General features: G+C 39.3%; 1 protein-coding gene across 1 annotated transcript; it reads left to right on the top strand.

Annotated features, from left to right (window-relative positions):
* Positions 1–40,218: 40,218 nt before the first annotated feature.
* On the top strand, positions 40,219–62,694 carry LOC309497050 (uncharacterized protein). The gene is made up of 5 exons (XM_082167311.1): positions 40,219–40,337; positions 41,779–41,844; positions 41,956–42,044; positions 45,771–45,843; positions 58,673–62,694. The coding sequence occupies exons 1-5, from the start codon at positions 40,335–40,337 to the stop codon at positions 58,823–58,825; spliced, it is 384 nt and encodes a 127-aa protein (XP_082023437.1). The 5' UTR covers positions 40,219–40,334; the 3' UTR covers positions 58,826–62,694.
* Positions 62,695–72,089: the final 9,395 nt, after the last annotated feature.

Below are 72,089 nucleotides of genomic sequence, written 5' to 3'. Positions count from 1 at the left end.
TTTTCACCGTAGTATCGATTCGCGCCGCTCTGCGTTGCGGGCGTCGACCGAACTGTAGCGAATAGCCTCTTTCTATAATGTCTAGCACCCACTTCGAAACCCCGGGTAGCCTTGCCCATGCGTTTGCACGAATGGCTAGGGGTTGAATGCGAAGCGCGCTCTGGTCGCTCAGCGACAGAGGGGCTTCAGTGTGCTGCAACATAAGCGTCGCGCTTATGACATTTGAGGCAGGGGGCGCGCTGATAACAGCGGGCAGATTGCCCGCGCTCGACTCCTCTGCGGTGGTCAACCGAGAGGGGGAGGGCTGGGCGAGTCCCGTAAGACCTGTCATGTCTATGTGTGAATGTGGGCGTGGGATAGCGGGCACATTTACAACACTGAGAGCATTGTCTGCCTGAGCAGAGCGAATGCATGTTGGTTTCGTTTTGCAGAAACCTTGAGACATGCAGAACGTAGTGTTTGTGGGCACTGGGCAGTGGGCACATTTACCACATTTAATGCGCAATCGATCTGGGTCGATTTCATGTGCGCGAGCCCTGTGCGACGGGCTGTGTTCCTGTGTAGGAATGAGCACTGGGCAGTTGGCATTTCGTCTACACTCATAACACCATCGGCCGTGGCCGGAACACCAGGAAATACACTCTATGGGATTTATCTGGGTAGCCGTAAAGCGGCGTTTGTGAGCAGGCAAGCGGGCTGTGTCGCCGACTTGTTTACTGCAGAATACACTGGAACAGTCGCATTTACTGGAACTGAACGAGCGAGAAGTTGCCATAGAAACAGAGCGTCAACATGCTGGCGTTTGTCTGCAGGCGTGCGTGCATTACAACAGGCTCGCTCACTGCAGTATGACATTTCCAGTCGCCTGAACTTCAGAGGGGAATGAGAAATGTATGAGAAATAGAATTCGGCCCAGCCGCGGCGGGACATTAACGCTCTTTTCTCCTTTCGCCAGTGACGCACGGGAACCATAGAAACGGTGTTTGGGTGCAGGCGAGCGGGTTGTACAAGGCGCTCGTTGGCTGCAAAATGCACATCTGCAGTCGCCTTTCAGGGAACTGACAGAGCGAAGCATTGGAGGCATAATTAATCTGCCGTCAGACCGAGATTCGAACCCCGGTCTCTCGTGTGAAAAACCAAAAATTCCGCCACTGAGCCACAGGGGGGAACACAAAGGCTTTCAGATGCACGAGCATATAAGAGCGTCATGATTGACGCGTGAATGGGGCGCAGAGGCAGGGTAGCTTTCTTGTACGTAAAGAAAAACTAACCCCGACCGTCCGCTTCCAGCCTCCCCTGTGAACGGCGCATTTTGCGCGGCTCGAACAGAGGGAGAGAGAAAGCTAGCCCCGTGACCGTCCGCTCCTGACATCCCCTGTGAACGGCGCGGTTTGCGCGGCTCGAACAGAGGGAGAGCAGGTATCATCCTCCAAGCAGGCAAGGCAAGCGGGCGCACCGGCGAGCTTTGCGGGTTGGGGGGAAAGGGGCGTCTTGAAAAAGACGTCCGGCTCTTTTAGTGCAATGAGAGTGTGTGTCGCGGCGGCGAACACACACACATACACAAAACACAGTAACAGAGAAAAGGATATGTACGCCGGAAAGCGTCAGCAGGAACGGCGACTGAAGGCGGCGAGTTGTCGACCGGCAGCTTCAGATGCAGAGTAATCCCGCTGGGTGCTTGTAATCAGACGGCGCGGCTTCCTCTCAGGATCCAGCGATGCGTGAGCCCGCTGAAGAGATAAAAAACTGACCAAACCAGCCTCTCTGGGCCGTATTTATAGCCCTGGCCCCACCCGATTTCGGCGGGACATGACGTATTGGGCGCGAAGCGCCCTCATTGGTTCTGACGTCATGAGGAGCCTCTATCGATAGGCTGGTGCAGTTGCCGCAGAGCAGCCAATGGGCGCGCGAGCTGTCTCGCCCATGTCTGCATGCTGCTGCAATGCGTTTTACATTATTGCAAAATTAAGGATAATTTTTGCCTTCAATATCTCGAGGAAAAGAGGTTTTCCCCTAGCGTAAGAGACCTCTCGTAAGAGAACCAGGTTTGTTGTGCCTTGTAGGCATAGGCTATGCACAGTGCTGGATAAAATAATAATAACAATAACATATAGCAGCCTATAAATCTTCCAAAAGATTTCAGTAACAACTAAGCTAGAGAAAAATATATTGATTATCATGTTACTTCAAATGTTTCCATTCGTTATGATGATATGAAATGAGATAGCCTAATAGTAAAAACATGAAGCCGTTTGGTGCATTTTGCTTTTCAAACGCGATCGCGATCCAAAATATGATACATTCAAACGCGCTCGCGCTCAAATATGAAACATTATGGTTACCATATACATATCTACGTTTGAGCAGATATCCACAAACACAGTAACAGTAAACACCGGTCTAAATATTATAATATTCACCATATATCTAGCAACAGTTCAACTGCAATGTGAAATTTATGCAACAATAACAAACTAATATGTAAGAATTTCTTACCTTACATCTTTCTTGTCTTCAAATCGCGTTCTTCTTCTTCTGATGTAAATCCAACGTAAGCTCACGGCGCGTCTTCCAAACTCGATGAAAAGCAGAGACTTGTGAAGTGTTTTGGTGTTTTGTGTTTGAGGTAACGAGGGCGTTCGCGTCCCATGTGGAGATTTGCATGTGAATATCTTTTGCGTGCGTGGTCAAATAAAAAATAATTAGGTAGCGTTTGAGAAGCTGGACATCTTGTTGGTTTTATACAAATTACTTAAACAGAGAATATTTGTTTTCAGTTTGAATCCGATCATTTAAAAGTACACACTTAAATGTTTATAAAGGTGTATGGCTCATAAATGTGTGAGAAGTATTCGCTGAGTTTTGTTTCAGTTTATAGACGTGCTCAAGAAAAAAAAGTTCACCGCGACGGAGAGGCAGAACGCACACCCTGTTTATTTTCTTTATTTTACAAAAGCACAATGTTTTGATTTGATTGTAAGTGGACACATACAAAAGTAGAAATATCACAGATTCTTTTTTTATATTTCTTTTTTCTGTATGACCATAAATGACGGAGTAATTTAAGTTTATAGTGCTACAATGTGGAGAAAATCCAGCAAAACGCACCGGCGCGTTTGCCGACCTCAGAGGGTTAAGTTTTATTTAGAAAGCTTTTAACCACTGAAATAATAGATGGAAAAGTCCATTTACAGCCAATACAGGCAATTTACTATAGGAAATATATGGTTTTCAAAGCTTTTTAACAGTTATAGCGCCACCTATGGTCCGATCTACATGAAATTTTGCATGCTTGTTTAGAATATTATGGCACATATGCCCACCAATTTTCGTGAAGTTCTGAGTTTTTGTTTAGGATTTATAGGCTTTTGAGTGCATTTTGCCACGCCCATTTTCTTTGACCCAATTATGCCCATGCGAAAAATGCAAAAGTTCAACTTTTTTTTTTGATAATTATTGATCTAGAGAGTCCAGAGAACTGTCCTAGACTGGTCTGGTTCCGATCAGGCGAAAAACCTAGGAGTAGTTCGCAAAAGTAGGTTTTTAACATGTTTGCTTTTGGGACACTTGGTCAAGACTACATATTGAACTGACCCTATTATAGCCATCCAAATGAAGAAGTTATACTTTTTCTGATAATTATTGATCTAGAGAGTCCAGAGAATTGCACTGCACTGGTTTTGAACATTATGATATGTACATTATATGATCCAAATCAATGCAGAAATACTCACAAGTGCACTTGTCACAAGTGACTACTTCCACCTTTTTTTTAGATACAATATCTATTTTATTCTTTAAAACACTACACAAGATTTATCAATATTGACCATGCCTAAATATTTGCAAAACCCACTATTACATCTGAAGTCTTGAAATCAAGTTTTTTTTTATAATTCATTATTATTAACAAACTTTTGCATCTAGTTAACACCTTGTAACATTTGTTTATTGCCATTTCGCTTTTTCTATATGCTACACGAAGATGATCATGCATTAGGTCTTTCTTATAATAGGTTTTAACTGTACTAAATCATTAAGGTATCTTTACTAAGCATTTTTTACCCAAAAATTATCCTTCAACATCTGCAGCGAGCATTTTCTGCCTCATTTTACATCTAGAATTATCAGCAGCAAAATTATTATACACAATATACTTGCCATAAGCTGTTATTTACTTTTGTTTGTAAAACCTGAAACATATACAAAATGAGTAGAAAAAAATAAACTCAACATTTGCTGAATGCACACATTTTTATTGCAGACATTTGACAAATCTCTTGTTAGTTTTCTCAGCTTTGCTGTACATTATATTGCTGTTGTACAGTTAACAGATTGAGGTCTGCTTTGATTGAAATATTTTAAAATACAACAATTTAAAAATAAATAAAGTATGGCAACAATTTTAGTTTCCCTGCAACACAATTTCTTATTTAAAACAATCAAGCCACACAGTGCTGTGTGATTGCATGGTTGAACAGACAGAAGTTATTGAAAAGGCAAATCACAAAATAAAAAAAATAAAAACAGAGCAATGGACACTTGTAACAGATGAGAAGTATCAAGGGCACTGTTACAGTTCAACAGCACCTTGTCAGTGGTGCAGCAAGTGGTCCTTTATAGTCCTTCAAACAAAGCGTCCAGGTCTGCAGCGTCTTCTCCCTGTAACTCAATGGCAGAATCTTCTGTTGTTTTTTGTGGCGTGTCTTCCACTGGTGTCGTTTTGTGTGCCGTGTCTTCCACTGCTACAGACAGTCCTGAACTGCTGCTGGCACTTTTGTCAGTAAAGGAGACTTTAACAACAAACTCTCTCCATGTTTGGATGCACATTTCGTCGTGCACAAGAATGTCTGCAACCAGACTGTGGGAATCGACCGATTCACCTGCCTCCAATCTTAGTAAATCGTGAATCTGCACATCATCTAGATCAGGGGTCGGCAAGTAACTTTGGCCGCGGGCCAATATTTTTTTTAGCCAGTAGATGGCGGGCTAGGAGTAGGCCTATGGACACAAATTAAATACTCTTATATAGGCCTATAATTGTGGAATATGATGTGTCCGTCACCGTCCGTGGATCATTCATTCAATCTTTTTATTTTTATTTTATTTTTTATTAAAACCAAAAATAAAAAGATGAAAAACGACTTGTTTTTCCATTATTTATTTCCTGAACTGAAATTAAAAAGAAAAAAAAAAACGAATAAGGACGGGTTTTCTGATTTTCTGATTGTGCTCAGATCAAAAATAGAAAAAATGTATTAGACAAATTTTAATTTTAATTTTTAATTTATGCATATATCAAGGAAATCATTTTAAACAGATCAAGTACTATTGTGGTAACAGATTACAGCCATTTTAATAAAGGTGTGAATAGCAATCATGCCTCATTCCGTACAGTCCGACTTTTGAACTTTATTCCTTTTTTTTTATTATTATTTATTCGGGACACACACATACACACCTAAGGTTTAAGGAGGTCTGCGCGGGACTGTTTTTTTTTCCGTCCCGCTCCCACAAGGTTCTATTCAGCAACCGCTTAAAATATACTCGGTGTTACCCCCGCTTTATTTCCCGACCTGACGGGTCTACAAAATTTAGATCTCGTTTCCATAATCTCACATTCAAATGTCTCTAACGGAAAGAAGGAGATTAAGTAGCCTATAATAATTATAAATGCTATACAAAAATTGTGTTCGTGTCAATATAAATAGTAGGCTATTTTAACATTGTACTGTCAGCAGAGAAAAAAAATGCCACAGAAAAAAAGAAAGAAATATAAATAACAAATTAAATAGGACAAAGCCTATCACTCAAATTTCTAAGCAACATAAACGAAAATCATATTGCCCTACTGACGAAATGAAGTAGGCTATTTTCTGCCGAACTATTTCAAACATCCTTGCAAAAAAAGAATGTTGTTGACTGACAATGGTTTCAGTACCAAACAGCTCCTCAGAGCTAGGTGTACAGGTGGTCAGAATTAAGTGCGGATACGCTGTCAAAAGATGTCGGGAGTGCGAGTGGGCTATTGTCAGTCAGACCGCCCGCTCCGTCCAAAGTAGGCTACACCAGAGTTCTGACCGCTAACGTCTTTTGACGCGCGAACGGACACAAAGTGGTCAAGCGTAGGGTAGACTGGGTACAGTTGAGACACTTTTTGCGTTTTGATTTTTCACACAAAAAATAGATACTGAAAAGAAGTGAATTTCCACATGGCATGCCACATGACATTTCATTAGCTTGTAGACAAAGATATTATCAATCAATAATACCCACAAGTAGTTTATATTTTCCACAATTACCTAATAAAAATAAGGTGCTTTTTGTCTCAACCTTGTCTCAACTGTACCCATATGTGGTACAGTTGAGACAGTGCATGGTACAGTTGAGACACCCATTTTTAATGATGTAAAGATAACTTACCATTCATTGTAAATATAAAAAATAAAGAAAATAACAATTGGGCAACATTTTTGTTTATTCAACCATTTATATTCATTCATTTTATTTAAATTAGCACTGGTTAAAATTTATAAAGCAGGAACAAGATATTAAACAATATTTATTAATAATACACAGTTTAAATATCACAAATATCAAATTTTATTTTCATTTGCGTCCTATGCTGGCTAATTACGACCTTTAACCTGTTATCATAACACTGAACAATTAAACAGTGTGTTTCCTAATAGAGCTCTATCGGGGGTTGGTACACGTGTGTCTCAACTATACCCCGCTGGCCACCTCGCACATTTCTCTAGATTTTGCAATTACCTTGCATGACACAATACCATGAAATATGCCAGTTTTTAGGGCACAGAATAAAGTTTGTGGTGATACCAGTTATGTTTAACAGTCATATAGGGATAATAAGCTATTCATTGTGGAGAGTGCATGGTGAAGTGAACGTCCTACTTTAGAAAAAAAACTTTACCCGATATTTTCGGATCGGAGATGCGTCCACTGTTCAAATTTCCCACAAACAAAGAGGACACTAATACGCATGTGCACAGCAAAAATCACAACTTGTGCTTGCTGCGAACGCAAGTTATTAAAGGTGTCTCAACTGTACCTATGTCTCAACTGTACCCAGTCTACCTATAACTAGACGCGGCAGGCGCGAATTTGACGCGCTATTCGCGTCCGGTGTGAACGCCAGTTATACTTTAAAATGTAATCCCGCGCCGCATGATTCCCTATGGGTGTTTCACACAGTATGCGGCGGTGAAATCGCCGCGCGACTACGGCTTTTCTCAAGTAGTGGAAGAGTTTTGTGCAGCATTTAGGACTACCAAAATAATCCGGCGGGCCAGAAAATATTGCTGGCGGGCCAGTTTTGGCCCGCGGGCCGCCAGTTGCCGTCCCCTGATCTAGATGAATCTTTTGCAGTGCAGATTTGACCATAATGCTGACATGGCCTTGAAACTCAACTTTTGTTTTGGTTGTTTTGCAAAATGCTTGGCATTCGTTGCAGCGAGTCATCAAAGTACTTGCATTTATTGTTTGTAACAAGTGGTGTTTAGGGCAAAAGTGCTCCACCTTCACTTCTGCGTCCACTATTTCTCCCACCACTGTCTGCAGGTCAGTGTCTGTGAATTTTTTAGCTGCACCACAATCTTCTATCTGGCTGATGGTCGTCTGCACGGTGGTGTTCAGCGTGGCCATTCCTTTGAACTGTCTCACAGACACGTTGTCCAGTCTGTACCAGGAGCCTTGCACCAGGTCATGCTGCCCCCAGAGAGTGAGCAACAGCAAGTCATTGGCATCCGCAACTACGACACTCTTTCGTCGTACCCTTTGCCCCCGGACAACGGTCTCCTTCTCCTCCAAAGCATGTATCATCTTGATGTTGACCGTGACCTACAAAAATAAACGTACAAATAATCACTGTTGGGACACTACTTTATGTACATTCATAGTAACATAACATGTAATGTTTGTCTCCAATTAGACGCTTATAATATCTGTAATCTCATTAATGGCCTACACACCTTTTCTCTTATGCCTACATGATTCCACTATTTTATTTATTTTTTTAAGTGCAGCACCTTTTGAAGTTTACAACTTTTTCCACATCCCCCGTTTCTCTCGGCACCCTATTTTAATAATTTACTATACAGTTCTTTAAAGGAATAGTATAGCTCACCCAAACATTATAATTGAAATAATTTGAGGGTGAGTAAATGACAAACCTGTATGTAATAGGTTTTCTGCTGAATACAAAATGAAATATGTTGAAGATTCTGATTAAGCAAAGACTTGATGGACCCCATTGACTTCCATAGTATTTTTTCCCTAAAATGGAAGTCAGTGTTGTGCACAAACTGTCTGGTTGTCGACAATATTCAAAATATCTTATTTTGCGTTTAGCTGAAGAAAGAGGGTGAGTCAGTGATGCCAGAATTTAATTTTTTGGTTATATTCCTTTAAAGAGGTAGTTAACCCAAAAACAAACATTGTGTCATTCCATACCCATTATCCCTTCATCTACTGTTACAACATTCATGAACATATTTCAATCAAAAATGTAAGAGCTTTCTGTTTGTCCATTGATTTCGTCAGCAACTTAATTTGTGTTCCACACAAACACATTTTTTGGAAGTTTGAAAACAAATGTTTTACACTTACCCTCTGAAACTCTCGCAAATCTTTGATGTCACTGAGCACCCTGACTGTGCTGCTTGGAATCAGTTTGTCCTCAAATGCAAAGGCCAAGTGCCGAACGATCGACGCCTTTGACTTGCTGTTGACAAGTATGTCGTTGGTGTTCTTTATCTGCTTTGAGGGTGAAAACCCTACACCACTGAGCTTCATTGGAGTCCTGCAAAACACACAAAACATCTTCATTCAGTTTTTGCATTTCACACACAATACAACCTGCATTCCCGCTTCACATTGCTCTTCCATTTACTATACACAACAACAGTTCCCTTAAACACTCTTCTTAGTTCCTAACATTTCAATTTACTTCATTTCTACACATCCAATATTAAAATTTAAACGTTCTACATGTAATAACCGCTGAATGACTTCGTGATGTCCATTTATACATGTACAACTTGAGTACTGCTTAAAAATAAAAATCACATAAAAACCCTTATATACATCTTCATGCTACTCACTGCCATGTTGCTTTTGCACAGACTACATTTCATCCTGCAATATATGCATCTCTGCATACAATTCTTTTTAAGTGTTGGTTTGGTTTTCAAAGAAACATCACTTACAAAGCTACAATTTAAATATTTTTGAACAATGAACATATTTTGACATTCCAGCAGACAGTCTACCTACAAAGTTAATTTAAAATAGACCAAGAGGTAGCATAAAAATATTTGTCTTTGCCCATCTTTAACACTGCAAACAGTTGTGTTTCTGCACGTCGAACACAACAACACGACTGTTTTTGTCAGCCTCCTGAAGTAAAGCAGTAAAATAGCGCGCATTGCCCGACTTGGCCTGCACCACCGGCGACACTTCATGCACGTACCCCTCCACCTCATGGTATGCTCGCTTCGGACTTGCCATTTTTCAGTTGAACACACACACACACACACACACACACACACACACACACACACACACACACACACACACACACACACACACACACACACACACACACACACACAAAACATCAGTTTTACCATGTTCCCAATCCCTGCAATTCGGTCCCACGCCTTACAGTTTCATGCACTCCAAAAGGCCTTACACATACGTACGCATTTTATCTCCAAATAGTACGTTCAATGAAACCAATACAGTTCCCTTACATCACTTACATACATCGTCTTCTCCCACAACACAACAACGCTTGTCGAAACGCTTTTTCACACTTTTAGTATTACACGGTTATTTTTCTTTCTTTCCAAATACTGAATCTCCCATTAAATACCTTCGCTCTTAACCTACAAAACATAACACTATTCCATTTTAACAATCTTGTGTTTACTTTGACAATAAAGGGACATACCTGATAAAACCGAACACTTGTCCACACCAAGCGACGAACAAAATAGGCTTGTTTGAGATGAGCAAAATCTGCGCAGAACCGATCACCGGTGATCAGCGCGAGATGCATGCCGGTTAGAAATGTGTCCGAGAGCGGTCTGCCTTGCTCTGATGTCATGCTGACGTATGTCAAAAAACTCTCGCGAGCGCAAGACGCACGTGTCGGATTCTGCAGTCGCGCGCAGTTGCTCTCCACCTACTGCGCTGATCAAAAGCATGATGGGAAACGACTTACTGACGACACAGCTTAATGTTCATTGGTTTAAACAACCGTGATGTATTGTTCTCTTTTAAAATGTTTGATTTTAAAACTCTGTTATCATGTTTTATGTGTATAGCCTACGTTATGTGTGAATATTCCCAAACTCTCTGACAGTGCGATCTCTATGGGTTATGCATTTTTATAAATTAAAATAAAAAAACCCCCACATATGTCTGTATTAAAGACAAAAAAATAGATAAACATGTATTTTGAATGGAATTAAATAAATATGCTACTTTGGGTGTCTTGTTGATTATATGTGATGCGATCCGGGAAAACCCACCACATGGTGAAATTTTACCTATTACAGATTTTGATATCACATGGAAGCTGGTATTAGGCCCTTTCCAAATCTGCTTTTATTTTTATCATAGCTTGTTGGTAGCAAAAGTTATGTTTATCTGAAGTCGGCCGATCGCTATGATTTTCTGGAATGGAATTTTGAGAAAAACGGGTTTAATTAACTGTCACTGTCGAGACGCTTCTTGTCCATCTCGCGATTGTTATAAAACTGCGTGACGTTATAGTTTAAACAGGATTGGCGCGAAATGCGCAATATACACATTCACTGTAGTGTTAAGAGACGGACAGGTGTATGGGATATACAGCGATTGTTTTTTTTTTTTTTTCACCTCTGCCGGGCGTTAGAGAAAATGGTCGCATAGAATGCATTAGAGAAAGAGAGTATTTTCAGCTTGACACTATAAATCGCTGTTTTTCTGTACTAAACAAGGGAATTTTGCCAAGATATTTTCAGAGATAAGAGAAAAGATGTTATAGAATAATAATTTAATGAAAAAAAAAATTGGACAAAAAAACTGACATTCAAACTATTTTGGAATTTACTGAAAACGGCCCAGCGCGACATCCGACGGGTTTTCCCAGATCGCATCACATATTTATTTTCATATAAAAGCAACAGAACTTGAATTCCATCCAGTTTATTAGCAACATTGTGCACGATCGTGAATCCCGCGATATCCATCTCTGATCTCACAGGTGTCAGATCCACTGCGAGAAAACTCCTAAACGCATTCAAATATTTTCAACTGCTGACTCCTCGTCATCCCATAGGTTGCCTTTTCGCCACCGCGTTGACGTCAGTCGTTTCAACCAATCTTCTGTCCCACCTGGCTCAAAACTTGACGCCCACTTTCGAGAGCCACTGATTACGAATCTACGGAGGCGCCCATGCAACCCCAAATACGTCATTTTCAGAAAAAACGAACATCACGTGACGCGAACTCCACTTACTTGAACGATAACTTTCAACTATCACAACAATATTATAATTTGTTGTGATATAGGCTATAGCTTATTTTTTATATTCTCTCTGTGCAGTCTTTCACCTGCCTGTTATATAAAATACGCACGAACAATTTTGTACTTCTTTCTAGCTTATACGGCAACATAGACTTCCCTCGAATTTGCTGACACGCACTCTCACACACACACACACACACACAGAGACAGAAGCTTAAAACCATTATTTTTTACAACAGTTATGGTGCACTGGCTTTCAGCTTAGTTTATTAAAGGAGTCATAACCTGCAATTTTCACTTTTCCACGAGAATCAATGTATGTTATGATCGACTAACGATTATACACTGGCCGGGAAGCCGATATTTTTTTTTTTTTTTTTTTTCAAATCTCTTTATTCAATTTTAAACATGAAACAAGAACAAACAAAATCCCTCTACACATATAGAATACAGAAACATAACATCCTAAAAAAATGAAATATATATATATATGATAATAATAATAATAATAATAATAAAATAAAAAAATAAAAAAAAATAAAAAAAATAAAAAAATAAAAAAATAAAAAAATAAAAAAATAAAATAAAATAAAATAAAAAAACACATTAATTATTAGCTGTGAGTAACGATCCGAGGACTACTGCCCAATCGTTTGCAGCAAAGACGCGGGACACTAAATTTATTCAGGATTATCTGGGAAGGTCAACTTCCCCACATATTCAAAAAAGGGATCCCACGTCTTTGAGAATTTAGCCTGGGAGCCCCTTAACAAATGTCTAATTTTTTCTAGTTTGGCGAAGTAAAGGACATCCCTAATCCAATGAAAGTACGATGGAGGTGTAGGAGACTTCCACTTCAAAAGTATCAAGCGCCTCGCTAACAAACTAACAAAGGCTATGAACATCTTGAGTTCCGCAGACAATGATATTGTAACCGGAGTTACCCCGAAAAGTGCAGTGACCGCATCAGGCACTAATCTCTTCCCTGTGACCTCACTCAAGGAATCAAAAATATTTTGCCAATAAGTTGTTAGGACTGGGCAAGACCAAAACATATGTATATGTGTTGCTGCTGCCTGGTGACATCGGTCACAAGTCGGGTCAATATTACTAAACATCTTAAAGAGCCTGGTCTTAGTCAGATGAGTACGGTGTACAATTTTACATTGGATGAGTCCATGTCTGGCACAAATTGAAGAGCGGTGCACTTTGTCGAGAACATTCCCCCACATATCGTCAGTGAACGCAATCCCCAGATCTTCCTCCCATAGCGCTTTAATTGACGACAAAGAAACCAATCTGAGTGAGTGAATCTGGGCATAAATGAATGAGATCATACCCTTCAAAGCAGGAGCTGGTTTTAAAAAAATATCAAGGGGTGTGTCAGAGGGTATAGAAGGAAACTGGGGGAACCTATGAAAAACAAAATTACGGATCTGCAAGTATCTAAAAAAGTGTTGTTTTGAGAGGGAGAATTTTTGGGACAACTGTTCAAATGAGGCGAAAGTGTTATCAATATAGAGATCCTTAAATGTTTTAATACCCTTATTGGACCAAACTTCAAATGCACGATCAATTAACGATGGAGGAAAGGAGTAATTAGCTGTTATTGGCGCCAAAATAGAATATGTTTGAAGACCAAAGGAACGTCTAAACTGATTCCAAATCTTCACAGTTGTCTTAATAATGACATTTTTTGTGTAACTTTTTATAGGTGACTTAACAGGCGAATGAGCCAAAGCTGAGAGTGAAACAGGCTTACAGGAAGATTGTTCCATTCCCAACCAAACTGATGACAATAACTGTGGACCAGAATGCAGCCAAAACTGAATTATTCTAAGATGAGCCGCCCAATAGTAAAACTTAAAGTTGGGTAAGGCCATACCTCCTAGCTTCTTCGGGCTCTGTAAATACTGTTTGCGCAATCTTGGTGGCTTCCCATTCCAAACAAAATCCGAAATAATGGCGTCTAATTTACGAAAGAAAATTTGTGGAAGGAAAATCGGAATACATTGAAACAAATATAAAAACCTGGGAAGAACATTCATCTTAATACTATTAATCCGAGCAGCTAGGGATAAGTTCAACACTGACCAACGGTTAAAACTGCTTTGTACCTGAGACAGAAGAGTAGTGAAATTAGCGCAATAAAGATCCTTGAACTTAGCAGTAACCTGAATCCCAAGATATTTTAACTTGTGTTGAGCAACTTTAAACGACAGGGTGTGAAGTGGATATTCATGTGCTGCTTTATTAAGAGGTAGAAGCTCACTCTTACTTAAATTTAACTTGTATCCAGAAATGGATCCAAATGAGCAAAGAACAGAGAGTGCCGCCGGAACTGACACAGAGAAGTCAGTAATAAATAAAAGAAGATCATCAGCATATAGAGACACTCTCTGTTCCTGCCCACAACTCACAATACCTTTAATATGCGGGTCACCACGAAGCGCAATGGAAAGAGGCTCAATTGCCACAGCGAATAAAAGAGGACTTAAAGGACACCCTTGCCGCGTTGAACGATAAAGAGGAAAATAAGAAGACTGATTATTATTTGTTCTAACTGAAGCCAAAGGGGACGAGTATAAAAGCTTCACCCAAGAAATGAAATTTTCCTTAAAGCCGAATTTCTCCAAAGTATAAAATAAGTATGCCCATTCCACACGGTCAAAGGCCTTCTCCGCGTCTAATGCTATAATTGCTTGAGGTAAGGGTGTTGACGAAAGATTATAAATAGTATTAAAGAGCCTTCTCAAATTAAAAAAGGAGTGCCTATTTTTAACAAACCCAGTTTGATCCGGAGAGATAATATCTGGAAGAACAGTTTCCAAACGAAGAGCAAGCATTTTAGATAAAATTTTGAAGTCAACATTTAATAAACTGATTGGTCTATACGAAGAGCAAATAAGAGGGTCCTTGTCCTTTTTCAAAATAAGAGAAATAGAAGCCTGATTAAGTGTAGGGGGAAGTTTAGCAGCCAGAAAAGATTCATTAAACATATCAATCAAAACCGGGGCTAGTTTATTTTGAAAGCATCTGTAAAACTCTACAGGAAAGCCGTCTGGTCCTGGACATTTGCCAGACTGCATCGCTTTGAGAGCACAGGAAAGTTCTAGAGCAGTTATTGGGATTTCTAACTGATCTGCCATGTCCAAATTAACCTGAGGGATTTCCAAATTGGAGAAGAAGCCATCAAAATCACAGTTTCCCACATTTGTCTCTGATGTATATAATGAGGCATAATAAGCTCTAAATTCTTCGTTTATTTCTTCTGGGTCTATCGTAGTGCCCGAAGATGTGGCAATTTCTGGAATTTGGTGAGAGGAGATAGTCTGCCTCAACTGATGTGCCAACATTCTACCAGCTTTATCCCCTTGTTCAAAGTATGCACTGCTAGTCTTAAGTAACAGCTCAACAGCACGGTCCGCGGCCAATGTGTTAAATTCTGACTGAGCTGTGAGGCGTTCTTTATACAACTCAGGAGTTGGAGAAGTGACATACGCGGCATCCAATTGGGCAATACGATTAGTTAGAGTGACCAATCTCTTCCTCTTCAGCTTTCTATCATAATTCACATAAGAAATAATTTGACCTCTAATGTAAGCTTTCAATGTCTCCCATAAGACAGACGCAGAAACATCAGAGGTCTTATTAGTACTCAAAAACAAATCAATTTGTCTGGAAATCATATCAGTAAATTTTTCATCTGACAATAAACACGTGTTAAGACGCCAAGGGTAACGTGAGCGAACCAAGCCTTTAAACCTAATATTGAGTACGACAGGAGAATGATCTGAGATAACCATTGGTTCATATGAGCAAGAGGTAGAAGAGAGACATGGAAGAAATCTATTATCCAATAAGAAATAATCAATCCGAGTAAATGTACGATGCACAGGAGAGAAAAAAGAAAAAGCTTTACTTGTAGGATTAAAGAAACGCCAAGGATCTGAAATTGAAAAGTTCTCCATAAAGTCTTTTATAACTTTAGCCGATTTTGAAAGTGTTACAGATTTATTAGAGGAACGGTCCAGATTTGGGTTCAACCAACAATTAAAGTCCCCACCTAAGATGAGTAAGTGGGAGGACATATCCGGAAGAGCGGAAAAAAGTTTCCTGAAGAACTCAGCGTCATCCCAGTTTGGGGCATATACATTAACTAAAATTAGTTGGGTGCCATATAAGCTGCCTGTAACTATCAAATATCTACCATTAGGATCAGAGAGCACTTTAGAACAGACAAAAGGGATTGATTTATGAAATAAAATTGCAACGCCCCTGGACTTACTATAAAATGATGAGAAATAAGATTGACCAACCCACTTACTTTTAATTTGAGATTGAGTAGATTTTAAGTGCGTCTCTTGAAGGTAAACAATCTGTGCTCCTAAGTTTTTGAGATGAGTTAATACCTTCGTACGTTTCACAGGGGAGTTCAGGCCTTTACAGTTCCAGGACACTAACTTGAGATCACCTCCATCAGTACTTAGGTTTAAACTTGATTGGGCCATCCACCAAAAATAGGACAGAAAAGGAATGTCAATGAAAATGACAAATAAACCGTCACCACAGCAGCATAAATTGGTAAAACAAAATAAAAACCAATACAATAAAACCTAGAAAACACGTGACAACAACAACAAAAATAAAACACAAGCCCACCCACCCCCCCACACCACCCCATTGTTAGCATCTCCCCAAATGAGATGCACACAAACCCAAACCTAACTAAAGGCACAAAACGCTCCGTAATAGCTCTAAGCTAAAAAGAATAGTGCTACCTGAGAGAAATTGACTAAGAAAGATGAATAAAAGAAAACTGAACCAATGTACCTACAGGGTTTGTAAAGGTCACAAAATCCAACTTAAGCCAGACGAATTGCCCAAAACATCTAATGAGACCAGAACAACATTGCTTTTACTGTTAAAGCATTAACAACTGATACAAAAAAAATTAAAAATACAAAAAAAATACAAAAAAATAATAATAATAATAAAAATAAAAAATATATATAAAAACAAGTGTCACGAACAACTGTAGATAACCCAGGGCCAATATACAAAAAGAAAAGACAATCTACCTGTAGGCATTAGCACCGTGAATGTCCATACTACTTACAGTTATTTTTAATAAAGTCACTGGACAAAGAGGGGTCTTCAAACCGCCGCGAAGTGTCATCCGACAAAATAATGGTTCTTTTAACAAAGTCACTGGCCAAAGAGGGGTCTTCAGGCCGCCGCGAAGTGTCATCCGACAAAATAATGGTTTTTTTAACAAGGTCACTGGCCAAAGAGGGGTCTTCAAACCGCCGCAAAGTGCCATCCAGCATAGTGATCTTAAATGTGGCGGGGTAACTTATAGAAGACCAAACAAAACAATTAACGTGACGTTATCTACTTGCAGACATTAGACTGATCTTGGCATCAAAACAAGATGATCACACTACTTGCAGTTCTTTTTAACAAAGTCACTGGCCAAAGAGGGATCCTCAAAACGCCGCGAAGTGCCATCCGGCATAGTGATCTTAAGTGTGGCGGGGTATAGAAGCCCATACTTTACCTCCGGAAAGGAGCGCAAACTGCGTTTTACCGCAGAAAAGGCAGAACGTTTCTTAGCGACAGAGGATGTAAAGTCTGGGAACACAGAGATCCGTTTGTCCTTGTAAAGGAGTGGGGAAGATTCGCCTGCTCGCCGTAGAATCTCGTTACGAGCATGGAAAAAATGCACCCGCACGATAAAAGCTCGAGGTTGGGTCCCAGCCGCTGGTTCGTTCCGCAGAGAGCGGTGAGCACGATCAAGTAGTGGTTTTTCTTCCAGTCCTAGTAGATCCTGTAGCAAGACTGCAATAAAATCCGTAGGACGCGGTCCTTCCACTCCCTCCGGTACACCAATCACCCGAATATTATTTCTTCGAGATCTACTTTCCAAGTCCTCGCACTTATCATCCAGACGATTCACCTGAGCGGATAACTTGCTAACAGTAGCCTCAAGTTCGCTTATACGGGAGCTATGGTCGTTAGCGGCCTGCTCAAGATCCCGCACTGCCGTTTCATGAGAGTCCACTAACCGCTGAAGTGGTTCAATAGAGGCTTTCAATTCCCCTCTAACAGACGAGATCTCAGAATGCAGTCCAACAGCAACAGTATCCATTTTAGAGAAAATATCATTCTTTAGCGCGTTCATCATAGCTTGTATCCTAGCGTCCAAAGTGCTAGCAGCACTGCTCTCTTGGTCCGGTGTTTCAGAGTCAGGAGGAGGCGGTGTTTTGCGGCCTCCTTTTTGGGTGTCCTGTTTCTGTCGAGTATTGTACATCTTGCAATGCCCAAGTTGAAATAAGTAATGTAGATTGTCTTCTAACTACCGTAAAAGCAATCACAAAGAGATAAATTAAAGAAAGGTACAAAAAAAAATATATATAAAAGTCAATTTCCCTCGGAGCTAGTGGAGGACACGTCTACTCTTCACCACACGCCATAGCGCCCCCGGGAAGTGCACGCGCACTCAAATACGAGATTTTGATTTCAGCTCCCTCTTGACGTCATGAGGTAGTAGGATATACCATATATGGACACCGCAGCAGGAAGCCTGCCCTTCCCCTCTCCCCCTCATATTCAGTTCAGTCGAGAAAGATGGAGAAACCGAAATTCCTTTTTAATGACGCTGTCCCAACAACCCTTTCAACTGGCGTATCGTTATGTGTGTGCGCTAAACATTTTACACCTCAATCATTTACAAATTTGGGGCAATATCAGGCGAAGTTGGCCTCGAAGCTCCGTTTGGGAAAAGGTGCCATCATGATAGTAAACGTCTCATCTCAATAACCACTGTAAGCTGATAAAATAAGTAGACTACATCTCCGTTAATGTAATCGACATTAAATAAAAGGTAAACCTATGTGGGAGAAAATAGCAACAAACGTTTTAGCTCGTTACCGATGTTAATGTATGTCTCAGTCAAAATGACTGTCTTTACCATTCAGAGACATCTTGATGTAGACGTCCATCCAACAACTCTACATCTTCCCTTTCCAGCTCTGGTTCAGAGTCCGGCTCAAACATGTAGGGTTGAATCCCGTAGGTCGCGGCCGAGTCGGGTTCATTCACCACTTGCGCCATGATGTCAGTTTGTAATGATCCTGAAGTTACCTGCGTGTCAACCCCCCTCCTTCCTTCAACCAATCAACGTGCCCCTCATTTGCATTATTAAAATGAGCGTCCACGACAGCCAAAACATCGCATTGATCTCGCAAGACAATAATGCCTTCAGAAATAAGGGTAGGCAAGGCAAGGCAAGGCAAGTTTATTTATATAGCACATTTCATACACAATGGCAATTCAAAGTGCTTTACATAGAAGAAATTAAAATAATGAAAAGAAATAAGAATAATTAAAACAGTTTAGAAAAATAAAATAAAATACAGTACTTTTAAAAAATAAAAAAGAATATTTATTATAGATCTTTCTTTCAAAGGATTCCCTTAAGACTTAAATCTTTCAACCTTCTTTTAACCTTCAATCTTCTTACGACTTCCATCTATCAACTTTCCTTTAACTTTCTTTTCTCCCTCATTTACTCACACGTTCTTTTCACTTTCTTTAGCACTTTAGCACTGCGTTCACATTCTTTCTCAGACGAAAACTTTAATATCGTCATTTAAATACTGTTCTACTTTCAAACCCACATTAATCACTTTCACATTATCACCTTCTGAGTGGGCATTTACAGTTTCGGGCTAAATGCCCTGCTGACATAGGAGAAATTAAAATAATTAAAAGAAATAAGAATATTTAAAACAGTTTAGAAAAATAGAGTAAAATACAGTACAGTACAAACAGTCGGACGAACAGCGGCACAGTGCTCATTCAGTAAATGCACAGCTAAACAGAAGTGTTTTGAGTCTGGATTTGAATGTGACCACTGTAGGAGCACATCTGATCTCTTCTGGAAGCTGGTTCCAGCTGTGGCTGGCATAATAGCTAAAAGCAGACTCACCATGTTTAGAATGAACCCTTGGTATTTCTAGCTGATATGATCCTAATGATCTGAGTGATCTGTTGGGTTTATATTCAGTGAGCATATCTGCAATGTATTGAGGTCCTAGGCCATTGAATGATTTATATACCAGTAATAATACTTTAAAATCAATCCTAAATCTAACTGGGAGCCAGTGTAAAGACCTGAGGACTGGTGTGATATGTTCATATTTTCTGGTTCTGCTCAGAATCCTGGCGGCAGCGTTCTGTATGAGCTGCAACTGTCTTATGGTCTTTTTGGGAAGGCCAGTGAGGAGTCCATTACAATAATCCACCCTGCTGGTGATGAAAGCATGCACAAGTTTCTCTAAGTCTTGTCTGGAAACAAAGCATCTAATTCTTGCAATATTTTTCAGATGATAGTATGCTGATTTAGTTATTGCTTTGACATGACTACTGAAACTAAGGTCTGACTCTAGTGTCACACCAAGATTCCTGACTTGATGTTTAGTTGTTTGACCCCTAGAGTGAAGGTATGCGTTCACTTTGAGAACTTCATCTTTGTTTCCAAACGCAATAACTTCAGTTTTGTCTTTGTTTAATTGAAGAAAGTTTTGACACATCCAACTGTTGACTTCGTCAATGCATCGGCACAGGGAGTCAATGGGGCTGTAATCGTTAGGCGATAGGGCTAAGTACAGCTGTGTGTACTTTTATTGTGTATTAAGTGGAATAGGCCTACATCAAATTGTCTTAACTGCGTCTGCATGTTTTAAAGTGATTCCCAATTTTAGCAGTATGGGGTGGAATATACGAATAAATATAAATGACGTGCATCAAAATCTTTTGTTTATTTGTGATAATCTTAGCACTTTATTATTTAAAATTAAGATATAATTTATACAAAACGAAATTCACTTTAAAGAAAGGTTTTCTACAAAACATAACTTAATGAAGTGGTCAAAATCTTGTCTGTCGACAAGTCTGTCTGTCCCACTCCATGTCTCTCGATATATTGCGTATACTTTTCATAATCAACATAAATGGAAAAAAATAACATTATAACAAATATGAAACTAAATGCGCTTATTTAAAGGGGTCATAAAATGGTACATGCACTTTTACAAGTTGATTGTACTGAAATGTGTGTTGGCAGTGCCTGTACACAACCATCATAAAATGATAAAAATCCATCCAGTGTTTTTTTTTAAATCTCCTTATATGTTTTCCCCCATCTCAAATCAAGCCGTTCGATTTTGTGACGTCACAAAATCGACGCCCCTCCCACGATTGTTGATTGACAGCAGCGTTTCAACACAGACCCGCCCTCGCTCGTGAGCGAGCTGTCAATCATAGTCCGCCGCTGTTGATACGCTGGAGCGCTGTCTATGAGCAGAATGGCGTCTAAGCGATTGTGGTGTTCTGTTCTTAGGTGTAATAACGAACACAGCATCATTTTGATGTTCCTAAATCCGAACCGCTGAAGACGCAGTGGCTGAGTTTGTTTTCGAAGGGAATATTCCCCACGATCAACGTCAATGCTTTCATGTTTGCATGAATCATTTCACCAGACTGCTTTATAAACAAGAACATTGAAAAAGGTATTAGCTCCTGTCTGAGTATGTTGTTTATGTGCCTAGTGACTGTCATAGTCTCACAGACTGTTTATTTTTTAAACCGATCAGTAAAATGTTAGTGCTTCAGCCCTGACAGTTGTACCTAACACTGCATAGATAACGTTACGCATCATTGACAAGCCTACATTTACCGAAAAAAAGTTTTTCATGACCATGTCAGGGTTCTGCCCTGGCAGCGTTGTCTGTGTTGTCTCTATTTAATGTATCTATGTTTTTGTTGTGCTTAAACACATGGCTGTGTCTTTGTTTGTGTTTGCCATGTGCTCCTCTGTCCCTTCCTCCTTGTTTCCCGGTACCACGCCCCCTTGTTTAAGTTGAGTCCTTGTTTGAGTGTTAGCACCTGTCTCCTCGTTAAGTCCTTGTTTGTCTGAGTGTGCTCACCTGTTCCTCATGTTCTTAGCTCCCTTTATATGTGTGCTCTTTCCCTCTTGTGTTTGCCAGTTTGTTAAATGTTGTCCCTCTGAGTACTAATGTGTCTCAGTATCGTTTCTCTTAAGTCTTTAGTGTTTTGTTGTAAAAGTTTGTTAGTGCTCTTGTAGCGGGACCTTGGCCCTTCACACTTGGGGCAAATATAGAAACACTGCCTCTAGCGTCACATGACTACGCCACCCTATTTAATAGGGAAATATAGATGTTACTACTAAGAATTGGTAAAAGATACACAGGAACGTGATTAGCAAGAAGGGGCTAGAGACGTGGATACCAATAATACAAAAGTTTTTATTTAAATACAATCATTTTTAAAATATATAAAAGCTGAGAATCATCAACAGACACATGCAGGAGAGACCATAATCCAAAGGAGGCAGACACACGCCCAAGGCTTCAATATCACTCTCAACACCCCGTGTACAAATAACAGCACACACACTGCAATAAAGTCAAGAAATAATCACACAGCACTCTGTGACGAGCTCTCTACCACCACGTACGGGCCTACTAGTGGTCTGCCCCAAAGCCTCAGCTCCTGTAACAAGAGTGTAAAATTATTTATGGTCTCAATATACAACACCCTCACTCAAACATGCACAAATAATAAACATTTAGATCAACAACAAGAAAATACTACAGAAAATGAAAATATGAAAGTCAAAGTTTGGTGCTGGCAGTGGGTATTACTCTCACTGACCTTCTACCAGCACCTCTTGAAGGAACTCACAAATCAAAATAAATACAACACTCAAAATAAACAAATCAGATCACTCAATACACACAAACAATTATAAATGAAAATACTGCAAAATTTGAATGTATAGTGTGGAAGACACTCATCGGTTGGAGTGGTTAATACTGGAGAACGGGCGCCACGTTAGGCTGCACAGTGCGCACACACATACGCACACACACACACGTGTTGGAGGGAGAGTTTGTTATAAGGATCGTGGGCTAACTTATATATAAAGCAGCAGCGTCAAGTCAGCGTTGCCCACCAGGCGTCACAGAACATCTATTCGTCCTAAGAATAAAAACATCAGCAACTTACAATATATAAAATAATGAGCGCTGTAGAAAGTGGGCGTTTCACATACCTTTCATTCACAAACTCGGCGTATAGAGGACCCGGGACACAACATCCCTCCAAAGCACGGGAATGCCAGAGAGGCAGGCGAAGAAGAGCAGCCGCCACTTAAGCCTCACACAGCGAACGATCCCCGCAGCTATAAATCACATCGTCATTACCACCAGTTGTATAACGTTACCCGTGTACTGACTGATCAGCCAACGCACACACATAAGGCTACCTCAAAGTATCATGAGACACGGGACTGCCATAGAGGCATGCAACAGGAGAGCCGGAGCCGCCAACGGCCGCGAACAATCCTGAAAGCGGAAGCGCTAGGAGAAAGAGGGGCGGTCCCACGGGCAATGACGCGACACCAAACCGGCAAACACACACACACAAGAGTGACTACAGGTTCTCTCTTTTATACGGTACCACCAAGTTTGTGATTGGACTCGCACTACCCCACGCACATTAATTTAATTACAGTGGGCTATATACGTCCCACTACACTCTGGTTACTGTCATTGGCTCTGTCTGTCCTGTTCCCTGTTCCAGTCCTGTCCAGCAAGCAGCCCTGTTCTGAGCCTGAGATATCTGAGCGTCAAGCTATAAGAAGTTCCTGTCTGGCTTTAGCTGGTTACCTCTGGTCTCACTCTGATCTGCCATATCTACACTCCAGCCTACGGACACCTCATTACATCTGCTGCTCTACTGTTGTCATTGTCTCATCTCTACCTATAGATTGGATTGCTATCTTCTCCCACCTCGTCGTGTCATCTGTTTGTCAATAAAGCTGTTAATTGTCATCCTGCATTTGAGTCCTCCTTCACAGATCCGTAACAGACCATTAGCTGTAACATCAATCTGTCAATGAACTAACGTATACATCAGTAAACACATAGCGTTCGTATCTCACTACTCTACCCTGCCAGTACACACAAAGATAGATCAAAGTGACATTACATGAACCAACCATTCAGAAACGTCCTGTTTTCCGACTCCGGTTCAAACTGATACGGTTGCACAGTGTTCTCAGAGACTCCCGCTGCCATTCTTCAAAATATAACGTTACCCACAACTGTTGTCAAGGCAACACTCTACGTGTGTTGTTGTGTCAAAACGGCCACAGAACAGAGACACTATTATTGAGACTCCAGAGAAACAAGCAGCTTCAAATGCCTGTTTGCTGTTTTAATGCAATTCATTTTTTTGACAGTAAATCCTTAATTGGCATTTATCTTCTGTGCTTCAAGTCAATCACAAATTGACAGTTCAATAATCTCTGTTCAGTTTTTACAGTATAGTATTTGTTGTCATGCCTTTTGCGAGACATTGCACTGTTTCATGCTTTTCATCTTCAGAAAGATCTTTCGTTCTCCCCATGTTGCATGAGAACTTTAACTTGCTTAACAATGTGGAACAACCTCTTCAAGTAGGTTTTCTATTATTTACCTAAGAAGACCTGACAAGCTATAGAACAAACCTGCCAGAAATTGATAGCTTTCAAAAAAGAAATGAGAAATAAAATAGTCATTTTGAAAAACTAAAATCAGAATTTTTATTTTCCTGAAATCCTACTGATATGTCACTTGCATAATAATTTGTTACACAGTGTATATAGAGATGTAATGATACAGATAAAAGATTCAGACACACAAACATCTTTTTTTAGTTGTTACAAGACGAAAAGAAAGTAACCAATCGGGTATTATTAAAGAAAGTAAAAGAAAAAAATGGTGTTATAACAAAATTAATTATTTGCAAAGATCGCAAGCCCAGTTAGATTGTTTTGCCTTCTCAAAGTCAGGAGGACTCATGTTGAGGCATTTCACATGAAACCAGCCTTGGCATGCATGACATAAAATCTATATCTATATATCTATATACTGTATATATATATATATATATATATATATATATATATATATATATTAGTGGTGGGCCGTTATCGGCGTTAACGTGAGACTCTTATCGCGCGATAAAAAAAATATCGCCGTTAATCTATTCTCCAAGTTGGGTTGGGAGATGGCTCTATACTACACAAGCTATGATGACGCAATCTACCCGCGGCCGCGAGGTAAACCCGGCTGCAACGCATATTCGTCGTCATCTTAAGTAAACACGGCTGAAAGTGAAAGCTGGTGAAAAAGATCGGTGCAACATCCATTATTTGGACTTGGTTCGGGTTTAAGCCGTCAGACGAGCAGCAGCAAACTATATACAGAGTGTGTGGGGTAACAGTTCGGTAAGTTAACACACGACTAATCCGTTCTACCACCTCAAATTCAAAACGAAACATGATATCACTGAATACCAGCGCGCGCGTATATTATTCCCATTCCAATATATCTTAGTGGTGTAGCACATGGGCGTCGGAAGAAAAAAAAAAGTGGGTGGGTCCTCCCCCAGAAAAATGTTACTGGAGTAAATACCATTTCATGTATTCTGGTGCCTTTTAATTAAAGTAAACTAAACTCCACTTCACGTCGGGCGGTTCTTTGCCTCCACGTCGTGCATTAAATGCACAGCTATCCGTGGATTATCCCGCTAATACCATGGACATTTGCCAGCAGCAATGACAACTTAAAGCTGTTATTGATGTTTGCAACGCAATATTTGACTGGAAGGGTACAACGGGCGGTTACTTTCGTCAGTTGCGGCTCATTGAGAAATGTAATGTAGCGATTCAGCGGAAATGGAGTTTAATTTATTAGGGAATTCCTCAAGTGGAATGGATTTGACTGACGGCGCTCTGAGGAGCGAACAGACAAATGCGCTGAATCAGAGACGGTAAAAGTAAATGGGTCCAATTAATATCATTGGTCTTAAAAAGTGGTTGGGTCTTGTCCCACCCGTATACAATGGTTCCGACGCCCACATAATCTCGATTTTAAGAATCGTTGTTGTGTTTCTTTTTAACTGAAAAGACATCAGTTAGACAACATTCTAATTTTAAATGTGGGGTTTCATAAGCTCCAAGCCATAATAAACATTAGACCTACTTAAGTCTCTGCAGCTAGTGTACTTAAATTTTATTTATCTGCAAAATTATGTTGTATACTTACAGTTTTGCACAATATATGTTCTCAAAACTACATACACCCTTTAAAAAAAAATACATTTAGCAGTTGTTTAGCATGGGTCTGTGTAATCTGTTCTGAAATGGTTTTATTATAATATACTGTATATCGTTATCGCAAGAGGCTGCAATGTATATCACAATATAGATTTTAGGCCATATCGCCCATCCCTAATTGATAGCCTATAGTAGTTGATAATAGCATAGGCCTACCTAATGTTGCCTACGGACGGTAACAGTACAGTAGTAACCTTTTACAGTCTATGAGTAGAACAGCTTTCTCAAGCAGTTTGTGATGCATTTTGGAAACAGGAGATGAGCCCCTGGTCTAATGCGCCACCTGGCTTGAGAAACCCGTTCTCAAAGACTTACTTTTATAGTCATTATTTGGGTAGCACACATATTCTGAATGCCTTCGGCAGAATTCAAATGAGCCATTTTAATCTAGATTAATCTAGATTAATTTCAAAATTAATCTAGATTAATCTAGATTAAAAAAATGAATCTATGCCCACCTCTAATATATATATATATATATATATATATATATATATATATATATATATATATATATATATATATATATATATTAGGGCTGGGGGGAATTAACACGTTAATCTTTGTGATTAATTTGAGATGCTTAACGCGCTAAAAAAATAATAACGCAATTAAAGCAGTACTTTTTTTTGCCTCGTTTTAACGACTTCCTGTTGCGGCTGCTATTGAAAAGGCAGAAAATATGCCATCCTGCCCCTCCGTGTTCGGCGATCAGGTTTCATTCTCGCGCAGCTTTCATGAGCGGGTCTTTTCCACGCAATTAATTACAGCAAATTGTGCAATTAATTAGTTAATTTTTAAGTTTTAAGTTGAAAGTACTTACCCAGTCAGTTTTGGACCACCTCCAAGGGGTTGTGTCAAACCACATAAACCATAACACTTATCCTTTCTGAACACTAAAAAGTGTATAGATATTATAATAGTAACAGGGTTACAGAAGACACTAACAGTTTCATAATGTCTTTGTTCCCATTCATGTCCATCACCTGAGGCTGTCAGGATTTCCTCAGCCATCTTCTGACGCAGTTCCTTCAAGTTGGTCACAGAAGAATTGGTGCCCAAGTGGGAGGGAACTTCAGGGAAACTATTGACAACCTCCCTGCCATCTTTGAACAATAGTTGTAAGTGTAAGAATGTCTCAATAAAAAGGTTTTACTCACCATTTTAGAAAAAAAAACCCTGCATAACAAACACACCACAGCTGTATGCATCTCGCTGGATTGTATGCTTAATTGTGGACCCTCTCCACTCAATCTCCACCCACTCTTTTTTTCCATGCCTCATTTTGAAGTCAAGTATATTTGTATAGTGCTTTTCACAATACAAATTGTATCAAAGCAGCTTCACAGTATTAAATTAAAATAATACAACAAAGTTTGTTTCTAGTGGAATTTATTGATTGATAAAAATAAATTAATATTCCCAAAATATCCCCAACTGAGCAAGCCAAAGGCAACAGTGGCAAGGAACCGAAAAACTCCATCAAGTGACCTAATGGAGAAAAAAAAAACCTTGGGAGAACCCAGGCTCTAAATATTGACTGTGATAAATATATTACACAGTTCGGGTTAATACAGTTAAAGTGATTGGAAGTAATTAGAGCTGGGCTTAATGCTTTTATTTAAGCATTGTGTTTTTACCTATATCTGATTGCAGCTTATTTAGAGTCATTCTCTTCATCAGTTCCTTGTGGATTAATAAGAAAAATCTGACTGGAAGATGCATGTAGATACTGGAAAAAAGAGAGAATCCCATTTAAAATGTCAGTTCAGCTTTGACCACATAGCCATAAAGAAGGACTTATTGGTATTTTGAAAGCTTTCACCAAAAACTTCCAGTGGTTATCATCCACATTCAGGAAACTGATAACTGCGTGATACTTTTCAAAGTTCACCTGAAATGTTCGACAATTTCACATTAGTAAATCTTTTTAAACATGCGTTTTCAAATCTTCAATGTTTAACTATACAATGATACCTTCCGCAGACTCTGTCTACACACTGCATCTCTCTCTTTGGTCATGATCACTTGAGCAGTGTAATGGTTGAGGAGGTAAATGCTACTGTCTTTTCCCATTTTGTTGAGTATGGTTTGGAAGTAGCATTCAATTATCTTGATGAAAAGAGCAAATGTATGAAACAAAGATAACTGACAGCTTTTCAGATGTGCACAATATGTATGGTGTACTTTGGTGATTTAAATCATGCCAATTTTAAATAATAATAGCCCATGAATATTCTTGCCTCTCCCACAAGCCACTTGTGAGGTTGCAGAGTTTTGAACTCTGAGTGATGGATGGTGTACGTGGTCTTCTTTTCTGCCGACGACACAACAGCAACCACCACTTCACAGTCTTTTTTGGACCAAAGGTATTCAATCTGCAAATTAGATTTTTATTGTAAGAAAGATGTTAAATAAAATATTTTTAAAAATATATAATATTAAGTAATACCTCAGTAGTTATGTCCTCAGATGTCTGTTCTGGTTTATCAGGCTCAGTATTGTCCTTGTATTTTGGCTCATGTTTTGCTTTGGTTGACAGGTCCATTGGTGTATCTGTTTTTGTTTTTTTCCAACCCGTTCTCATTCCCGGGGCGTAATATACTTACGCTTTTGACACGTCCGTCAGCGTATACTTTCAACGCACATGGCACCCATTAGCGTCAAAAGAGACGCACAGAGCTTTCCACTAACTCCAATGTAAACCCATCCGCGGTACTATTGAACGCCCAGGGCATGGCGAACTGAGTGAACATAACACCCCGGATGGGTCTTCACTGTCAATTCAAATGTTTTTTTTTAGATTTTAATATATACATACAGTATATTCATTGTTTTGACAATTTCACCATAAATCTCGATAAAATATTTGGCAGAGAGAACTACCCATAATCCATTGTCATGGAGACACTGACGGAGTCAGTGGATTCACCCAATCAATTCAAATGTTTATATATATATATATATATATATATGTATATATATTAGGGCTGGGCAAGTTAACGCGTTATTATCGCGTTAACGCATTTATTAATTAACGCAGACAATTTTTTTATCGCACGTTAACGCAGTTTTTTTAATTATTATTATTTTGAAAGTCCGTTGCTCACCGGCTTAGTTTAGCGGGGATGCTCTGCCATGTGAATTTCCTCCTGTTGATGTCCTGATAACTATTTAGATTCTGGAAACTCACAAACAGCAAGGATCAATCTCTCTTCCAATGATTTGTGCTGCGCGTCGTGTACAAAAAGTTCAAGACAGCGGGCGGACGTGTGCGCGCAACCGCGACAGTTTCTCGGGAATGCACCCACTTGTCGCTGCACCTTGTGTTCGACCACTTCACCTCACGGTGCGTGTCCACTACAGCGGCAAAAGTCCGCTCAGTGCCGCTGGTAACGCTATAACGCCTCCGCTTTAACGCCTCCGCTTTGGGGTGTGTCTGTTGTGTCTGTGTTTAATCTTACGTTTTTTTACAACACACACACAGTATAATCATTAGAGATGCACGCGATTACATTTAGAAATAGACCAGCTTTGTTTGACTTGACTCAGTTCGCCGTGCCCTGGGCGTTCAATAGTACCGCGGATGGGTTTACATTGGAGTTAGTGGAAAGCTCTGTGCGTCTCTTTTGACGCTAATGGGTGCCATGTGCGTTGAAAGTATATGCTGACGGACGTGTCAAAAGTGTAAGTATATTACGCCCCGGCAGTGGCGGTTCTACATTGAATTACACCCTGGGCGAGACCCCCTTCTCAGCAAGCAGGGGCGTCTGCAGCTGCAGGGGCCGCAAATTTGCCAATTCCCCACACAGTGAAATGATAGATAATAGAAAACCGCTTCACGGCGCAGATTATTTTTTTTCTGCTCAAGCCGGCGGTGCCGCCCCCCCAAAAATGCCGCCCCGGGCGATTGCCCGGTCCGCCAGTGCCAAAAACCGCTACTGCGCCCCGGGAATGAGAACGGGTTGTTTTTTCAGATGCTGGGCTAAAATATGCAAACCCCATTATGTGTACAGCAAATGGGTCCACCTGCAGATGTTGTAGGTAACCAGCAATCTCAGCACATTCAGATGTAGAACATTCTTTCATTATTTTTCGTGTAAGCAGCAGCTCCATGATTATGTCGTCATGTAGCCTGGTGTTTTTTTTTTAAATTCACTAGATATCACCCTTAACACATCTTTAGTTAAGCATTGTGAGATATTGCCTGCCACAATCTCTTCTGATGTTGATTTTCTAAGGGCTTGATAATAGTAATTGCTCACACCATGTTGAAGGGTTTGAGCAATTTTGCCCCTTAGAAAATATTTGGCCTGTCTGATTTTTTTGTCACTTTTTGTGTGTGTTATGTCTCCTTTACGGGCTACAAAGACAGTAATTGTCTTTTGTGATTTTCTTGGGTGTTTTTTTTCCGTAAAAATATAAACTGCTGCACAGCCTTGGCACGTGCTCTAAAGAAAGGCAGGGCTCGTTTCCAACTATTTTTGCATTTAACATATTGGCACTTAACCCCCTGGGGTCGGCTATTGCGCCGGCGCGATAGGCTTGCTTTTTTTCTTATCAGTGCAAAAGAGACTCAAAATACTCTGTTGACTTTGATCTTACATACAAGTTTCATACATCAATCGATTCTGTTAAATGTCTATTTTTTTGTGTATACTCACAATAAAAACGAAGTGTTGTGCTTTTTGCCAAATAAAGAAAAATAAACATGATGTTTGTTCTGCTTTCTCTCTGTCAGTGAAGTCCATTCTGAAACGCGTCCGAAAATGAACAATAACTCAGCGAATACTCAGTCAAACAGACATACAGACACACAGGCATGAAGCTTGAATTCTCTTCTTTTAAATGAAGTAATTTATATAAAAAAAAACAAATATTCTCAGTTCATGTAATCTGTAAGAAAAGAGCGAGATGTCAGTCGTTCTCATCTAATTATTTTTAATGTTACCCCACCCACGGAGAGCGCGCGCTATTCAAATGCAAATGACTGAGGCAATCCACGCAAACCTGTGAACGCCCATATCAGCTTGAGAAAACACAAGTTTATTCAGATCATTGTACTTGTTTACACCGTCTCGCAGCGCTGTGAGGAATAATAATAATGGAAAATGTACCTCAGAAGTGCTGGTATTTTGAGGAGCAAGGATCCGACTGAGCTGAGGAATACTGTAGTAAGTTTTTTTTGCACCTCAAGTGAATCGCGTTTCTGTGTGTGAATGAATGAACGGCAGAGATGCGCGCTGTTTACCACAGCTCGCAAAAAGACCGTTTAAATTTAAATCGCGTTTCTGTGTGTGAATTAATGATGATGTTTTAGCACACTGTATTGCTATACTGAGATGAGTAAAAATCGACTGAAATATGTTGAAATAAAATGTAGGCTATTTGTATAAGCAACGTATTAAACTGCAAATTAACATTTATATGCCCTAATATTTCATAAAAACAACGTTACAGTCAGGCGAAATATGAAAGACAACATTTTGTTGACTAGATTTGGGTACAGTTTTTACTGTAGAATATACTGCCACATCAAATAAGCTTTTGTTTAGCAATTTCTGCTCATATGTTTTATATATATATATATATATATATATATATATATATATATATATATATATATATATATATATAATACTATTTTTGTCAAAAATAAAGTCATCAACTAAGATGTTAGCTGTTCCAATGTTGGCTATATTCAAACTAATGAATACATATGATAAAATGTAGGCCTATAATCATTTTTTTACAAAGAAAGAGTACACTTGAAATATTGTTGAAATTGTAATTATTGTTGTAATTGTAACCTTTTCAATAAAATAGCAAAACATATTTACAAGATAGATGTAAGCAAAATCTTAAATGGTCAATATAAGTCTTCTTATAAATATATCTTTTGTCCTTGCATTGTGGCTCAGTCAGTGTCACACCTGAATGAATGGGTCATTATGCAGAGTGGGTGGGACATTGTATTTTCAGATGTAAACCACTCCTCGTTCACGCCCCTCTCGCATATTGGCTTTCCAAGCAAAACCTGTCTTACACAATTTAAATCAATGTATTGTTTTACGTGAACGATAAAGCAAGACTATTCACATAATTTTGAAGCCAGAACTCGAAGCGACAACATCCATTAGTCAAGTCTTATTGGCACATATTTAGTATGTGTTTTATGGCCTTATTTCAGAAACTTTAGTTTTTAGTTTTTTCAATAACCACGCATAAACATTTTTCTCTCAAAAATGCAGACATGTACATTCTTGTTGCTCACATATTATGGTAGCCCTGTTTGTGCTAAATAGTGTGTAATTTTTTTTTGCCATTAATATGTTTATAAGCAACTGAAAAAAGCACAAATGTCAGGGCATGTCAGAACATCTCAAGGACCCCAAAAACACCTTAGACCCCAGAGGGTTAACATAGTAATTGCTATCAGGATATTAGGAGACTTTCAACTAATATAATAAAAAAAACAATTCTGTAGAGCATTACCTATTGCACTTTTAACTGCACCAAGAACTAAAATTAATTCCTGAAATGTTTGTCTACGTGCAGTGTTTATTCAGTAATTAAGAATGTAATATTCTCTTGATTATAGGAGTGGTTACAACACGACCCTTCTCGAAAGGCGAGATTTTATGTGACTACCACGGAAAGGTATTGCCAGCTGCAGAAGGTGTTGTGTGACTGACCCAGACTTACATCTTTTAGGGTCTCACAAGCCAAGCGTCTTTGGCCTAGAGCACCAAAGTGCTTCATACTTTTATTATTTTATAATCCACAAAAAAAGTAAAAATGGAGCACCAATTTACTTTTTTTTCTTTATTTTCTGTCAGTTTTCATACTAGAACTGCACCAGGTAATGATACAAAACATTTGTCCTCACACACACACACACGCACTTCTATTAAAATGTTACAATTCAATAAGAAACAATAAACATAAAAAGTTAAGAAAACAGTAATAGACCTGAGTAAATCAAATTTGACCTTTGACCTCTGAACAAGTACACTTGGTGTGGCTGCTTTCAAAGACCAGGGGTGCGTCTCAATCAGCTCCCTAGTTCAGTAGTCAAGGCACTGATCAGGGAATCAGTCAAAGGGGCTGACCCCGTAACTCTATGATCCTGTATGGCTTCTGATTGGGCTCAAAAGCCAGCAGCTGAGGCTCACTGTCCGAGCTGTGCTAGAGAAGCTTTCCATGGTCCTGAACACCACTAGATGACACAGCGATGCTCTCCGTGGACCTGAACACAACTGGGTGGTGCTATCCATGGTCCTGAACACCACTGGCCAGTTGCTGAACACCACTACCCGGCACGGTGGTGCTATCCACGGTGCTGGATGTGGTTCTGCAGAACCATGCTTCCTTATGGCCACCACAATACACACAGAGATAGATCTATAGTGAGATTTACAATGTTTATACACACAAAGAACAAAAGCATTCAAAATATTCACACCGTTTACACATTCATCTTTGACCCCATTTTACAATCATATGTTATGTTGGGCTATAAAGAAAATTTAACTCAGAAATAAATTCTTAATATCAAACGGGCAAACTAATGACTACTGACAAAAGCACACTTGTTGAACATTTGTTGAACATATGTTTATTAAAATACAAATATTAACCACAACAACAACAATATATTTACTAAGAACAAGAACAACAAACAATTGAATTAACACGTAAATGCTATAAATGTAATCTAAATGCTTAGCAAAGCAACAAATAACAAGACATTTAAGTTTGGGTTCCACAAATGAAAACTTCAGCCAAAGCATATATGCATTTTAACAACATCTGCCTTTGACAATAAACAAGTAACTAGTGTACTAAAGTGTCAGGGTGTTAAGTGTTATTGTCTCTTGAACACTAGCTTTGGAAAGATTGGTTTAATTTTTTCTTCTCCTGCTCCACAACCAGCTCACTTCTTCTCCTTTTCTTCAAACTGGTCTTAATTCTCTCTGCTAGGTAGGCCTGAAGATCCTTGGTCCCCCGAGGGCTCCAGCCAGGACTCCAGCCAGGACTCCAGAGTCCACCTCTCTCACCAGCTCCTTTTATTACGTCTGCCTCGTCTGAGACCCCCTTGGTGTCTGAATAAACCCCCCCAAAAAAACATAAAAAATTCAAACAAACAGGTTAACACTCATGACAAGACAAATTATATAAATATTTATAAATTTGATATTAAGCCTCAACGCACAAGGGAAAGGAAAATGTGCACATACCAGTCATTTTCAGCCTGTAGATTGAGGTACGCAGCCTGGAGTCCTGTAAGTTTCTCCTGTCTAGTGTGCCTCAGTCTCATGTAGGGCCCGAGTTTGCCAGCTAGTTCGGGTTCCAGATCCTCCAGAGACTGGGCCAGCTTGCGCTTGTGCAAAGTGGGCTGTTTCTGAAGTCCAGAGGAACCGGCTTGTGCAAGAGGCAGACTCTGAAGGTCCACAGAGATCTCCACGTCGCGTCCCACATCTGAAACCTGGGTGGATGAAAGTGCTTCATCTTGTTCTGAGGTCTGGTCAGGGATGGATTCAATGGACCTTGTTGTAGTCAACATCGCACCCTGTCTTGGGCTGATCGGAGATGGAGAAGCCACACTCTGAAGGTCCAGGAAGATCTCCTCATCGCTTCCCACATCTGGCACCTGGGTGGATGAAAGTGCTTTAGCTCTGCTTTAGGGCTGGTCAAAAGCATGGCGTGTCGTAAGCACAGGGGGAGGTGTGCTTGCTCCAATAGAAGTAGAAGCCACCATACCACAGACCTCCACTTCCATTGCAGTGATCCTTGAAGCCAGCCCGTCGAGTCTCCTGTCCACAGCGTCCATCCTCTTGGTCGCAGATTCCCCCATGGCTTTCACCATTTCTTCAACACCATGTTTAGCAGAATTAAAATGTTCCTCCAGCAGCTGGAGGTCAGATTTTACCTGTGCCTCTAGCCTCTCTGTGTAGAAACTCAGCTCCTCCATCAAGATGGAGTCCTTGAAGGCTTTTAACTCCTCCTGCATCTCTGAGATGAAAACAGAGATTCTCTGATGGCCTTCAGGTGCTGGAGGAAAAACTCCCTCATAGTGTCGAGCCTTAAGCACAGCTCCTCCTCCATGCTGAGGACATATTCTCCGTCAGCATCAACGTCGTCCTGCACATTTTCAAATGGCCGCTCACCCTCCTACATCTTCGTCTGAAAAACAGAGGCATGCGAAATTTGAGAATTTTGAAAACGCTGAACAAATTAAATAAATTGTGCACAAAAAAACCCCGTATGCACTCAATTGAGGTGTATAAACTAAGACGGAAACCCGTTTCATGAATAAATCCCTCAAAGTTCAACAAAAAAACTCATGTGACTTTGCATCAGAGGATTTGAGTGGATAGATCTGGACTCACTGGAATTGTCAATAGGAGTTAGTTGGACCATTTTAATAAACCATTACAACTATGTCCACCCCGAGCCGCCATAACACAGATAACGGTTTTGACACGCAAGTTTGGAGTTAGCATGAACGGGTTAAAATTAAATTGGGTAAACGGCTACTTCAACTAATGCAAGTCAAATAATTGTCTCTGCAATACAATGAATGCTAGACAAAATTTTTTTTACTTTCTTTCCTGAAAAACATTTGTTGGGTCATAAAATGTACAGTGTTTCTCACGGTCACATGCCACTTCTCCTGTAAGCTTAGCAGGAGATGGGAATATATGTTAATGACAGCATCACGGCTCTAATGCGTACTCACAGGGTGGATGATTTCCTCATCTTCAGAGATCAGGATGATGTTTAGGCAAACAGAAAAATACACATGAATATTTATTTTATTTAGAACACAGATAAAACATATTGTTGCAGATCTGTATTGTCCTTATGTTTCATTATTCATAAGATTTCTTATATGGTTAGGGTCTCTGCTGTTACAGACTTAAATAGATGATATTGCCCCGTATAATGGTTTAACATTCCATTAAGTTATGTCACTGATTTCTCTGTAAAATAGTTTTTACACAATGTTGAACACACACCTGTTACAATTCATTAAAGGGGGGTGAAATGCTATTTCATGCATACCGAGTTTTTTACACTGTTAAAGAGTTGGATTCCCATGCTAAACATGGACAAAGTTTCAAAAATTAAGTTGTACGTTTGATGGAGTATTTCTGTGCCAAAAATACTCCTTCCGGTTTGTCACAAGTTTCGGAAAGTTTTTTTCGAGTATGGGCCTGTGTGACGTCAGATGCGGCGGAATATCCTTATACGGGTCCTAAGGGCACTTCTCCCGGAAGGGCGCGCGCACACCCCTAGACCAGAGCGAGAGAGCGAAAGCAGTACGCCCATCAAAGCTCTGTGCTCGGCTTTAGGGAAGTCATCGGCTGCGCTGCATTTGCAGATCGTCTAATGCTTAAGAAAGCCCTCATTTTACCTGGTCAAAAACAGCTCTGTTTTCAGCACACCGTTTAAGTGCATGTGTCTTTAAATAATAATGTTCTGTGCGTACACCGTTTGTAACACAATAACCATAACGCGTTGTTCATTATAAAAGTGGGATTATGAATTATATTGAGAACGTTGTACATAGAAAACATGCCGTAATGTACCCTGAGTGTAAACCTTAGCCGCATTCATCGTGAAGCGTGCAAGCGATTTGCAAAGGTTTATAAAACGTTACACTCACTTCTTCTGGAGGTGCAGCAGGAACACGAATAGTTGGTACCGATCCTTTTTTCAGGAGCAGCTTCTTAGCAAAACCAGCTTTATACTGACCCTCCTTTTTAATAAATGCCTATGGATATCTTCCAAAAAACAAAAAAATGTTGGCGCATTTTTTTCTCTATATAGTGTTGATATGACAACTAGTAAATACACCAAGTTTCGTCATCCTAGCATGTGTGGAAGTATTTAAAACAAGTGTGTTACAACTAGCCCCGCGTTAGGTTGTGCCCCGCGCTCCCCTACACACCTTACATCTTTTCCCTGAGAACTTTAAGAGACTGTTTTCTTTTATAAATTGCAGCTGAACAGTAATATCTGCAAAGTGTTAAACATTAAAAGGTCCTTGTGCGCACCGTACCATCCACAGACGAACGGCCTTGTGGCACGGATGAATGGGACAATACAGAGGTAACAATAATTTGTTAATTCCCAAGAATAAATGTAGATCATTTGAGGCTACATGTTGAGGAACAACCCCGCATCCCACATAAAATAGTCTTCATCACCATCAGTTTCTGTGGGCTTTGCATCCCCCTTCTCACCAGCATCTCCACCACCAGTGCCACCACAACAATCTCCACCACCAGTGCCACCACCACAATCTCCACCACCAGTGCCACCACCACAATCTCCACCAGTGCCATCACCACAATCTCCATCACCTCAATCTCCACCACCAGTGCCACCACCACAATCTTCACCAGTGCCATCACCACAATCTCCACCACCACAATCTCCAACACCAGTGCCATCACCACAATCTCCACCACCAGTGCCATCACCACAATCGCCATCACCACAATCTCCATCACCACAATCTCCACCACCAGTGCCATCACCACAATCTCCACCACCAGTCCATGTGGTCTTGTCAGCCCTCTCCTCACCGTCATCTCCACCATCAGTGCCATCACCACATTGTCCACCACCAGTGCCATCACCACAATCTCCACCATCACCAGTGCCATCACCACAATCTCCACCACCAATCCATGTGGTATCTTCAGGTCCCTCCTCACCGGCATCTCCACCACCAGTTCATGCCACATCATCCTCTGGTGTTGGGATTTTATCAGGGTCCAGCTCTTCAGAAATAGAATCACGTATGTACTTAAACAACAATTTAGACAGTTATAATAATAATAAAAATACATATTACAGTAGTAACACATGGATTCACCAGTTGTGAGTAACACCATTGCATTGCTTGTTTTTGACATTTTACAGGTGTCAGAGAAGCCTGGGAAGGAAAAAGCTTGTATGTGCTGATCTCAAAAATAGGGCCTTTCAAATTGTTTTACTCTGACATTCATCAGACTGCACCCACACGATATTTTGAAAGTGAGGTGAGTTGATCCTTTTAGAAGCACCAACTCACTAGGAAATTGTTATCTTGCTGAGTTCTAATTTCTAATATATGAAATATTTTCCATGAAACTAATTTTGTGTGATTTATATGTCTATCCAGTTATATCTTTCATAACTAAATACATAAGTAATAGGGATGTAAACGGTTAATCGATTATTGATTAATTGTCGACAAGAATTTACTAGATTAAATTAAATTAATTGTCGGCTAATTGAACTTTGCGAACGTGACACGAGATTCTCGCGGGCGGCGAGAGACCCGACACAAACTTGAGGTGGCAAAAAAGAAACCAAACATGAGGCGGTCAAAACGGAGTGGAGTGTGGGAGCATTTCAAGAGCTGCCAACTCTCACGCATTCACCGTGAGACTCACGCAATTGACACTTTTCACACGCTCTCACGCCACACATCCATTTTCTCACGCACAGAAAAATCGCGAAGCAAAGAGGACACGGAGACCGACAGACTAGACAGAGCAGGTTACTTTATGATATAAAAAAATCTCAGCTCTCAGATTCTGTCAATTTTATTACGAAATTCAAACAATATACCGCTTTGGCGCTTGTAAATGTTACGTGACAGATCCCTAGCGTCATGTGAACCGATCATCTCTACTAGCTAGTAGTAAATAAACACGGACACTGTTGAAAGATACAGTACAACTTACCGAAATGTATATTCCTCATACATAATATCGATCAATCAGTGTTTTTCATCAGCGTGAAGAGGTCAATAACACAGCTGGAGAACAATTATGTCACATTTACCTCAGGAAAGCCATTTAATGATCATAATATAGGCTATAGCACGTAGTTGGCAAGAAAAAAAATAGCTATAGAGAAAATTTAGCTAAATATGTGTTCAATATTACATATTATATTTTTACTTATATCATTAAATAAAGTTGTTATTATAATTAAAATAACCGCATTATATTTAATTATTTTTAACCTTAAATAATAGCTTACTACCAGCTTGATAGGGCTTTCTGTTTACACCATTAGGTGAGTTGTTTTTTTTTTCTTGAGCAAAATTAACCCTATCTTGTGTAGCCTACCTAATATTTATCCAAACGAGTCAATATTAAATCAAATCACAATAATTGAAGTGAATTGAAATAATAAAAAAGCGTAGCTTACCAGAAATTGTACCATGTAAACATTGTAACATGTTGTCACTAAACCTAATAAAATTCAGTTTAGTTACTAAAATGTTAGTGACAATCACAATACACTTATTGTGATGATTTTTTTTTTACAATTATTAATTTTTTTTTTAATGCATTTTGATTTTCTGTGCATAATTTATTTAGTTAAACTAGCCTACATAAATGCCATTATCTGTACGGTATCCCAACTGTTACAATAAAACATCAATTGAGCAATATAACATGCATTTTTATTCAGTATATAAACAATATTTCGCTTTTTATGTAAGACACTATTGATACCTTGAGAAATTTACATTCTCAGGAAAATAGCCGCTTATCAGTTAATCGTTAATCGATCGATAAGGTCAATTAACTAATGATTAATGAATTAATCGATAATTTGCATCCCTAATAAGTATATCTCACAGCTTGGCAGATGAAGGTATATTTCCAAAGGAGATAAGTTGTAATGTTCGTGTGTGAATGTCATTGTGGATATGCTGTTACAGTCTGTTAACCTCCTTGTCACATTAAGGGACCAAACTGAGGTGGAAGAAGATAAACTAATTATAGGGACTAACAAGAACAGGTGCCGACTAGACAGAACATAATTGTGACAATATACACAATTAATATTTAAAAGCAAACTTTTAAAATTAAAATAAAAAGTTAAACATGTTCAAAAGTTAGTATTGAGAATAAACAGTGGTTTTGTTTTGTTTATGGTTATTTGAGTTCACATTGAATTCACCATTATGTTGTTTAGTATTTATTTTAAATTGGCCTCTTGTCTCTTGAGGTTGTTATTTCTTATCTAGCCATTATAATAATGTGTTTGTACAACATGTTATGTTGGCAAAATAAGTAAATGTTTTTTTTTTTTTCTCTCTCTGAAATGGTTTGTATTTTCTTATTGGTTTCCACACTGTACAGATTTTTATACCTAAGAAGACATCATATATATAAGTGTGTTAATGAAATCCAACGGTTTGTGAATGAAGCCACTTCATATCAAACTGTTTCAACATTTCATTATTTTGCAAAAATAATGTTTTACAAACACATAATGTCCAAAGAAAAACTATCCAAAGTTCAAAATGAAAGTGTCCATCTAAAGGAAACATTAAACACCATTAAACAGATCACCTCTGTGAATATTTTTTTCTTATTGGAAACTAATAAGTCTTCATTTATTCCTGTCAGGTCATGAATGCTTATATGTACCTTTTGGTACAAAAATGCAACAATGATTCAACAAAAAAGGCTGTGTGCATTGATTCATATGAAATGAGCGACATATGGAAACATAAAAAAGGTCATGGTTAGTACACAACTTTTTGCAAACTGCAATATAAATGTGATTAACATAGATGTAACTTATGTAGTGATCTTCACACCGACATCAGTTGTGTATTATATCATACAACAGACAACAGAGGTAATGTGAGTTTTGGTTCCACGTAATCTTGTGTGTGTGGGGGGGGTCAAGAAGTATCTCGCAACTTTTACCTTGGGGCACCAGTCATGGAGTCACCTTGTCAATATAAATGATCCAATTTGTAGAGCCTCTTACAGCATTGTCAACTCAAGGAAGACACAGTTGTGACAAAATGTAATTTATTTAAAATATATATACAAGAAAACTAACAACACTATTAAAAGATAGTAAAATGCTCAAGATCAGTATGATTTAAAGTAAAGTGCAGATAATAGAAATCTAATTGTTTGATGGATGGTAGAATGTTAGCTGTTTACTTACAGTATAAGGCAAAAAAATTATTTCTGATTAATATATTAAAGGTGCTGTATGTAACTTTTTTTATAAAATGAATCCTTTTTTTATTGCCCGTCTGTGAAGGGGTTGTAATCACACATTACAATGATCCACTTTTCGCGTTTTGCTATTACCTCTGAAGGCCAGTATTCCTATTTTTATGTGAAGTCTCCGGGTCGGATTTTCTGCGAAATCCACCGGATGTGACGTGCATGCGCGCGCGCTCCCGAGCCTCTCCGTTTTATATATACAGTCTATTGCGACGGCACTGCAGCTAACGACATGGAGTCTGATAACACCAAAAAACGACCTGCCTCCAGCACAACACAGACTCCAACACAAACTCAAAAAAAAAAAAAAAAAAAAAAAAAAAAAAATTATCTGCTGAAGCTCATCAGGCCAAACGTCAATCGGATCGACTCAGGACGAAAACACGGATCAACATTGGCAGAGCGTTTGAATTATGGAGAGACCTCCGCTTTGTTTTAGGTATAAAAAAAGACCCTGAGTTGGCTTTCATCCTTTTGGACAGGTAAGCTAACAATACTTCAAAGCATGTAAAATATATTGTGATTTTGTGCTTTAGTTGGCTCAAGTTAGACATCATTAGTTCACCAGCTAATGCCGACCATTTGCTAACGTTATCTGATGTGAAAGACTACAATTGTAACTTTATTGATTTTCACGAGCACGAGCGCTGTTGTTGCAATCTGAAACATCACCGCTAGAGGCCGCTGGATCCTACATACAGCACCTTTAATGAATTATTATTATTTCAATATTATAAATTAATTTCAGATTCTAATAAACAGTCCGGTGTAGCAATGTCTTCCAATGGTCAGGCTGGGCCATGTCACATTGGAGAAAGTGTCAGATTTCTTTTAACAGCAATCAAACTTGGGTCATGGAATGCTTTTTTGTTTGTTTCTCACTATACCTCAAAATACTTGTGCATTAAATGTTGATTTTATTTTAACTGAAATTTCAGATGCAGCCAAACAAATTCAAATACATCTTTGGGATCATTAACGAGAATCAGCACTGGACTCTGATGGTACTGTTTATATGTTTTATAAGCAGTCTTAATTACCTTTTAAGTGGTTGGATACAATATTTTTTTAGCGTTTAAGGTTTTGTTGTAATCATTTGCAATATCTTTATTAAGATTATGATTCCACAAGAGAAGAGGGCTCTGTTCTTTGATCCTCTTGGAGAGACCACAACAAACATCCAAAGGTGTCAGAATGTGACATGGTAAATCAACATTTTAAACAAGATCTTCTGAAACTCTAAAGGCGTTTCGTAATATTCTATTTAATTTAATGAATTCCAAATTCAAGATTTTTATTGTCATATGTACCTATGTACAATGAAATTCTTATTTTGTTTTTACCCCATAATCAGGCAGTCAGATTCTGGCAGGGAGTCCGAATAGGCCGATGTCACACTTCCTGCTTCCGGAAGGCGGAGTAGGGATTCAGAACTTCCGGTCAATATTTCTCGATAAGGATTTAGATTATCAGCCATAATGTCTAAACCATCCGAGGTAGACTGACCACAAGCTATGAGGTTGTGAAACGAAGGTTTTTGCTCCTGTAGAAGCTACAAGTTCGTATGAAATCAACCTTGTTTTAAGAAAAACATGTTTTATCCGCGATCTTATGGAAAAAACTACACTACCCACAATCCTAAGCGTAGCAGCAACGTCTGCTGATTGGTCCAACTCGCTGTTACCATAGAAACGTTTACCTTACCAGCGAACGGCTAGAGCTATAACAACAATGGCAGGCTACACCTGCAGCTGTTGTTGTAGTGTACCCTTTCCTCAGTTTTGACGTTTCCACTTGAGAGTTTTCATTTACCATCCGAACCACATCGTCATATGTGACTTCAGGCAGGTTGTGGAGAGATTTGGTCCAGCGGTATCTATCGGACTCTGCCATTGTAAAAAGCTAACCGGAAGAGCCATATCCCTACTAAAAGACGTACTTCCGGTCTTCAATTTTTTCGTGACATAGGCCTATAGGGAATGTGAAGGTGACGTCACGCCGTGTTGCATTATGGGTCCGCCGCCATATTGAGAGGATCGCGCCCTATTCCGCTGTATGTGAATTCATGTGTTGGAGGCTGTGTTTAGATTTTCTGTTGAGCTTTTTAGTAACGTCGATATGGTTGGTCAGTGCTGCTCGATCAAGAACTGCCTAGTGTTGCTTTCGTCAACGAAAATTATGACGAAATATTGTCGTCAACGAACCTTTATCACCTGACGAAAACGAGACGAGACGCAACGTAAATGCTGGTCATGTGACGATGACTAAAATAAATGTATAATGCAATATCGTTGACGAATAAAAACGAGACTAAATGTGGTTTAACAAAATAAAAACTATGCTAAAATGTCTCTTCATTTTCGTTGACCAAAACGAGACTAGACGAAATGTTATAACGTCACGACGAATGAGAGAGTTGTGCGTGAACCCGTTTATATAGCTACTGTCTATACTATGGCGTGAACCCATAGCTTTGTCGGCTTTAAATTCTGGTTTGCGATCTGGTCACCCGATTATCAGCAAATTTAACAATATTATTCCATTAGTTATTCCATTAAAATGTCTCATTGATATATTTGACACATTCATAATCGTCACCCTCTGGTTACATGAACGCGTCACCACCGCATCAGCACAGAAAACATGGAGTTTATTTTAAAGAATAATCGCACAACCTATTCGATATTCTATAATTAAATAAACTAATCGAATATTCAAAAAACGTGACTCATCCCTGCATGGAATCTCTTTCTTTTCCCAAATCTTCACTCACGTCTCACCCATTTTCTAAGGGGATTATAAACGTTTCTTCATTGGTTCGCTTTTAATAAGGCCTATTATATTCGTATTCTTTACTGTGGTAAAGTAGAAAATGCTGTAGGACAGATAGCCTACATTTGTACTTGCATGTCAAATTCTACAGTTTGTGCTTGTTATAGACATGGTAAGGCGCGTCAAGTTTAGTTGTAAAGCGCGTTTCACACGCGCGGGTGATTTTTTTGTTTCACTTTCTCTGGCAGCGCAATCTCAAACATAGCTTAAATATCTCGCCCTTGTTGAGGATAAAATTCGCTCTTCAGACCATTTTACATCAAGTTGAAAACATGAAGATATCAGAAAAGAGATCGATGGACTCTTTCCTGCTCGTGTCCCACATCCCTCTCAAAGCGCATTGTGGTAGGCTATATCACGCGTCTTTGTGTGGAAATATAAAACGAGTTTTTATTTTTAATTTTTTTAAACAACCCCCCCAACCACCGCTGGTAGTTGGTCCATTACCAACAAACTGCCACCGACACAGCCCTAAATATAATAAGATAACCTTGTTTGAAATACTATATTGACTGGGTTAAATAGAATTGCATTACTAAATAAAATACAATTTTCATTGACTAAAACTAGACTAAAATGTCATCAGTTTTCGTCGACTAAAACTAGACTAAAATGTCATCAGTTTTCGTCGACTAAAACTAGACTAAAATGTCATCAGTTTTCGTCGACTAAAACTAGACTAGACTAAAAAGAGTATGAACGTGACTAAAACTAATAAAAACTAAAACGACAGCTTGACACAAAGACTAGACTAAAACTAAAAGTAAAACAGGCCGCCAAAAACAACACTAGAACTGCCATAGCACGTCACACGATCCTTCAGGGAGGAAAATGAACAACAGAATACGTTTTTTCCACTTTCCTTCCTTGAAAAAACAACATGGGAAGCAGATGGAGGAGCTGACGAGAAGGCGCCGGATCGCGTGGGTTGCCGCAATAATGAGAAAAAAAATTAATTTTAATAAACAAATACAAAATATTGTCTTCTAAAATTCCCATAAATATGGTTCTGCCATGTGAGGGTGAGACTGTGGTTCTTGGACAAAGTTGTCATAGTCTGCTGTGCTCTTACAAACATGTGTCCAAGTGTTGTGCAGTGATCGCTAAATCAACTGGTTTGTAAAAACGTTTGTTAAAAGTTGTACAAAGCAAGAGGTGTTGTGTATTGTATATTCCTTGATGACTTGTAGGATAGTTGATGAATTATGTTGATTTTGTGGTTCATGTTAGCAGACGATAAAGCCACATTGCATGAATCAAATAAAATTATATTTATTTTGTTTTCAATGAACAATTTGCTTTGATATTCTGTACATCTTTTTACATGCCCATTTAAAATGTTAGTGAATCAAGGTTTTGTATAACTGCTTAATAAATACATTAAGTGACTTTTATCTGTTTCTGTACTGATTGCATCCACAAAGACTCTTTTAAGTAACGTTACACATAAACTGGGATGGGCAAAGATACATCAATCTATTATGAAGGGATGTATAGCTCTTAAACTCCTGCAAAGTGTACGCACTCAATTCAAAAATAAGGTTAACGATGTCCAGATTTGTGAGCGGAGGTAACGTTAGTGCGTCTGGATCTGTAATCCAGTCTTGGGCTGCTAAATCATATGGATCAACGTTGTTTATCGCGGACAGTTTGTCCAAATAACGTTTTTGGCAGTGGCATTTAGTTTCTCCCGATAGGGTCCGTTCTCTTTTTCTTTCAATTTCTTCAGTTTTTCTTCAATTTTACCTCGTTTTAGCCAAACACACCCAACTATTACATGTCATAGCAACGGGCGGCGAAAAGGTAAACAGAGATTGTGCCTCCTAAGATGGCGCCCACGTCCCATAATGCAACACTGCGTGACGTACCTTCACATTCCCTATTCGGCAGAACACTGGCTCATTCTGTGTTTAGTGTCCCCGCCCGCAGCAGTAGTAGTGAGTGTGACTTCAGAGCAGCTGGAAGAGTTATACAAAAGTATGGCTGGATTAAAACCTTCCACTGTGGATGCTATGATTTTTCTTCACGATGCTCTGTAAGAGACTGTTCTTAGTCATGTTATAGGAGGCTGACTTGTTTTCATTTGATTGGAATTTAGCGTATCATTGGTCGGTTGGAAACTATTGGAAATAAGAATGGCCATGTTCTGTAATGAAGACTTCATTTTTGAGGTAAGATAACCTGCATGTTTGTTTGTAATTGAATGAATGTAGCCTATTTTATTTTATTTGTTTAGATTGTATATAACTTTTTTCGTTTGTGAGCGCTGTTGCGACTGTGAGCAGCAGCCCAGTTTGCCTCAGCTTTTCAAAAATGATAATAAACGTTTAGACTTACTGTGTGATATGCTTAAGGTGTTTTATATCTATGGATTTTATTGTAGCCAAGTAAAGTGTTGATTGAGAGGCTAAATGGATCAAACATATTTAACTCGCTGTTAGCTGCCTGGTCGTCATAAAATAATAAAAAATAGATAGGCCTACAAAATAGTCCTACAAACATTTGTCTAAATTAATTTAATAAAGAAATGAGAAAAAACATAACTACTTTGCCATTGAGAACAAAACTACGGATCCCCAGGGACGTGGTGGTGGAAAAAATTTTAGGATGGGAGATTTTTTTTTTCAAATGTGTGAGTTTGTGTTTGTTTTTGTGATTTATGAGGACACAAATATGTATAATAACACAGCCATTACGACGTAAACCTGACATTGCGTGCGTCCTCATTTTTTAAATAGCTTTAAAAACATACTTAAAATGTAAAAATGCATAATGTTTACTGTCATGGGTAGGTTTAGAGTAAGGCGATATACAGTTTGTACAGTATAAAATCCATTACGCCCATGGAATGTCCTCACTTGGATAGCAAAACAAACCTGTGTGAGTGAGTGAGCGTGTGTGTGTGTGAGCGAGAGTACGTGCGTTTAAGTGAATTTGTGAAAGTGTAAACTGATCAAAATGGATGGACTTACCGTTAGATTTTGCACAGCCATGGGGACCTGCATATGATCATAGACCAGGACCGCCTCGCAGATGGAGGAGTTTCTTCGCTGAGGTCCGGCTGATTTCTGATGATGAAGCCCAGGCGAAGAAGCTCCTTCACCATCACCAGCTGGCAACCTCTGTCCGGCAGTAGCCCACACAGATGGTTGAAATCCCAAACCCTAGAGTTACGAGCCCAGTCTCTGGCGGAAGCCTGGGCTTTATCCACCTCAGCAGCCCTTTCAGCGGGTGTGCCGTCACGCAGACACCCACTGGCCAGATGCTCACCTATGTCGTCCTACGGCTCCTGGCACACCAGGTAGTGGACAACAAACCTTTGAGACAAAAACACGATACAATACATTACAAACATTCAACAATATCTAGAAAGAACGATACTCGAATTAAATCGATTCAATTAGATATTAAACATCCAAAATAAAAGAAAACTGTTCACACTTTATATCATGGTGGCCTAAACGTCTAGTCACGACGTAGATATTAATGATTTGTTGCGATGAACTTGCATACCAACTTTTTTTTTTTTTTGAGAAAACAGTGATTTTGACACCTATAAGGAGGTTGAAATGTATGAAAAAATCTTAATAGAAAGGTAATAGTTTTTTTTGTTTTGTTGTTTTTTAAGGTGGTTTTATTGTTAGTTTGACAAAGAAAGAGGAATTTGTCCAAAATTGTATGTATTTTAAAAAATATATGACCAAATAACATAAAAGTGCCTGTAGTCACCCAATTACATCTGTAATCAGGGGTTCAACCGCTGAAACCATTTTGTTATTCTTAGGATTTTTATTATTATTATCATAATGTCTATATATTGCATGCACAAAGCAGAAACTTCTAAAAACCGTAGTTGGCATGAAGTTCTTGAGCCCCGTTAATTGCTGATTGCAGCTATATTTCATTTCTGTAATTACATTTATAATTACGCTGTTGACCCATACCTTAAACCTCAAACACCAGCTGTCTTCTAGCCAGGTTTCATTTAGAAGCATAAAGTCCAGGTTGTTTGTGGTTATTAAGTCGTTGACTAGAAGTGATTTATTTTTAAGTGGACGAATGTTTAAAAGTGCTAACTTAACAGACTTACTTTTTGTCACAGCAATCTTAGTTTGACATGTAATAGGCACCAGATTAGTTGGGTTTGCTGTACGGCTATTGAAGGCCTTAGACTTTCTATCTTGTAATAGAACAGCAATAGAGAAAGATACAGGCACACTGGGTTCCCGCTTGTTCAGTAAACATTTGAGAAAGTTACTGTTATCAAAACGGGGACCCGACACATATCACTGAGAGCTGGTATCAGTTGTTTTTGGTTCACCTCGAGCAGATGGAGGAGGGTGTGGGCCCTGGCGTTGTGGCAGAGGCCGAAGAGCTCTCACAGGAGGGAAAGGGCGAGCTGGGCCTGCAGGCTTTGGTGGTTGCGGTGCTGCGGTGCCTGTCGTTTTTTGGTTGGTATCTGGGGGCTTGCAGCAAAAGAGTGGGATAGTTTGGTTCCAGCATATACCAGTTCTTCCATTTTCTGTGAGAAACACAGAAGTGGCGATGCTGGAGAGAGGGACAACGTGTCTGGTGAAAGAGGCTGTTGCTCTGGTGTTATCGGAGGCTGTGATATGCTGTCCTGGCTTCCCTGGCTGTTTTGCAGGAAGTCGTCCTTGGGTGCTGAATCTTCAAGCAGTTCTGATATGTCTGTCTGTGGTGAGCTCTGTGGGCAGGGCTCAGCTGAGATTGAGTCCGTGTGCAGAGGTTGTTGTGGCGGAGTGGTGTTATCATTGTCCTTGTGTGATATGTCAACCGCATGTCCATTTTGCTGCTGAAGTGAAGTCCTGTGGTCATTCTTACTGTTTCCAGGTGTGTGTGTGTCGTTCAGATCGACACACACTGCAGAAGGATGATTGAGGGAGAAGTAGATATTGTCCTTTAACACTCTTGAACCAAGTTTGTTTGGGTGGTGGCCATCTCGATGAAACAGTTGTCGTTGACTCCAGAAAAGATTGAAATTGTCAATGAAGTTTACTCCTTTTATATTGCAGGTTTTTTGCAGCCACGTATTTAGCCCAAGTAACCGTGAAAACCTGTTTGTTCCTCTTGCTGGGAGAGGTCCACTGATGAATGTTTGAACTTTCAGTCTTTTAAGTGTATCAAAAAGTTCATGGAAATCCTTCTTAAGGAGTTCTGACTGCTCTTTATGAATATCATTCTTCCCCACATGAATGATGAGTCGATTTGCAGTCTTATGTTTCATCAGAATGTTCTGAAGTTTCCTGTTTACATCAGAAGTTGTTGCTTGTGGAAGGCAGCACGTAGTTGTATCCCTGCTGCTAATGTTTCTGATTATGGAGTCCCCCACTATCAGAGTCCTGGGCTCGGCTGTGCTCTGAGCTGAGTGCCGCTGTCTGCTCGACCTTGAGCGCCAGTTAGCATCAGTGTTAGCTACTGGCCCATTCAGTCTGTGTTCGATCACATTCATCACGTTTGGGGATTCCTCATTTACATTCATTAGTACTTCAAATCTGTTCTCAAGATGTATAGGCGGTGGTAGGAGACCAGTGTTTGCAATCCTTGTCAGAGCTGTTTCTCATTTTATCGGCTTGTTTCTCTACCTGTCGAGGAGCACTAGTTTCATGGGACTCACCGGCTGTATGCTGAGGGTGTCCATGACGAATCTCTGTTGTGTGTTCCGTCTGGTTTGGTGGCCCTGTAAGTAACTTTGTTTCAAGAACTGCAATCCTTTGTAAAAGTTTGTGCAGCAAGTAGATTCTTGAACCAGAAGAGACATTTTCTCTTTTATCCTTGTGTTTTCCTTTCCCCGGAATGTAAGCTGGTCGGGTAAAAGAATTCTGCGTTTTTGTAGTAATCCAAACTTTGTCGTCTGAGCACTGTGCTGATTTGTTGAAGTTAAAATTAGGTGATAAAAGGAAATAAGATATATAGATAAAATGTAAAAGCGATAGAGCAAAGCGCGGAGCAGTAAGCAAGAGCGTCCGAACAGTAGCTGAGCAGGAAGTTTTGACCTTCAACCATGACCTTCAAAGCCTGTGGATAAAAATAAATGCAGAAAATAAATACTCTTACTTTAAACTTGTTAAATAATTATGAACCACTTTATTAATCACATACCTTTCGACTTGGGATAACATAAGTGGGATCCAACACATGCAGGAGCTCCCTAAACCCATCATCATCCATAATGGAAAAGGGTTGGAAGTCCTTGATGATCATGTTCACCAGGGCCTCATTCACCATTTCTTTTTTGGAATCTATAATAAAATAAAATGCAGGTGTATTGTAGGAGCCTAAAATAATAATTTTTAATAATAAATATATATATTTTTTAATATTATTATCAATTACTTTGACTACTGTGTGGATTGTTAGTAGTTTGTGCATGCTCATGCAGTGCTCGATAATGCCTGAGCATGGAGGAGGTGTTATTGCTGTATGTCAGCTCCTTTAGGCACAGCAAGCATTTCACCTTGAAACATAAATTAATAGACATGAAATATAATACAGCCATATAGTGAGGATTATTTTAATATCAAGACAGATTTTTTTACATACATATATACATATACCTTATTGTGACCAACCATTTGAAAATACTCCCAGACAGGGGATGATTTCCTCTTTTTCGTGCTGGCTCCATTACAAGGAAAAAGGTCACAAAAAGCAAACAAATCCAAAAGGGCAATCCAAATCAAAAAGCAGTCCAGTCCAGGTCCAAAAATCCAAAGCAATCCAAATAATCTTATCTAATTAATATAATACTATAATAGAGCTACTATAATTAATAATAACAATATACTATAACTAATCTAACCTGATATAATGTAATAATATATAGCCCTAACACATATGACACAATAACGACGATGACACAACTCTCTAACTCTCTAACTCTGACTCTCTGGGCCCTATTTTAACGATCTGAAACGCAAGTGTCAAAGCGCAAGTAACTTTGTGGGCGGGTCTTGGCGCTGTTGCTATTTTCCCGGCAGGATAAATGACTCTTGCGCCTGGCGCAAATCTAAAAGGGGTTGGTCTGAAGTAGCTTCATTATTCATACAGATGGTGGACAACCAGAATGCCTATTACCGCCGCGGCGAAATCACCGCGGCGAAAATAAACCAGCCGCATTTCTAAGTCGTTCCCGAAATGACCGCCAGGTGGCGCAAAGGGACATTGTGCAAAACAGCAGCAATTGCCGTATTTTAAAATGTAAGTGGGTTAAATATAAAACCCTAAGCCTAATAGGCATATTTTTCATATATATAAATAGGCCTATTAGGCTACAACAGAATAGAACCAAAGATAGAATCAATTTTAGAACTGAAAAAATAGAATCAAAAGTTAAAAAGAGAGACAATATTAGGAGCAATGCCGATGAATATTTTTACTATTCTATTGAGGAATTAGATAAATGAAGAGCTCTTGTGAGCGATAAAATTGCATAGTAATTTATAGTGATTTCAAAAGCAGTCCTTAAAAAAAAAAAAAAAATACATGGAGTAGTGTGGCAGAATTTTTGAGAGATTACGCGGAACGCGTTTTAGTTAAGATCCTGGTTTCAATGCCCTTAATGTATATAGGCTAGGCTACTGCTTTAAAAAAATGTCACAACGCGTTTTGAGATTGTTTTGGATTAAACATTGAAGTTTAAAATGTAGTGTTTTGGCACACCAGGCCGAGTGGCGTTACGCATTGTTCAAAAATCAGGTTTTATTCTGGCATGTTGAATTGGCGTTAGATTTTTTTTAAAAAATTTTTTTTATTAGATTTAGATTTTAGATTTCGTTAGATTTTTTTTTCTCATAACTAAAATAGCTAAAATAACTAATATATGCCTTGTCTTAATATGACCTACTTAATATAGGCAATAGGCATATAATAGCCTATATAATAAATTAGCAAAACTTGGCCACTAAATATTTAATTTTCAATTATTTTAATTATCACAATTAAGTTTTAATTTTATTAAATTGAACAAGCGCAACAATCAGCATTTAATCAAATATTCTAAAAGATGTATTATTAATAATAATGTTATTTCAACATAATATTTAGTTTTTTCGACATAATGTGTGCGTGCAACAAGCAAGATGTGTATTTGTAAATCCGGTGATGCGTGCATTGATTTTTATCAATAAACTAGTGTTTTCTGACAGTGTCGACTGCAAAGATGAAGTTGACGATCCCCATATTTGTAGTGAACGCACCTAGAGAGAAATGCACATAAAGACATAATCAGAGAGTAGCCTTTTTCTTTTCGTTTTGAATTATTTCGTTTGAAGACATTTCAAGCTTTGTGTATTTGATGTATTTATCATGTCTGTGTGAGGCATACGCTGAGTTTCGTTAAGTTAGGAGGATGAGATGCGCTCCAGCTGACGTGCAATGCAAGTGACCGCGCGGGCGCCTCCATGATTAGTGTCTGTTATATTTGCTTCTCTTACTTATTAAATCCAGGCAATTGGTTGATGAAAAATTTATTAAAATTAAGATACAATTTATAGAAAACGAAATTCACTTTAAAGAAAGGTTTTCTACTAAACAAAACTTAATGAAGTGGTCAAAATCATGTCTGACCCACTCCATATCCATCTCTCGATATAATGCATCCTATCTTACTCGTGCTGTTCACTTTTCATATTCAACATAGATGGAAAAAAATAACATTATAATATTTTAACAAATATGATACTAAATGAGATTATTTAATGGCTACAACAGTATAGTAGGCCTATAGACTCTATTTGTACAAATTGCTGCACATTAATTTAATTAAATGAAACCTTGTAACGAATTCACATTGTAGACTGTGTACAGTTGAGACACCTTAAATAACTTGCGTTTGCAGCAAGCACAAGTTGTGATTTTTGCTGTGCACTTGCATATTAGTGTCAGCTGGGAAGGAAATATAGAGACCAGACCTCTTGGAACTTTAATTGAATACATAGCGTTGGTAAAGCATACTGAAATTACATCCCTACAAATTTATTAGGCCCTACTGAAAATAAATGTATCGAATTTAAGCAAAGTAGCCTAAATGTTAAGACTGTAAGCCCTTTGCTTTTTTACGTAGCCTATAAAGGACTCTTATAGCCGACTTTGTGTTAATTTAATTTGTAGAGGATTTTTTTAACTCAAACATTAACACTGAAATAAATTAAACTAAATTATTGTAAATTTTTTTGGCACACCACGACGAGTGGCGCTATGCATTGTTCCAAAGCCATGGCATGTTGAATTAGTGTTCGACAAACGCGCTCGTTTGAGCGAACACACACTGGAACGTTAGGCCATGTTGCAACGAGTGAATCGTGGCCGAGTGGTTGAACTTACGTTACGATCATTTAGATGACACGGGTTCGAATCCCGAACTAACTTGGACTACTGATATTTTTATATTAGCCTATTAATGCATTTTATAGTCTATTGTTGTTGCAGAGAGATTTGTCTAGTTCTAAAACATAGTGTAAAATGGAAATGCATGGTGATTTTATTTTGTAAATAGGCTATAAGCAAAAAAAAACTAAGGAACAAATATTATACAATGACTTTACTTCTGTAGCCTATAATAATTCCAATCGTAATTTCAAAAGCAGTTCTGTAAAAAAAAAAATTATATATATATATATATATATATATATATATATATATATATGACGTTTAAACGACAAACAATAAAATCAGAACCAGTATTCTGTTGCGTTCATGGTTTCAGTGGCAGTAATGCATCCACGGCTTTTCAAAATGTCACAAAGCGTTTTGAGATTGTTTTGAATGAAATATTGAAGTTAATAATTAAGTGTTTTGGCACACCACGACGAGTGGCAAACTCTTTGTTTTGTTTTGCAAACTCAGCTAGCCTGTGGGGGGTTTGGAGAAGGCAATAGTTGCTTTATCGTGGGGGTGCAGGACAGAGGTGTTAATGTTCCGTCTTTCATATGGAGAGTGTCGGAGCCAGCCTGATGAGCAGGCAAAAGCTAAATTCTTTTAAGGATTAATTAATCTCAAAATCTCCAAAAGTCCATAGCCTATGTACAGTAGGCCCTATATCTTATTAAATTATATATTGTAGTTTTATTGATTGTATTTAAAGGTTTTCCACACACAATTTCAATTTAGCAGATACAGAGCTTAATTCGCGACCCACCTCGTTTTATTGTAAGGTGAATTCAGCAAGGCATGTTGTATCTTTGAAGGAACAAAAGCTATTTGTTACAGTTTTTTCTTTCGTGATTTGTGTGGATGACACACAGCGACATATACAGTATTATCAGCTGTATGGTGTTTTTTACGCTGAAATGCTTAATTTCGAGAAAGACCCGCCGCGCGCAGTGAGGGAGACCAAACTTACTAAAAAAATATCCAGCGCAAGAGAGGCAAAGAAAAACGCCTGTTCTTAATTTATGTTGCTTTGAACTTTTTTCGTTTTGTACCGTTTTAATTTTTTTATTTAGCTGCAATTTCTTTGACAATAGAAATTTAAAATGTTGCAAGAATAAGATTCTGTGTTTCTTATTTTGCATCACAAAGGGAATAAACTCTATCGATGCAACCCTGTTTAAATAAATAAAGTTTGTGAGGCTTGTGAAACCGAGAACATAAAACACAACCCTAACCATAACGAACCATAACTATTTACAAGTATAAAAAATATATATATATATATATATATAATGTGTATAAATATATAACAAAAATAAGCTGTTTGGCGCAAACTCAAATTCAAACAAAAAATATATATAAAAAATCCTATTAAAAAAGAAAAATATATTTTACGAAAAGGAAAAACACGCACTTACGAGAAAAAAAAAATATATATAAAGAACTATATACAGTGTGCAAAAAAATTGCGTGGAAAGGCTCTCAGTCCTCCGCCATCAGGCGCTGCCTTTTTCTCTTAAACGAAAACAAAGGTTCGGGACAGAGACGGAGATTTCAGCACAGCGCTTTACATAGCTGTTGTAGGCGGCAGAGTGGCTTAGGTCAGGGCTGAGGTCAATGAGGCTGACCTCCAGATTGTATGGTATGGCACAACCAGCTTGTATGGTATGGTCTCGTAAAACCACCATACAGCGGGGTTCTGGATCAGTAGCAGCCATGATAGGATGTGCAGATCCTGCAGGTGACGCTGGGACACCGGCATGAAGCGCTCGAGCTCTGCCATTTTGCTAAAGGTAACGAAACCGATGCAGCTCAGGAAGGTCAGGGCGGTGATCGCCCTGTCCTTTGGCATCCCCCTCGGAAGACGCTCCACGCAACGCCCCAGCCAGGGCATCCTGTGCTCGCGAGGTTTCGCGAGTACGACAGCCCGAGCTCGTCTATCCTTGCGCAGATGTCTCCGAGGTAGGAGGCCGTGCGTCTGGCGGCTGACGGTATCTGTGCCGGCTGGTGGAGCTCCAGGTAATCTTTATTGTTCCACCTGGCCTTGAGGTGCTGTTTTTCGTCCCGGTATTTTATATTCGGAAAGTATTTGTATGGGGCGAGGCCAGGCCGAAGCAGTGGGCTGGGTCGTAACTCATCGCGGTCACCATTTCCACCGCGCGGCCGAACGTGAGGGGGTACCCAAAGGCTCTCCTGCCCGTGGCCTCACGGGCGAACTCTGAGACGGACCTGCAGTCAACGAGCCGGCCGAAAGGAAGGGCCGGGCCTTTGAGGGACTGGCCGGGCAGGAGGGCGTCCCGCTGGTGCAAGTCACACAGGAGGGGCTTACTCCCAGGGCCGAGCTGAACTGCCGCGTGGACCGAAAAAGAGCTCCTCGGCCGCGAGCTCCAGCTGGAAGGCGCGCCAGCTGTTCTCATAGCCCCCCATCTCGTGCGCCTGGCCCAGTAGGTCGTGGAGGGACCCGCTTAGGTAGCTGGCTACCGCGTGCACCACGTTCTGGAGGCCGACGCCATCTTGCTGTCGGAAAGGCACCAACATTGGCACCATCTCCAGCAGGCAGTCGAGCATAGGCTCTGCGAAGAAGTCAGAGTCCGGCAGGATCTGGTAAGAACAATAATAATGATAGACGTTATTTACAGTGGGGCAAAAAAGTATTTAGTCAGCCACCAATTGTGCAAGTTCTCCCACTTAAAAAGATGAGAGAGGCCTGTAATTTTCATCATAGGCACACTTCAACTATGAGAGAAAAAATGAGAAAAAAAATCCAGAAAATCACATTGTAGGATTTTTAATGAATTAATTGGTAAATTCCTCGGTAAAATAAGTATTTGGTCACCTACAAACAAGCAAGATTTCTGGCTCTCACAGACCTGTAACTTCTTCTTTAAGAGGCTCCTCTGTCCTCCACTCGTTACCTGTATTAATGGCACCTGTTTGAACTCGTTATCAGTATAAAAGACACCTTGTCCACAACCTCAAACAGTCACACTCCAAACTCCACTATGGCCAAGACCAAAGAGCTGTCAAAGGACACCAGAAACAAAATTGTAGACCTGCACCAGACTGGGAAGACTGAATCTGCAATAGGTAAGCAGCTTGGTGCGAAGAAATCAACTGTGGGAGCAATTATTAGAAAATGGAAGACATACAAGACCACTGATAATCTCCCTCGATCTGGGGCTCCACGCAAGATCTCACACCGTGGGGTCAAAATGATCACAAGAACGGTGAGCAAAAATCCCAGAACCACACGGGGGGACCTAGTGAATGACCTGCAGAGAGCTGGGACCAAAGTAACAAAGGCTACCATCAGTAACACACTACGCCACCAGTGACTCAAATCCTGCAGTGCCAGACGTGTCCCCCTGCTTAACCCTCTGGGGACCAAAAACGCGCCCGCGCGTTTTGCTCGTTTTTTTTTTTTTTAGCAATGAAAATAAACACTAAATGCTCTGTTAATTTTGATCTTTCATTTTCGTGTAATACATCAATCGATCCTGTTCAGTTTCTATTTTTTTTCTGTATACTCACAATAAAAATAAAGTGTTTTGCTTTTTGACAAATAAAGAAATATTAACATGATGCGATTTCTGCCTTCTCTCTGTCAGTAAACTCCCATTTGAAACGTGTTCGAAAATGATCTATAACTCCGCGAAAATTCTGTCAAACAGGCAAACAGACCCACGGGCATAAAGCTTGAGATCGCAGCTTTTAAATGAAGTAATTTATATAAAAAACAAATATTCTCAGCTTCTGTAATCTGTACAAAAAGAGAGCGACTCCAGTCAAGCTCATTACGAGCCATTCAAAAGTAATTTGACCACTCCCCGGAGAGCGCGTGCTATTCAAATGCAAATTCTGAGAACCATTTCAGTCTGTGAAACGCCCCCACATCAGCTGTAAACAAAGCGCGTCGCAATCGAGTGAGGCATAAGTTTCCTCAGAACAGTGCTGATATGAGGAGCAGATCCCGCTGAGGAGTGAGGTAGGCTGTTTTCTTTTCTCAAGTGTGGAATAATGTTATGGAATAACGTTAGTGTAGGCCTATGCAAACCGCAAAAAGATGAATCGCATTTCTATAATATGACTCGCCTTTCTGTGAGATGAATGAAGGGTACATATTTGTAAATACTGTTTAGCCTAAATATGAATCGCGCGTCTGTGTGTGAAAGAATAAACTGCTTTGCTATAGCCTACTGAGATGAGTAAAAATCGACTGGAATATGTTGAAATAAAATGTATTTGTATAAGCAACGTATTAAACTGCAAATTAGCATTAATATGCCCTAATATTTCATAAAAACAACGTTACAGTCAGTCACTTGTTGACTAGATTTGGGTACAGTTTTTAGGCTACTGTAGAATATACTGCCACATCAAATAATCTTTTGTTTAGCAATTTCTGCTCATATCTAACATTATATATATATCTATATATAACTATATTATTTATATAATATATATTTATATATTTATATATATTATATATATTTTATATATATATATATTTGCTATATTCAAACTAATGAATACATATGATAAAATGTAGGCCTATAATCTTTTTTCTTTTTCTTTTTTACAAAGAAAGAGTACACTTGAAATATTGTTGAAATTGTAATTATTGTTGTAATTGTAACATTTTTAATAAAATAGCAAAACATATTTACAAGATAGATGTAAGCGAAATCTTAAATGGTCAATATAAGTCTTCTTCTAAATACATCTTTTGTCCTTGCATTGTGGCTCAGTCAGTGTCACACCTGAATGAATGGCTAATTATGCAGAGTCATTATGCAGAGTGGGTGGGACATTGTAATCTAAGGTGTAAACTACTCCTCCCCCTCGCATATTGGCTTTCCAAGCAAAACCTGTTTTACACCATTTAAATCAATGTATTTTTTTTTTGTGAACGATAAAGCAAGACTATTTTCACATAATTTTGAAGCTAGAACTCAAAGGGACAACATCCATTAGTCAAAAGTCTTGTGGACACATATTTAATATGTGTTTTGTGGTCTTAATTCAGCAACTTTCATTTAATTTTTTTCCAATAACCACGCATAAACATTATTCTCTTAAAAATACAAACATCTACATACACGTTGCTCGCATATTATGGTAGCCCTGTTTGTGCTATATAGAGTGAATTTACACCTTTGCCATTAACATGTTTATAAATAACTGAAAAAAGCACAAATGTCAGAGCATGTCAGAACATCTCAAGGACCCCAAAAACAGCTTGGTCCCCAGAGGGTTAAGTTTTGCACATTCAGGAAGTGCCATGTGCTTTGTGCTGTAGTTTTATGTTTCCAATGTATTTAGTATTAGAGCACTGCAGAATGTTTTGTTTTTGAAGCTTGAAAAGCTATGAATTAAATATCCTACATGACTTTAATAGAAAAATGTATTTGAAGCATCGTGATGCATCGAGATATCGAATCGCTGACATAATCGTAATAGAAACGGGAGATCAGTGCAGATTCACACCTCTAGTAGAGACCTATACAGGCAATCAGAGATGTTCAATATGTCTATGGCGTTAGCATACTCAATATCTGCAGAATTATTGGGCAATCACTAAATTAATCATTTTTATTTGATCTTTTTCAGAAAATGGCTCAGAGAAACACGCCGGCCAAAACAAGGGTGCAAAAGCGTCTCAACTCCTTTAAGGAGAAGAGTGCCGAGTGGGCAAAGGGGATGAGGCGCAACAGGAATATCAGCCTTGATGACATTGAGGTCACAGAAAGTAATTTTGAGTAACTCTTTTGGGATTAATAAAGTATTTCTTATCTTATCTCCTAAATTTCCTGTAAGTCTTTAGTCAAGCTCGGCAGTATATCAAACTTATTTGATTTAATGTTTTCAATCAGTATGAAAAATCAGCTTGCAATGAGCAAATATAACCGTACACTCCCTGGCTAAACATTTAGAACAAGTTGGGCCCCCTTTTGCCTCACGAATCACCTTAATCCTTTGTGACGTGGATTCCACAAGATGTTGGAAACATTTCTTAGCAATTTTGTTCCAAATTGACAACAGCGTCGCACAGTTCCTGCAGATTTGCCAGTTGCATATCCATGGTGTGCATTTTCCATTCTACACCTTTGGGTGGTCAATGACATGCCGTGTTTTCTGACGGGATGTAGCCATGAGCATATGGGTAAATGGTACAAATGTTCCAAGAAAATACCCCATTAGTAGCCTGATTCATCAATTTAAGACATGATGGATCCACACTTTTATGGCTTTTACACAAAATTCTGACCCACAATCAGAATGTAACTAGATAAATCGAGAGTCATCAGACAAATTTGGCCACCAAACATTTGGCCAATCTTTTATTGACCAATTTTGCTGAGCCTATGCAAATTTTAACCTCAGTGTCCTTTTTTTAGCTTGCAGGAGTTGTAACTACTGTTGTAGTGGCCCATCTTCTTCGATGTAGATGTGTTGTACATTCAGAGATGCTTTTTAACGCACCTAGGCTAAAACAAGTGATTATTTGAGTTACTGTTAGCTTGCTAGTGTGGCAGGATGGGTTATTACCCCTCCTAATTTTTTAATTTGAGGTTTGGCCAATGGGCTGTGACCATGGGTGTATAAGAGCATGGGCTGCCAGTCATAGGTGTGCGTCACTTTCCGGGGCCGTGATGTCACCTACGCGCCCTGCTGCTTGTGCTGGAGAATCAAATGTGGACATTTGATACGGTAAGGAAAGCATTTACGATGACGTTTGTCTAATGAGATTCCTGTAGGTTGCTTTAATCGAGCGGGTACTAATCTGTATGCTTTATGTAGTCTAAAGTTCATCCGTGCTCTCTGCTGATGAGATATCCGACGCCATGCATTGCTAGGAGTTCGGGATATTAATCCCAGTGCAGCATCTGTTATTGTGAGTATGTTTGCTCGAGCCGGAAGCCAGGGGGAGAATGATTGGCAGTGTAACACTTTCTGTTTTGTTTGTAGGCGCGTGACAAGGGCAATGGCGGCGTTCTGGTCAATTGTTATATGCCCTGTGCTTCATCATAGAGTTGTTGGTCGCTCCGACGCCCCGTGCTTCATCATAGAGTTGCTGTTCGCTCCGACGCTCCGTCTCTCATCATAGGTGCTGTTCTGTTTCCATCGGATTGTTCCGTTTCTACGAGACTGGGACGCTCTCAATGAGTTTTTCCGTGTTCCAAGTGAACTTTGTCGTGCTTTCTAGGCTGTGTTTTGAGTTTCTTTTGTTTTCCTTTTTTTGGTTTATTTCTTTAATTGATGTCAATGGTTGGGTATTTTTGAAGTTGTATTTTGATTTTAATTTATTTGTGATTATTGAATATATTGTCTTCATCCAACCATTTCTACAGTTGAGTTATACTGTCAGTTTATTTAATCATTTGTTTATATTTTGAGTTTATGCTTTTGCTGTTTTTGATCTTGATTTGTGACGATCTGGGTGGAACCGAGTAGTTGGTTTCTTCCTGGAATTGTATTGAGTTGCTCTTTATATTTGTTTATACATATCTCTGCTCTCTTAACGTCTTTTCCCTTCTTTGTTGGCAGGACCTGGGCACCCGGGGGCAGACGAGTGACCTTCTGGTGGTGGCATCCTTCACTGTGTGTCGTGGTCTTCTCTGACCTTATTCGCTGTGTGTGTGCTAGTGTGTGTGCACTGTGATTTGAGTGATCTTTCGTTAAGGGTGATATTCTGAGACTGCCCCTGTGGTAAGCCTGGGTTCTTTGCCCCCAATGAGTGAATTTAACAATTGAGATGAGTGTGATTGCTGGTCAATGCCTCTTTTAACTATGAATGCGCTTGCTTAAAATACTTTTGTACGATTACTCATGTCTCTGACTGCAACGGTGATTGGGACCTGTGCGTGCCTTTAGAGGTTGTGTTTAATTCTTGGGGTGAAATTCCCCAGGTGGCGTAGTCCGAAATCATATCAATTTGGGTCAGCTCACGCCCGCTCTGCCACACTAGCTCAAACTAGACTGCACATTCACCCCTCTAGCGACGCGTCCGTCAACCTCCTGTGGTCACGCTGTGGGCTGCAGGAGGTGGTGGGTCAGCGGGGGACCCTGTTCCCCTCTTATTCCATAACCGAGATGGCGAACTATCAAAGTAACCTCGACCACCTGCCCATGGACGTTGACCCGAGGCTCATGGGAGTCCTGCGAAGCGAAGACGTCAAGGTCAACTTTCTGCAGCTCTACACCGTGACGCCCCATTGCCACACGCCGGCCGCGGCTAAGCACCCGGTGAGCCGCGTCGTGACCATGTGCGACATGCACAACGAGCGACACGCACAACGAGCGACACCGGAAGATGATAAACGCTTTAGCGGACCGGTAAGTCGGGCATGCATGCAGAAGAGCACATGTTTATAAAACTACACCTGTATTACAGAGTAACGGAGAAAGAGTAATTGTGAACGAATGTGATAGTGAAACATTCGAAAAAAATGTAACACTAAGAAAAAACACACACACTAAGAAGAGCATCGAAAAGCCTTGTTTAAAGTAACTGTATTATCATCTGTCTCAATGCAGGTACGTGGCACACGCAGATGACCTCGCGGCGAAGACGGTCACCCAGACGGACGCCAGGTTCGAGGGGGTCTTTCTGGTCGGGCCCCATTTTCCCGAGGTGCTTCACCTTCAACAAAATCCTCATGCTTTTGCATGATCTGGCAACTCGTAATCTCTCTGAGCTTTTAACCCCGTACACACCAGCACTTGATCACCGCTCCTCGGAAGCTTGCCTTTTAATAGTTCGGCTGACTCGTTTAAAATCCATGGGTGATGTGGGTTTTTCTTCAGTTGCTCCTAAACGCTGGTATTCCCTGCCAGCTGAGATTGGGCAAGCTGAATCCCTTTGTGTTTTAAAATGGTCCCTTAAAAATTATTTTGCCCACATTTGTCCCCAATACGTGTTTTTTTTTTTTAAATACTTCCCTTGATCTGAGTGGTACCTGAACAAGTTTGCCACCTGAACACACACAAAACAAAATGACTCGATTCTACATTAAGCGGGAGAAAAAAGAACAAAAAACTCCTTAATCTCGCTTTTGTGGACAAAAATGGGCACCCATAGGAATGAATGGGAAAAACTGTAATTCAGAGCATTTTTTTATTGTCAAATAAACATTAATAGATCCAATACAATGCATATCTTACATACACACAAATGAAGGGGTGATCTTGTACAACATTCTCAACAGGGCAAACACACACACACACACAGAAACACACACATTCAATGAGCCTATAACAGAGCTGTGTTTTTTTTTTATTAACAAAAACTCACTCACACATACAAAAACAAATAATTGAATGAGCCAATGTCTGACCTTTTTTATTTTTATGATCCAATCAATCACACTCCGTGATTGCACACACGCGCACACACACACACACACACACTTCAAAGTCAGATCAAAGTGCTACTGCAAGGTTTGTTGATACTTCTAAACATAACGTTTCTGCAGCATATGCTACCTAAATTATTGATTATATAAAAACCTAGTCATTGTTATTGTTATGTATATTGTTATTGTTATGTATATTCTTACCCGTTTGGTACCAATTAGTTTGAGTTATTGAAATTTGAGTTTTTTTGGTTTTAAATAAATGACTTAATAATTTGTCTTTTTCTTATATAGCATGGTCATATTTATCTAAGCATATTTTGGCATATTTGTATAGTCTCACCTAACACAGATTTATTTATTTTTTTATTACAATTTTAACTTGTGATAAAGTCAAAAAATGAAGAGCTCAAATTCGTTTTATACAGTGGTTCATAGAGTTCAGCCTATATGCAGCCATTCAGTACTACAGCCATCTAGTGGTTATTGATATTATTGTTTTTTGTTAATTTTATACCAACATAAGACACCGGGTGCCAACAAAGTCACTTCATCTTTAGCTTTTAGCTCTCTGAATTTACTGGGTTGATTTTTTTTTTAACCAAGTTAAAGAAATATTAAATATAACAAAAATAAGCATAATTTACATATAAAATATTTTACCTTTTAGAGGTAAATAATTTCATAAATATGCCAAAAATAAGAAATAAAAAACAACATAAATTGATAGTTTTTATTTTATCGAAGATAGTGATATAACATTTGTAAAAAAAAAGAAAAAAAAAAAAAGAATTGGATCACACCTGAGACCCTTTGTGCCCACATTTGTCCACGAACACGGAATTAAGGGCTGTAATGTGAATAAGGCTTGAGGGTTAAAGCTTATTTGTTGATACTGTTAATGATACTACACTGTTGATAGTATGGTTTTATTAGGCATTTTATTTTTGTCTACTTTTCTCTTTCATTAACGCATTGCATGTATAATTGTATTTTGTTCCTATTCTGTGAAGCGCTTTGAGATGCTGCTTTTAAAGGCGCCAAAGATACAGTGGGGAAAAAAAATGGTTATATAATTTTCATCATAGGAATACCTCAACTATGAGAGACAAAATGAGAAAAACATTTTCAAAAACAATGAGTCTGATTTTTAAAGAATTTATTTGCAAATTATGGTGGAAATTATAAGTATTTGGTCAATAAAAAAAGTTCATCTCAATACTTTGTTATATACACTTTGTTGGCAATGACAAAGGTCAAACGTTTTCTGTAAGTCTTCACAAGGTTTTCACACACTGTTGCTGGTATTTTGGCCCATTCCTCCATGCAAATATCCTCTAGAGCAGGGCAACACGGACTTTCAACTCCCTCCAAAGATTTTCTATGGGGTTGAGATCTGGAGACTGGCTAGGCCACTGGTCCCTTTGCAGAAAAACGGTCCCAAAGCATGATGTTTCCACCACCATGCTTCACAGTAGGTATGGTGTTCTTTCTCCAAACACGACGAGTTGAGTTTTTACCAAAAAGTTCTATTTTGGTTTCATCTGACCATATGACATTCTCCCAATCCTCTTCTGGATCATCCAAATGCTCTCTAGCAAACTTCAGACGGGCCTGGACATGTACTGGCTTAATGGTTATGACAATCTGCAGAGGTGGGAGTAAGTCACATTTGCAAGTCACAAGTCTCAAGTCTTACTTTTAAGTGTTAAGCAAGTCCAAGTCAAGTTTTGTGAAAAGCAAGTCAAGTCAAGTCACTGCTTTATGCCAAGCAATTCATGTCAAGTTGTAGGGTTAAGCAAGTTCCTGCCAAGTCATAATTGTTTGATGATTAAACTGAATTTATATATTAAAATAAGTTAAAACTACAGTATAGACTATAGTAGCCTAGTTTTATCTGCACACAAAAAAAATGTGCAATATGCATTTCTACTCAAAAGAAGTCAACTTACAGCTGAGTTGTTAATAAAACAAATCTAAAATAAGTAAAATATAAAACTACATTGCCTAAAATGTAACTGAAATTAGGTCAATTTCACAGGTCGTGGTGGAGCGCCAGCGGGCCGCCCACCCCTCCGCTTGCGTACCGCCCCTGAGGAGCTGACCGAGGACACGAAGGAGACAGACACAGTATTAAAAATAAATGTTCTTTATTAAATAAATAAAATAGTTTCTCTTCAGCATGAGTAGGCTCTTCCAGCATTAGCCGGCTCTTCCCTAGCCTCAGGCAGAGAGTGGGAGATACGTGTTTACAGCATTAACGGGCTCGCCCAGCATTAGCAATCTCTTCCAGCATTAGCAGGCTCTTCACTAGCCTCAGGCAGAGAGAGGAGTGAATACAGGTAACTCACAGCATTAGCAGGCTCTTCCAGCATTAGCAGGCTCTTCCAGCATTAGCAGGCTCTTCCAGCATCAGCAGGCTCATTAGCAGGCTCTTCACTAGCATTAGCAGGCCCTTCCAGCATTAGCCGGCTCTTCACTAGCCTCAGGCAGAGAGTGGAAGATACATGTAACTCACAGCATTGGCAGGTTCTTCACTGGACTCAGGCAGAGAGTGGAGGATACGTGTACTCACAGCGTTAGCAGGTTCTTCACTGGACTCAGGCAGAGAGAGGAATGGATACGTGTAACTCACAGCATTAGCAGGCTCTTCAAGCGTTAGCAGGTTCTTCACTGGACTCAGGCAGAGAGAGGAATGGATACGTGTAACTCACAGCATTAGCAGGTTCTTCACTGGACTCAGGCAGAGAGAGGAATGGACAGCTGTGACTGCGAGTGAACAGCAGAAATAATTCCCACACTCGCATATCCACCACACACTGTAAGGTTTCACTCGTGCTCATTTCCACAATAAAACTGCAATTCAACAGACTCACGGTGCAACCAAGGCTTACACCCGCAATCCAGCTGAAGTTTTCTCTTTCTCTCTCGCGGCCTCCCTCCGCATCCGCGGCCGCGGCCGCTCACGTGCTGCGTGCCTCACATCTCGAACTGTGCTCGAGCCTCGTGCTCCCCGCGCCTTTTCCTCACACCAAAATGCCTTTTTATATCCATTAAGACACGCATCCCAATTGCTGATCGTCTCCCTCATCTCTCACAGCTGACACTCGTTTCTTCCTTCATTACCCCGCGATCGACAATCACGTCAAAACCGGAACCGGCCCGGTGTCCCACCGGAAATCCTGCCGACTACGCTAAAAAAGTTCCGCCTGCCTTTTTGTCACCCTGTGACATCAACATAAAATCATGAAAAGTATTGAAACTGCTATACTTTAATATGCCTCAAATATTGCAGAAGATTATTTAAGAGTAGGCTATTAAACAAATCAAGTAATGGTTTCTATGCCATCAAATGGCATTTTTGAAACAGGTATCCCCTTTATGGAACATAAACGTATCCTTAAGTTAGGAATGAAAAGAATACCAATAATAAATAATTGAATCACACAAATCTTACAGCTGTTTATCAGGTGGGTTGATTGTATTGTGTATTATAAATCTCTGTATTGTGTATTATAAATCTCTGTGTTTGAGTGATGTATTTGGACTGACTGCTCTTGGTGTGTGCGTGCATCACGTGGTTAGCTTGCGGTTCGTTCAAAAACATTTATTAAACAAAAGACAGGTTAGTTGAAGTCATTTAACTCAAGTTTGAGTCCAGTCTCAAGTCATGAATATCAAGTCAAATTCAAGTCAAGTTTTTGTATTAATATTTGTGAAGCAATTAGGCTAAGGCACACGGTTTTTCCTACCACTGCTATGCTGATGACACGCAGCTCTTCCTCTCATTTCAACCAGATGATCCCACAGTAGCTGCACGGGTCTCAAGCTGTCTGGCGGACATCTCCACATGGATGAAGGAACATCACCTGCAGCTCAACCTGGCAAAGACTGAGCTTCTCGTCCTCCCTGCCAATCCGTCTCTACAGCACGACTTCACCATCCAGCTAGAGTCATCATTAATCACCCCATCAAGATCGGTCAGAAATCTTGGAGTAACGTTTGATGACCAGCTGACCTTCACTGATCACATTTCAAAGACAGCTCGATCATGCAGGTTTGCACTGCACAACATCAGGAAGATCAGGCCTTTCCTAACTGAGCATGCAACGCAACTTATCGTCCAGGCCCTGGTCATCTCTAGGCTCGACTACTGCAATGCTCTTCTGGCTGGACTTCCAGCATGTGCGACCAAACCCCTACAGATGATCCAGAATGCTGCAGCTCGTCTTGTCTTCAACGAGCCCAAGAGGGCCCACGTCACTCCTCTGTTCACCTCTCTGCACTGGCTACCTCTCGCTGCTCGCATCAAGTTCAAGGCACTGACGCTTGCTTACAGATCCATCACAGGCTCAGCTCCCTCCTACTTTCACTCACTCCTACGAGTCTACATCCCTACCAGACACCTACGATCGGTCAACGAGCGACGTCTCGTGGTTCCATCACAGAAAGCCACAAAATCACTTTCCAGAACATTCTCATTCACAGTTCCATGCTGGTGGAACGCTCTCCCCACCCTCATCCGGAATGCAGAATCCCTGACAACATTCAAAAGACAGCTGAAAACCCATCTCTTCCGTGAGCACTTAACCTTATAAAAAATAAAAAATAAATCCTTTCCCTTTGAAACATCACTTATCAGGCTTATGCTACTCTGAATAATACCTGAACTTCGTATTTTGAGCACTTCTTGCGTTGTTGTTGTTTTTGCCTCTTTATGATGACTCGCTGAATTTTTGTCCTAATTTGTAAGTCGCTTTGGATAAAGGCGTCTGCTAAATGACTAAATGTAAATGTCCCATTTTGAGATATATAGGGTTGTGTGAGTTGTAGTGAGTGTAACTCTGCTCTCCAGGGTTCAGGGCTGGACTGGCCATTGGGCATACCGGGCATTTTCCCGGTGGGCCGACGTGCTTTTTGGGCCGATACATCTCATCTCAGATACAATTTTTTTTTTTTTTTTTTTTTTTGGCCCATAAAATGTGTACATCGGCGGCCCATTCGTTTGGTTTTGTTTTGCTTAATTGGCGGCGCTGGGTTTGTGCCGGTGTAATGCACTGGTCCAAAAAAGTGAGTGTTAGTTTTTTTCTTCTCAAAGACCAGCCCATGAAACACGTAGATCAGCGGCCCATTGGTTCTTTTCTTGATTGACACTGGGCTGGCCCAATCACAACTTTAAACGAGTGAGCGAGCGTGCAGCAGTGTCAGTTGTATGTATCAAAATAGTCTGCGAGATGGAGAAGAAACGCAAGGAATGTGCAGAGAAATAGCGTGAAAAAATAGAACCAGGCCCTTAAAGCAGATGCTTTATGTGTCAAAATATATGTTTTCTGACCTTCATCAGCTCCTGTGGCAGATGATGATAGTGAGGAGGATCAGGAGAGAGATGAGAAAGTGTAGAGTCCACGGTAAGCAGACCTACTTTCAAAACACTTAAGACTATGTCATGAGTGTAGGAACCCATAACCCAGTTACAGATTATTTCCACATCTGCATAGATGACGATTACCACTAGACATTTAATGAGAGGCGTTTGTAAACCACGTTTTCCGCCAAAATAAAAGCTTGATGCAGTTTGCGTCAGAATAAAAGATCATGTGCTTATCTCTTTCAAGTATAGAAATTGGTACAAAACTAATTATGAAAGTTTCCTTTATTTTTTAGTGCATTTGTTTTACAAAATATGGCTATTAATGTCATTGGATTAATATTATAACTATTATTATGTAGTAGGTGTAATGTAAATAGACACTGTAACCAAAAGAGGTTTGAATTTTTCGTTTAATTTGCACACTGAATATGGGTTGGAGCTTTTAATTTTGAACTCTCAAAGTGCACCAGATTGATGAATTTAACATTAAAATGCACAAAATTTTCGCTCGTAGCTTTCCCATCTTTACCTTACAGCTCGCAGTGCATTTTTGGGTGGAGTTCACTGTGAAAACCAAGGTTTCAGCAGCATCTTTTTGCATCTGCAAGGCCTCCGAAAGAAGGTCAATTAGACTGATGTTATTTGCACAACCATTATTCTCCCTTATGATCTCCTCAATTACATTGAAACCGAGCAGTGGACAATCCAGGCACTTTCGACTCACCAAAAGGGGCACTTGGATGGCGATTTTGTTTTGTTTACCACTTGTGATCTCTAATAAAACCTCAACCCATCCATCAAAGGGTACAGCTGTCCCATTTGCTGCAGTGACATGAAGCTGGCTATCCGCTAGCAGAGATTCTAATGGTTGGATGTTGATGTTAGGTAAGCATTTCTTTAGCCACACCCGTCCAACAATACTGACCTGGGCTCCACTGTCCAAAAGCATTTGAGTCTGGACACCATTAAATTGGCAAGTTATCATGCAGCGACTGCCAATCAGCTGCGCAACACGTTTCTCTCCAATCTCATTCCCGCTGTTGGATGTGTTCTGTGTTACAGGTTGCTCACCTCTGGATGCCCGGGAAGAAGGTTGGGACACAAGATCTTCCTCGGTCACTGGTGGTCCCTCCCCAGTGACCTCCTCTCTTTTAACCCTCTGGGGTTGGCAAACGCGCTTTGCTGGATTTTTTTTCACATTGTAGCACAATAAACTTAAATTACTCCGCATTTATGGTCATACAGAAAAAAGAAATATGAAAAAAGAATCTGTGATATTTCTACTTTTGTATGTGTCCACTTACAATCAAATCAAAACATTGTGCTTTTGTAAAATAAAGAAAATATACAGGGTGTGCGTTCTGCCTCTCCGTCGCGGTGAACTTTTTTTTCTTGAGCACGTCTATAAACTGAAACAAAACTCAGCGAATACTTCTCACACATTTATGAGCCATATACCTTTATACACATTTAAGTGTGTACTTTTAAATCATCGGATTCAAACTGAAAACAAATATTCTCTGTTTAAGTAATTTGTACAAAACCAACAGGATGTCCAGTATCTCAAACGTTTGCTCATTATTTTTAATTTGACCACGCCCACTCGCGCAAAAGAGATTCACATGCAAATCTCCACATGGAACGCGGACGCGCTCGTTACCTCAAAAACAAAGAACGAAAAAACTTCACAAGTCTCTGCTTTTCGTCGAGTTTGGAAGACGCGCCTAAGCTTACATTGGATTTACCTCCGAAGAAGAAGAAGAACGCGATTTGAAGACAAGAAAGATGTAAGGTAAGAAATTCTTAATTATTAGTTGGTTATTGTTGCATAAACTTCACATTGCAGTTGAACTGTTGCTAGATATAAGGTAAATATTATAATATTTAGACCCTTGTTTACTTTACTGTGTTTGTGGATATCTGCTCAAACGTAGATATGTATAATATGGTAACCATAATGTTTCATATTTTGGAGCGCCGTGTGTTTAAATGTTTCATATTTTGGAGCGCGATCGCGTTTGAAAAACAAAACGCACCAAACATTAGGCTTCATGTTTTTACATTATGAATTTCTATAGGCCTACTTTTGATCAATTAAATAGATTCTTGCTGAGTAAAAGTATTCATTTCGTTCCAAAAAAAAATCATACTGGCCCCAAACATTTTACTGATATTGATAATGTTGTAAAAGCTTTCTCTTTCAGATAAATGCCATTCGTTTGAACTTTCTATTCTTCAAATAATCCTTAAAAAAATTGTACACAACCGTTTTCAACAATGAAATGTTATGTGAATGTTACTTGATCATCATATTACTGATTTGTGAAGGATCATGTGACACTGAAGACTGGAGTAATGATGATGAAAATTCAGCTTTGATCACAGGAATAAATTACACTTTACTGTATATTCACATAGAAAACAGATGATTTACATTGTGATAATATTTCACAATATTACTGTTTTTGCTGTATTTTGGATCAATTAAATGAAGCCTTGGTGAGCAGAAGAGACTTCTTTTAAAAACATTTAAAAAAAACTTGCCGTCCAAAAACGTTTGACCGGTAGTGTATCACTATTATAGCCTTTAACACATTGTCCCAACCTGGCGGTAGTTTTGCGAACGAGCATCATTCTGGTGTTGTACCTAATTGAAGCTGACTTTAACTCTTTCCCCGCCAGCATTTTTTTGAAAAGTTGCCAGCCACCGCCAGGGTTTTTGACGATTTTTGCTAAATTTTAATGGCCCACAGAATATTTTGTTCTATGAATATATGAACATGCTACATATCAAAATAAAGATCTGAGCGTCTGCTTTAAAAAAAAAAAAAAAAAAAAAAATGTATCTTCATTTTTTCTTTTTTTATTGTCACTTGAACATAGATAGGTTTTGTCAAAAACACAACATTCTGGACAAAAAGCTGAGAAAAAGGCATTTTTATCAAACAAGTGCATTTTCAAGCAGAATACATTCAGATGTCTTTTCCATCATATATAAAACCTTCCAAAATAAATTACAATTATAAATAAATCTAAAATATATAAAATTTAGGCACTGTAATTTGCTTTTGGGTGGTACACTGAGTAACATTTCCCAGGATGTGGAAACATTTCCCCCTCGCTGTGTTCTACCTGTAAATAATTATATGAATAATTGGAATTACTTTCAATAAAAAAGACATAGATACACACACACACACACACACACACATTATATATATATATATATATACATACATACAGGTGAAACTCGAAAAATGTGAATATCGTGCAAAAGTGCGCAAAAACAAACAAAAATAACGACTTTATTCCACTATTCATTTCCTTCTCTCTGGGCCTCGTAAGTGTTTTTGCGCAGCGCGTCTGTGTTACACGTCACCACGTACGCTCACTATTGGCCGACGCTGGTCATGTGTGTGACGCGCAGCGCAAAAACACTACGCGAACCAACTAGAGGCCCAGAGAGAAGGAAATGAATAGTGGAATAAAGTCGTTATTTTTGTTTGTTTTTGCGCACAAAAAGTATTCTCGTCGCTTGATATACTTAAGATTGAGCCACTGTAGTCACTTGGACTATATTAACGATCTCTTTAATAACTTTTCTGGGCCAGCAAGTTTGGGCCACCTAGCAGCCTACGGAGTAGTTATCAGCTCTCAGATTTCATCAAAAATATCTTAATTTGTGTTCCGAAGATGAACGAAGGTCTTACGCGGTTGGAACAACATGAGGGTGAGTAATTACTGACAGAATTTTCATTTTTGGGTGAACTAACCCTTTAAAAGGTGAAACTAATATATTATGTAGACTCATTACATGCAAAGTGAGGTATTTCAAGCCTTTATTTGTTATAACTTTTATGATTATGGCTTACAGCTTATGAAAACCTTTTCACAATATTCTAATTTAGAATTTGGGGTTTACATAAGATGTAAGCCATAATCATCAATTTTTGCACGATATTCTATATCTATAGTTCCACCTGTAAATACATATTACAGTGTGGTAAATGTGCACAAAGAGAGAAACAATTTGGGCATTACACGCTCATATTTATGCACACAGCCACACAAATAGCCTACATGCACACTCACACACAAACATTATAGTGTTTATATATATATATTATCCAACATTGTGCATAAAGATATTTCTGTGACATGAACATCTCTCTCACTAACTACTTCGTCCCGATCAGATTCAGAATGATCAAATAAGGAGTGATCGGACTCCGAGTCCATCAACACCTCCAGTACTTGATCAGCCGTAAACCTCTTCATTTCAGATATTTTGACCTAACGT

This window comes from Leuciscus leuciscus (genome assembly GCF_965113295.1).
Source record: "Leuciscus leuciscus genome assembly, chromosome: 4".
NCBI classification, from domain to species: domain Eukaryota; kingdom Metazoa; phylum Chordata; class Actinopteri; order Cypriniformes; family Leuciscidae; genus Leuciscus; species Leuciscus leuciscus.
The sequence above is the reverse complement of the archived record's forward strand: the minus strand, read 5'-3'. Positions and strand labels throughout refer to the sequence as shown.

Bases quoted from the DNA above. Each gene is read 5' to 3' on its own strand.
- LOC309497050 (XM_082167311.1), top strand. The intron at 42,045-45,770 runs GTAAATCAACAT...ATTGGAATTTAG, and splicing joins AGGTGTCAGAATGTGACATG to CGTATCATTGGTCGGTTGGA. The intron at 45,844-58,672 runs GTAAGATAACCT...GATCTTTTTCAG, and splicing joins ATGAAGACTTCATTTTTGAG to AAAATGGCTCAGAGAAACAC.